This window comes from Podarcis melisellensis, assembly GCF_964234715.1.
Source record: "Podarcis melisellensis genome assembly, chromosome: 15".
NCBI lineage: Eukaryota > Metazoa > Chordata > Lepidosauria > Squamata > Lacertidae > Podarcis > Podarcis melisellensis.
Window position 1 is genome coordinate 21,649,919 of NC_138532.1, and position 60,948 is coordinate 21,710,866.

Below are 60,948 nucleotides of genomic sequence, written 5' to 3' on the forward strand. Positions count from 1 at the left end.
GCATGAGGCTAATCTACATGGCAAGTCACCAGAAGGACCCTTTGGAGAAGGGATAGCAATTGTCATTCCCTCCTAACGTGGCTGGAATACAATTCCCATCATCCCTGGCCATTCATCATGCTGACTGGGACTGATATCAGGGATTCTATGCCAACTACCTCTGCTTTGAAGCACCACCTAGGTCATTGGAGTGGACTCTGTGACCCTTCTTTTATGTCATGCTTGCGAGCTTCCTAGAGTTAGATAGGCCCCATCTGTACTGGAAATTTAGAGCAGCATAATACCACTTTAAACAGCCTTTATACACACACACACACACACACACACACACACACACACACACATCGTGGGAAGTTTAGTTTGTTAAAGATGCTGAAAGTTGTTAAGTTGTTATTCCCCTTCCAGACCTACAATTCCCAGAGTGATTTAATAATCAATCCCTTTTCTCAGGTCACTATTGGAATTGTCACTCTTGAAGGGGAACAGGTGTCTCCTAACAATTCTCAGCACCCTTAACAAAAGTGGTCAAGTCAAAGGTTTGCCTGTGATAACTACTCTATTGCAGGCTGCTTTTAGGACCATAAACCTCCTAGGCAAGCAGTTAACCTTTTTCTAATGCTTTCTTTTCTTTTTTTTACAACAAGAGTCAGAGTAACAGCACCAGTCCTGTGAATTGTCCAGCCACCAAACCCGATGATTATTAAACAAAGCCTTGCTTGAATTTTGCACTATCCATTCATCGGAACAATTGTTCATATCTTTGGATGATTATTATGAAACCAAATCTAGTCAAGTGATGCTGGAAAGGATTGTCTAGATTTTTTCTTTCTTTGCTTACTGATTTGTGTGGGATTCTCCCCCCCCCCTTTTCCTAATAAAAATGGGAAATCATCAAAGAAAATGAACATTGCTCAGTGATATTCAGGGCTCAACGGTTTGCCTGCAATGACGTCCAAAGGGCAAGCGCAGGAAGAGTTTCAGGAAATTTGCTTCCTTCTCTTGGAAGCACAGCACTGAAGAAGGTTAATCATCAGCTTGATCATTCATCTATGGGTGGACTAAATGAAAGAACATTGGTGTCTGGGATTCTCTCTCACTTCCTCTCATTCCAGTTAAGCCTGTTTACCGAGCCTGCTGGTGGGCCAACAGATGTTATGAACAGAGAATTGGCCATAGGGGTTGGCGGAATGGGATGGCCTGTATCTGGTTCTGAGAGTGCATCTGCAGAGCACATGAGATTGTGGCTGCTGTGTTCCAGTTGTTGGCCATTGCAGGTGGGCAAGGCACTGTTGTGTTCATTTCCACCTTGCAGGCTTCCCACAAGCTTCTGGTCAACCACTGTGAGTACAGGATGTTGGACTTGATGGGCATTTGGTCTGGTACACCAGACTCATCTCATGTCCTTATGGATTGGGCCTGTACTGGACATTGTGCTGGGGCACATTTTTTTAGAGAAGGCGTCAGAAAACTTTGGTCCTCCAGATGTTGCCTAGCTTCAACTCTCATCATCCCTGTCCATTGGGCGAGCTTGCTGGGGCTGATGGCAGGTGTAGCTCAGCAACATTTGGGGGGCACAAAGGTTCCCCACTCTTGCTTTGGAGCATGCGTAGTCAACATAGTGCCCTCCAGATATTTTGGATTACAATTCCTATCAGCATGGCCAACAGTCAGGGGTGGTGAGACTCATAGTCCACAACATCTAGAAGGCTACCTCTGGAGTATAGGACTGTAGTCTTATTGTACATATATTTTAAATTTAAATTTTTCATATTTCATCAAACAAAATGTTTCATTCCTTTGCTAAGAACCAGTAGTGGTATGGTGATAGAGTGTCTGACTAGGACCTGGGAGTCCAGAGTTCAAAACTCTACTCAGCCCTGAAGCTTACTGGGTGACCTTGGGTCTGCCACTGTCTCTCTGCTTAAATGGGGAGAGGGAGTAATATCTACCTTATCCTTGAGCTCCTTGGAGGAAAGGTGGGATAGAAACACGATCAGTTGCATATTTTGAAAAGTGATTTGTTCATTCATTTTCTATAGCCAGCTCTCAAGATGTTGTTCAGCCAGCTCTCAAGATGTTTTCACCAAACTCTGAACAAGGGTTCCTGATATGAGGGCCTATGTTGGTGTTTGGGTGCCATTTTGAAGCAAGATGGTGGACCAAAACATGACTTGGATGTGACTCCATTCATTTTTTAGTATAGGTTTGACCATCTATGGAGATATTGTTGCCATACTTGGCATGAGGGTTCCAGAGGTGAGGGTGGCAGTCTTCATCAATGTTTGGATACCAGGCATGACTTTAGCATGTCTTTGACTCTCTCTTTTTTTGCTAGAGCTTTGGCTGCCTCTCAAGATATCTCCCCAAAACTCAGCATGAGGGTTTCCAAGGAGAAGATGGAGGTCATAGAATCATAGAGTTGGAAGGGACCCATGGGTCATCTAGGATGCCGGGAACCATTTTGAATCAAGGTGGCAGACTAAATTGTGACTTTGCCATGACTCCACCCAATTTCAGGAGTGATGGATCCAAACTCACAATGTACACCTTCCATTTAGAATTCACAATATTGTTTGATTTCTAGAAATTCCAGGACAGCACCAGGCATTCCCAATCGGGAATCAATTAACTGGAAACTGCTTTGTGTGTTTTTCACAGGAAAGCAACATATTGAAGAAATAATCTATAGAGCTGGAGGATCAGCTGTACTGGCCCATTGCACAAGACCTTAGGGTCATGGTGGATAGCTCCGTCCAGATGTCGACCCAGCATGCAGCAGCTGTGAAAAAGGCCAAATTCCATGCTAGGGATCATTTGGAAAGGAATTGAAAATGAAACTGCTGATAACATAATGTCATTATACAAATCTATGGTGCGATTGCATTTGAAATATTGTGTACAGTTCTGGTCATTTCACCCCAAAATAGAGATTTTAAAGTACTAGAACAATGAAGCTGAATGTTGGGTGATTTAGGACAGATGACAGAAAAACAAAGGAGCTTCTTTTTTCTAAAGCAATTTTATTGGTTTTTAAACAAATACAATAACCATTAAACACTTTCCCATCAGTATGTAGTGGTGTATGGAAGTGAGAGCTGAAGAATTGATGCTTTTCTTCACCGAAGAATTGATGCTTTTGAATTATGGTGCTGGAGGAGACTCTTGAGAGTCCCATGGACTGCAAGAAGATCAAACCTCTCCATTCTTAAGGAAATCAGCCCTGAGTGCTCACTGGAAGGACAGATCGTGAAGCTGAGGCTCCAATACTTTGGCCACCTCATGAGAAGAGAAGACTCCCTGGAAAAGACCCTGATGTTGGGAAAGATGGAGGGCACAAGGAGAAGGGGACGACAGAGGACGAGATGGTTGGATAGTGTTCTCAAAGCTACCAGCATGAGTTTGACCAAACCGCGGGAGGCAGTGGAAGACAGGAGTGCCTGGTGTGCTCTGGTCCATGGGGTCACAAAGAGTTGAACACAATTAAATGACTAAACAACAACAACATCTAATGCTGTTTGTTTTATCCATTGTCTCTGGACACACACTTACACATTCAACCTTCAACCTTCAAACATATTACTTATTGGAATCCCACCCCTGAGAATATTGAGTGGTCACTATAGGAAGGCCTTGATTTTGGTCATTAACATAGTTAAAAAAAGAGGTCCATGTGCTTTGGAAGGTGTTTCTGTTCGTTATGCCTTTAATTGCCCTCCTGTGTCTGGTGAGATGCTCAGGCATTGCTGTACCCCAGATATTATTCTCCTATATATTCAAAGGTGTTTCAGTCTGGTTCTTCCATTGCTGAGCTATCGCTAACCAAGTGGAGGTCAGTAACAAGCCTACTAGTTCGCTGTGGTGCAGGGTGGAGCCTAAGTCCATGTCCAACGATTGTGAGTTAAAGGCAGGATTTGGAAAATGGAGTTGGCCTGTAATTGTATATATAATACAAAATACTCTATTCCAAAAGTTTTTAAGTGCTTCCTAACACAGGGCATAGTTAAATGATGGAATTTGCTCCCACAAGACATAGTAATGGCCATTAGCTTGGGTGGCTTTAAAAAAGGAGTAGACAAATTCATGGAGATTAAGGCTACTAGACATGATCACTATGTTCTGCCTCTGCTGTTGGTTATAAACCTTTAGGCGCCAGGCAAATATGTTCCTCTTTAACCAGGCCTTTAGTTGATTTGATTGACATCCTATGCCCTTTTAAAATGTGGAAGTTTTTTGGAGGGGGTATTGGTTTTTAAAAAATGTCTTTTGTGGTTTTCTATTTTGATTTTATTCTGTGAACCGCCCTGAGACCTCCGGGTATAGGGCGGTATAATAATAATTAATCATCATCATCATTGGGGAGAGTGTTATTGCATCTGGTTAGACACTGTGAGAATATGATGCTCAACTAGATGGGCCTTTGGTCTGATCCACATGGACCTTCTGAAGTTCTTATGACCCACTTTCTTATGTCCATCTTCCAACACACTTATGCACCCCACACAACTATGTCTATTGTCACAGTTTGCCATGGTCAGGCTGACAGCCAGTTCCACTCATGCACAGCGATGCCTTCAAGCACCCGTAATATCGGCCGACCGAGTGCTTCAGCAGGGGCAGCTGATGGACATAGTTTAATTAGCAGGAGAGTAAATTACACTGGGCTCCAAGAGCCCCCGACTTCTTTCTCGACAGCCTGGGAAAATGGAGAGACTTGCATTTTCAATTTAAGGTTTAGTTAGATAATGCCTATTGGTGCCAATAGATTACAGAGTGGATATTAAATCCTACAGGATTTGCAAGAGGAGATGGCAGGCAGAATCCGTAAGCAGTCTGGAGAGGCCAAAGGCAGGCTAAGGAGCTAACCATCCCCTGGTATTTGTGTTTTACAGTTGAGACGGAGAGAAAGAATGGGTGATGCCCGTACATCATCGCTGCAGAGGTGACTCTGTATCAGAGGTGTTAAATCTGTTCACCTTGCGATACTTTCTGATTCTTGCAAAAATGTGGGATGGGGAGGAAAGAGTATTTAACTAACAGGAAATCCTAATCAACACTTTATCTTTCTTCAAGTACCACTTGTCCATCCTGCTACAAGATCAAGAAGATAGGAACATAAGGAGAGCCTGCTGGAGCAAATCAATGACCCATCTAGTCTATAGTTTAATTTGGTGCTCCATTAAGTACTTTTTCGTGGTCTGTCCTGAATTTTCCAAGACAGCTTCAGGACTGCAATACCTCAAGGACTGCCTCTTCCCATGTGAACCTCCCTGAGATCAACTTCTGAGGCCCTCCTTCATGTGCCTCCTCCTCAAGAGGTCCAGAGGGTGGGAACACCAGAACGGGCCTTCTCTGCAGTGGCTCCCCATCTATGGAATGCTCTTTCCAGCAAAGTTCACCTGGCGCCTTCATTATACACCTTTAGGCGCCAGGCAAAAATGTTCCTTTTTAACCAGGCCTTTGGTTGATCTGATGGACATCCTATACCCTTTTAAAATGTGGCTCTTTTTTGGGGGGGGGGTTGTTACTGGGTTATTGCTCTTGTTTCGATTTTATATACTGTGATCTTTTCTGTCAACTGCCCTGAGACCTCTGGGTATAGGTCGATATATAAATCCAATAAATAAAATAAAAAATGCACTTTAACATTCCTGCAGATAAAATGTTCTGCAGAACATGCTGAAGGTGTTGTTGTATTTTCTTTTCTTTTTCTCAATGAAAGAGGAGACTCCTTTGCACATGACCTGCATGATGGGGAGACATGTGAGTGACATGGGCAGTCGTCTATTGATCATTCAGGGTTCCTGGATCCAGGAATGCCCACTGTATAAAGTATACATGATAGGCTTCTCCATCTCACACATCCATGCAATGTGACCTGGGAGAGCTGCACTACAGCAAAGCCAGGGGACTCTTGTGAGTCTTACATTATGGCAGATTTGCTAATATATTATGCTTCAGAAGCCAATGCAATGGACCAGCTATTGTACAGCAATCAGGAAGGAGAAATGTCCCTATTTTTATCTATAACATGTTGGGTGGAATCTGTGTGTGGTTTCCTCACCACATTACTAAGTAACTAGAGTCAAAACCCACACAGCTGAAATTACTGGTGTGGTGGGAGAGTTGTATTTCCCCAGGGACTGATTTGCTCTCTGAACAGCGTTAAGCCTATGATGCTAGGAGGCAGGAGGACACTGAGGGCAGCTGCACCAACCTAGAAAAGAAGGGAAATCCCTGCTAGTGCAAGGGATATGTAAATGAGGAAGGGTTGTGTAGGGTGCTTGCTTGCTCTGGGATGGGGAGGGGAATAGCAGCTTTGAATTTTGCTTCCTAGTAGGATCCCATTGGGTGGGAGGGACATCCTGGGTGCTTAGCAAGTAGGAATGAGCAAATCTCTCCATTCTTAGTTGGCTCAGTTTCTTATTTTTCCATTCTTCAGTTCTCCACATTTCTCAGTTTGTGATTTTTTTAAAAACAACAACACACAAACACCCTTGAAAATTCATCAATGATTCCATGCAAATTTCTCATCATAAACACAGTTTTGTAAGCTAGTTTTGCCAGATCTAATGCATTTTTATTTGCCGTTTTCCCACCACTATATACATTTTTCTACACACCTCCCCTAATCACCTATTTGCAGACATTATTTGTTGGGAAACAAAATTCAGATAAGTGTGAATTTTGAAGGATAGCCTTGTTTTGGGTCACATATTGATTTGGAAAGGGAGAATTCAGTGGATTCACACCAACATCTGAAATAAACTGAATTTCTCTTACCCCTCTTACTGGCAATGAAAAACAGATTTTTTTTTGTTTTTTTAAAAGGGTACAAAAATAAAATATGGGTTCTTTTCGAATAAGGAGAGTTCAACAAGTCATTCTATTCTATTCTATTCTATTCTAATTATTTTTATTAAAGTTTTTGTCTTAAAAAACAAACAGATAAACAGGGAGAGGCGCATCTACTTTAATGTGGATCTGATGCTACACCAAATTATGATACAGCAAACATTCCTGAACCACAAGCCATTTTTTAAAAAAAGCGGGGGAGAAATGCTTGCTGTATCAGTTTTCTGTTTGCTAGCGCTTCATCCCTTTCATGGACACCCGGTCCATTCCCCTCCCCCTCCAAACAAGAACGTTTCTGATATCTCTCGGTCTGTTTTTTTGGAATTAATGGGGAAAGACAGCCATCTCCCCCTCTCTCCAGCAGAAACGATGTTTGCTTGCCTCCCTGGGGTGTCAGCGCTTGCAAATTAATATTTGCGAATCATTTTGAGACACTCTGCTAGCATCTGTTTGGCGAGGGGCAGAAGAATATCAATTATTGTCCAAAAACGTATGTTGAATAATGGGCTGGCCTGTTTGTCTATGCCTAAGGACCATCTGGGGGGCAGCAGAGATGACGGATGAGGAGCTGCAAGATTACTAGGTTTAATTTATAAGCGGGGGAGGGGGGAATCCCATATAAATTAATTACCGCCAGTATCTGGGCATGTATTATATTTTTCAACCTCTTTTCTGAAAGGTTAGAATAAATATTAACCTCCTGCACCCTGTGCTAGAACTGTTCCTTCTGTTTATAGATATTAAGGTTAATGGAGAGCTCTTTAGAATGAATCCTGCTAGCAGATGGAGATGGAACGTAAATGAGTTTGTTCTCAGAAATGCTTCATATTCCTCGATCTTTTGCATTCAGGGGTGACGATGCCTGAAATTTTGGGGATGGATCTTACGTTTGAGCTGAATGTTGAATCCCTCACCAATTAAGAGCTCTAAGTTCAATGGAACGTGATTGATTTTATTTTCAGGATGCTAGGAAAATTCATAACCGGGAGCTGGAATAAAATACTTAGGCCACATTCGAACCATACATTTAAAGTGCTATGATAGCATGTTTTTTGGCTTCTCCTCAAAAAATTCTGTGACAGAAGCATAGCAAAGGTGAGGGGAGAGAGAGTCAGCAGGTAATGGCTTTTCCCAGCTGCCTTGTTCCAGCTCTAGGAGCCTTCATAAGGGAGCTACAGTGGTACCTCAGGTTAATAACTTAATTCGTTCTGGAGGTCCGTTCTTAACCTGAAACTGTTCTTAACCTGAGGTACCACTTTAGCTAATGGGGCCTCCCACTGCCGCCACACGATTTCTGTTCTTATCCTGAAGCAAACTTCTTAACCCGAGGTACTATTTCTGGGTTAGCAGAGTCTGTAACCTGAAGCGTATGTAACCTGAAGTGTCTGTAACCCAAGGTACCACTGTATTTCCAAAGGGTGTATAGCTTATTTTTTTAGTTGTTGCTTTTTTAACAGAGTTTTATAGATTGTTTCCAAGATGATTTGTTAATCATTCTATATGATTTATGCTTCATTTGTGATGTTCTATTACGTTCTATCGTGTTATTGTTCTTTATTGTTTGTCAGCCACTTTGGGATCCATTTGAATGAAAAGCAGAAGGGAAATATAATCAATCAATCCAATCCATCCCGTGAGCCAGAGGTAAATGCCTGGAGTTGTAATGCATCGAATTCCTGTACTCCCGAAACCTGAATTCTACCTTGCCATAAGAAAGGAGCTGATTCTGGATCGGTGTATCCTCTTCCACCTCCACCTTCCCCTAAGCCAGGGCAACTAAATTCTCACCACACTTGCCTGACTATCCAAGCAGATGTGTTGGCAGGTGGGGCCGTCGAACCCCCCCCCTTCCCCATAGCAAAGACAGACGAACAGCAGCACAGACCGAATGGCACAGATGAATTGCAGTGGAACAATGACCCCTGCTGGGCACATCTGTGTGTACACCCTAGTTCCTGCTGCTTTTATGGATTAGGCTGGGTAACGAAGGCTGGTGTTGGAGGTCGGCATTGCTGGGCACCTGCTCAGGCCCACATCTCTGCAGGGCTCTGCTGCTGCTGCACCTTGCTGTGCTGCCATTGCCTATTCACCTGCCCTCCCTGAGCTCTCAAGCAATAACAAGTTATGAGGAGAGGTGGCAGCATCCTTCGCATGCATCCTCTGCTCACTTGGACGGAGGGAAGGGGTAAGTGGGGACTTCATTGAGGGGCCCCTCAGGGCACCACACCCAAGACCCACTGAAACTTGACACCAGCAATGGTTGCATGAACTGACTCCCCTGGGATATCAAATACAGTGGTACCTTGGAAGTCAGACTGAATCCGTTCGACTTCCAAAATGTTCGGAAACCAAGGTGCATCTTCTGATTGGCTGCAGGAAGCTCCTCCAGCCAATCAGAAGACACGGAAGCCCCATCGGATGTTTGGGTTCCAAAGAACGTTCTCAAACTCGAACACTTACTTCCGGGTTTGAGGCATTCGGGAGCCAAGGTACGACTGTATTCAGCGACTGACTTGACACAGTTAGGAACTGAGCTTGGATCATGTGAGTTCCTTCCTCCTTCCATTCCCTCCTTTGGAAAATACTTTCCTTTCCCAACTAATTTCAATGGAATTTTGGAATTAGGAAATGTTGCCTTATTCTCAATGACCCAATTACGGCCCCCTACCCCACCCCCACCCTCCCATTCATAAACCCTTGAGCCTTGCCCTCTGCTCTTGACTCAAAATTTACTTGGTAGTGGTGGGGCAACAGGTAGAGTGATCAGGAGACATCTCTGTGGGATGCCCAGTCCTCCCAGGTATATGTAATACTGAAATGACAGGGTGCCAGGGACTAGAGACTGAGAATAGTTTTCCAGGTCAACCAAGTACTCAGTAGGGATTTTACTTACCCTGGGAAATAAATGTCCCAGGGCTCCTTGTGCCTGTGCTGAACTTGCTGATGGAGTCCCAGGTGTACGAGGCATTGGGATATGCAATTCCCAGGGTGGCTGTTATCCCTACAGAACTCTCTGGTGACCTAGAAAATGTTGATTCCCAGGGCATCTTCCTGACCTGCATGCACTCGTGTGTTTAATTTCATATTCTGAGTTTCAGAAACGATTTCTAGACTAATTGTGCTTGGTTTTTCTTGCAGCTGAGAATTTCCAGGCAGAAACATTCCCATTCCAACCCCAGTCAATCCAAACTTTGGCAAAACTGTTACAAATATATGCTCAGCAATCTTTTGAGCCTTCAGAGAATATATTGGGGTTTTCTGGCATTAGAAGTCTCACGGGACAATTTTTTAAAAAAGCAAACCCTTTTGAAGGAAATACGTTTCCCAGTTCATCCCACCCCTCCAGGCTCAGAATGCTGAATTCTGAACATGGCAACAGACACACACAACTGTCTTGCCAGGAGCTGAAGTGAGCTAAGAGCCCAATAGGGACAAGATTGTTCTAAGGCAGCCATCACAAGGGAAGATCTATGGCCAGTGGCAGACTTTGGGCTTTCAAATTTCAGTGGTGCCCTGAACATAAGAAGAACCTGGCCGCTGGATCAGGCCAATGGCCCATTGAGTCCAGCATCCTGTTCTTACAGTGGCCAACTTGATGCCTGTGGAAAACCGGAAAGCGGAACCAGAGCCCAAGAGCACCTTCGCCTCTTGTGGCTTCCAGCAACTGGCATTCAGAAGCATAGCTGCCTCTGACTGTGCAAGCAGACTATATCCATCATGGCCATCAGCCATGGACAGCCTTCTCCTCAGGAGTAGGGCTTGTGTGCCAGACCAGGCTAAACTCTGCATTTCCTTTGTTACTTCCTCCCTGGAAACTGAAATACGTCAGCAGCTGCTGCCTGAAGCACCCTTTGCTTGCATCTCTGAGAGCTGGAAGCAAAGCATTGGCAGCCATTTTAGGAACAGGAGAAGATTTCCTTTGATTGCCTTTTAATCACAGTAATAACAGTAATGGATGCAGCAAGCGGAATGGATGGGGAAGAGCCAATAAGCCGACATGCGTAGGATAAATGAGGATAATTTATAGCCATCTTCTCTCAAGCCCCTCTCCATGAAACAGCTCTGACCCGTCAGTTCATTATAGGCAAAGTTTCAAAACAATATATTTAAAAAAAACAAGGAACACATAAAGAAGCAGAAAGGAATCAAACCCTATCTTCCTCTTATGAGATGATATTCAAGGAAGTTATAATATTGATCACTCACTTCACAAACTCTCTCCCCCCTTTCTAGTGTTTCCTTGCCTTTGAGAACAAAATGCAATATTTGAAACCTTTTATTTTTGGGATGAGCCCTGAACTTTACAAAACAAACAAATCATTTCCAAGGGCTACAAGTGGTTCTTATTTTTAATGGTTGGAGCCATTAAGTACATAAGGAGATCAGGGCAAACATCTATGAAGCATTCAGGTCTCATGGTGATTAAGCATATGCTTTTCCTGGGATGCCCGTAAGCAGGAAATGAGCCCAATAGCCCTCTCCTGCTCGTGATCCAGTGACTAGTAACCAGAATTGATCCTGGAGGTGATGCAGCCATTGTGACCAGTCGCCATTTACAGTTCTAAGTCTTCCGAGAATTTGTTAAATTATCTATCTGCTCCTGTGTCCTTCAGGCAGCTTGATCTGAAGAAAACAACAAAGCAAAACACCACTTTCTACACAGCATGGGAATAGATGTGGCCTCCTGCTCGTAATGTAATATATTATATTTAGGGAAGAGCTCGATGGTAGACTATCTGCTTTGCCTGCAGAAGGTTCCAGGTCCAATTGCTGGCATCTCCATGTAGGAGAAGAGACTGCAGTCTGAAACCCTTCAGAGCTGCTGGTAGTCAATGGCAGGAACATTGAGCTAGATAGAGTACTGGTCTGACTCACTATGACAGCTTCCTGTGTTCCTGTGTGTAATGCACCTGCAGATGAAGATGCTGTCAAAAGGGTCAACTCCAGGAACTGGTGGAAGCTGGCAACTTTTGTTCCAAAATAATGACAATTGGTGGCATGTAACTAGCATGAACTCAGAGTAGATGGATTGAAATCAACAGGGGTGTGGGTGTGAGTGTGAGTGTGTGTGTATAGAGTTGGAAGTAATCCTGAGGATCATCTAGTTCAAACCCCTGCAATGCAGGAATAGGCGGCTGTCCCAAACAGGGATCAAACCTGCGACCTTGGTGTTCTCAGCACCATGCTCTAACCAATTGAGCTATCCTAATTTCTCATGCTCATTCGTTTCAGTTGGTCTAATCTGAGTAGGCCTAGTGTCAAATTATACCCATTATTATTTTCTTGACTGGGTCTAACATTTAGATGCAGAGAAGATTAGCAACAAGATTGCACTGGAGAAGGAAGCTACAGAATGGGACTCTACAGCCCATGAATTTTCTGCTTGTACTTCTTGTGACGTTAACATATGAGAGTGCTAGAGGAGAAATAGTTAAACAGGTTACCCAATCAGGACCCAGGGGGGTGGAGTCAGTGGGACTATAAAACCAGCTCTTGGAGAGGAGTTCGTTAGGAGTTGGGTGGTTGGTTGGAGTGGGAGTGAATTGGGATAGAGTTGTGGGTAGGTTGAGTTAGTGTAGTGAAATAAGCTGAGTCAGGAACAGTTAGGGGCTAGGAAGACAAGTAAATATCTGAGAGGTGGTTTAGTGAGTGAGAGCAGGTAGCGGAAGTTATAGGACTGGATAGGCAGCCCATGATTGTAATTGACCGATACCGTTTATGAAACCACACTCTTGTTAAACTGTAATAAATAAACAGAAGTTTATGTTCCAATTTAACCCTGACCGGACTCAGTATTGTACCAGGTAGGGCCTGGGTGGTGGCAGCGAGAAATAAAATGGTGGCACAGGGATCAATAGATGGTGAAACGTCCGGGGACCCTGTGTGATCGACACACTTCTGCTCTCCCCCTTTGTTCACCAACAGGGTACGGCCTCACTGCCCCCTCCCCTCTGCCACTTTGGCCAAGAAAGAAAAGATATATTAAAACATTATAACACAACGTCACCTGTAAGAGAATTCCTGCCGAGTCCTCACTGCATACGAAGGAAAACTAAATTGTATACACATGGGATGCCACGTGCAACATCCAAGCACAGGTTTATGCGGAAGCAGAAGTGAATTTTTGTACAAATGAAACATCTGGCAAAGGAAAATAAATCATTCCAAATGGAGAAAAACAATATTTTATTATTTTTTTAAAGTTCTACTGTTCTATTTTCAGGGACATTTACAAAGCAAAGTCGTCTACATAAACCTCCTTTTTGAAGTCAATTAACATTAACTTGTCACTATTAGTGTTTTAAACCAGCACCTCCGCCTCAAAAAGCCTCTAAATTGCCATATCATCCAGAACAGGGAATGTTGTAAAACAAAAGGCAAAACAGTGTGACAACACACACACACACACACACACACACACACACACACCTCAAATTCAAAGGATAGAAATCTGTAAAAATAAAAAAATAAAAAATTACAAGCCCTTCCAAGCTAGCTCCCTTGAGACTCTTGCCTCCCTCTGATAATTTGCATCTCAGTTTGCAACCAGGGATGGATCCCTAAAGAGGTTCTGTTGGTTGTGGATCAGGCCTGCCTTACAGCCAGCCCTCTTCAGCCAGGACTTTATTATTACTAATTCATAATTTGTTAATTTTATTGTTATGAATTCCTTAAGTCATTTATGTACCTTTTTGGGGGGCCCTGGATGTGTGGGGTTGCCTGTCTGGTTAGCAAGACATTCTTCATACAAGGCATTGTTGACTTCATCACTACTACATCCAGTCTGAGGTTCAGCCCCAGAATCATTTTCTGGAGGGGAACAAGCGCAAATTAAGAGCTCTTTATGGAAGAGGACCATTTTGGCAGCAGTGGGTTGTTGGGTTAGTTGTTGCTTTGGATTTTTCCAATACGCAGATGACTAGGAGGGAGTTTAAAAGGAGGATCTGCAAAGCACACTCTCTTTTGATGATCAGCTGGTTTTGATTTCCTTTCACACCACATTCATAGAATCAAATAATTGGAAGGGATCCTGGGGAACGTCAACCCCTTGCAATGCAGGAATATGCAGCTGTCCCTTATGGGAATCAAACCTGCAACCTTGGCATTATCAGCACCATACTCTAACCAATTGAGCTATCCATTCAGGTCATGTCTGCCACTTATGCTTTGCTTATTTGCTCTAGCTTCACCTGGCGTGTTGCATTTTTTCTCTCAGTGCCACCTTTTTTAAAAAAAAAAAAAAAAGCATTTGGGAATAAGCAAAATAAGCTTTGCCAGCTGAAGCAACACTGGTCTTGCAAAAGCTCCCTCTTTCCTGCAAGCTAATCCACCATGCTTAATCGAGATCATCAACACCATGAGGAACAAATTGCAAATGCATGAGGACTTTCAGGCAGCGATTACAAGGGGAACAAGACTTCAGGTAGTCTATTTTGCCATCTTAAACTGTGCTGATGCAAATGCGTTTTGCTTGCATCATGCCTCATCCCGCAGGTTAGCAATAGATCCATATCCCCAATTATGTGGCTTTATTTCAGTGGTGATAGCTAAGGAGGGGCAGCCTCAATTGACTTCTTTGGGACACGGAAATGTGGATAGGAATGCAGATGATAAAATTTTGCATTGTCCCTATGGAATGGGAGGGGAGATATAAGGCATGTCCCTCTTGCTCACTGGAAACCTGGACGTGATGCTCTCATCAGCCTGCTTTTAACTGGCCTCTCTCCAGCCATCTTCATGGATAACTTACAGGCATTCTTTCCAACATAAAAAATGATTATGTTAAATTGAGTGGGGTGGGGAGGTTTCATAGTGCACTAATAGAACAAGACAAATCAGTCACTATCATGAGATCTAGCAACCTGCTCTGAGCTCTCTCTTTCTCTGCCTTGTTTGTTTATTTTTTTAAAACACTACTGCATAATTTTTATTACCTTAAAGAACTTTCACCCTGAAATGAAAGCAACAACAAAGCAAGAACAGTCCAAAACAGTGACAAACAAAATTCAGGGTGGTTGTCAGGGAAGAACAGGTTGGGCTACAGAGAAAATTGCTTCAGCAGGTTACGAAATCTTTTTCTACAGATGGTATCAATAGGACCTTGGATGAGAGGTGTTTCCCCCTCTAAGGAACTGTTTAGAAATGAGCAAGATGGTCCTTAGGGGCTTTGTTGAACTATATACTTTAAATTCCCTTTCAGTGAAATACATCTCTATCTATACATTCCCCCACATTTCTCAGACTTCTTAAAACCTGCCTCATTTTCTGCATTTTGGAACATTTCTTCTTCAAAAAATAAGAACTCGCCAGAATATAAGGGGTCCTAGTGTCAAGATCTTTCACACCATAAACTTTTAAAAGTCTAAAGCACTGGTTTAAGAGCAGAGTGTAGCTTAAGTGGGGAGGGTCTTGCTTCTTTATGCAGAGGGCTTAGCTACAAGCTAATTTCCAGCATGCAAAAGGTGTGACCTCTGTTAGTCAGATGCTCTGTGTGTTTGTTTGTTTGTTTGTTTGTGTGAGTGAGCGTGTATATTTCCAGGTATCAGATGGGGGGAAAGCAAGCTGGTATAAAGAACAGGAGTGAACAATAAGTCCACTCACCTTTTTTGGTGGGCGGTGTTGTGTCCAGCCATCCGGGCCCCTGCAGTGATCCAGCGTGGGGACGGGGAGTTGATGCCGCCCTGGTGCTGTCCCAGCCACATCACTGGCACTGGGCAGGGCCATGCCCAGTGTGGCCCAGCTGGCCAATCAGCACCAGTGGGGGCATGGCCACAGGAAACTTAACCACGGAGTGGTTGGGGGCCTCTCCTCTCTCGACCTTTTGCCGGATCTCCCAAGCCACCCACCCTCTTTTCATGCTTTGCTCTGACATGACCTTGCTATGGACAAATGTCAACCGCCATATTGTTGGGGCCGGGTAGGATTTTTTTCCACTCGGCAAACTGGCACCAGCCATTGGGTTTTTGCCTGCCTTGTAGTAATTGTCACAACTTTGTGAGGTTAGGCATTGAGTAAGCCTTTGTTTGGATGGAGGGGAGGTTGTAGCCACCTGCCCCTCCTCGATAAGGGTTAAAGGGATCCGGGGGTGTGGATCCTGTCCAATGCCTGGACATGGGCTACGGCCATGCCATGACCCCAATGGGGACCTTTCAGGGTGTCCCTACTTGATGTAAGTCATAGGGCTCCCCTTATTGGTCGTTTACCCTTAGATGGACTTCCTGCAGACAGGTGAGAGTTGAGATATAGCCTGGCTTCACCCAGTGCCTAAGCCAAACTGCTCACATCTGTAACCAATAAAGTTGTGGCCTATTTGAACCCATAAAGGAAGAGCCCAAGTGCTTAAAAATGTGTCCAGTTTCCACTGAAGATTGAGGCTCTTAGGACTTTGTAGGAGATGGCCAGTGACCTTCAAGCTTGGGTACCAATTCTAGGGACTGGGTGAAATGGTTCCCATGATTAGGACAGTACAAGCCACAGCAACACCCTTGCCCTGGTTGTCACCTCACACTGATTCAGTTTGCAACAGTAGGTGCACATGCACACTCACACATACACAGAGAAAGAGAGAGAGAGAGAAAGAGAGAGAGAGAGAGAGAGTCCCGTTGTAGCATTGTAAGAATAAATCTCAGAACTTCCAGTAATAACTCTTCTTCTAGATAATAAAACAAAACAAGTGAACCAGAGCATATCAGCCAATATCATCAGAGGGTTGAGGGGAAGGGAATAGCTGAGACATCTAATCAATCTTCCATTAGCAGGATAGATTTCGCCCACTTTCTTCTATAATTTGAGAAGCTGGATGGCTGGAGGGAGGGAGTATGTATCAATGGGCCACCAAGCATCCTTTTGCCTATCAATTCACAGCCCATGCCCGGTTAAGTAGCAACAAGGAATTGTTAGAAGTTTGTGGGTTTTTTCTTTTATTGCTGTTGTTATTAGCAAACAGGTTGTTGGGGTTGCGTCTACACAGCAAGAGCCTCCATTAAAAGTCAACAGGGCGTATCCGATGGGAGTGGGTGCAGTTATAACAAACAGAAAGCTGGATGAAAGCAATAGTGGTTATGTTGAGAATTCCAGCGGCGTGGCACAGACCTTCTGGTGGGAAGAAAAGTGATGCCCAGCTCAGATTTCATCTTCCCTACTAGACACCTAGCATGAGCTAAGCAGATAGGTAGGGGAAAAGGGATGCATTATAGAACTAGGTTTGCATTTGGGGTTATTTTCTCAGGGGCTGAAAAGCTGTTACCAAGAATAACATGACGGTGCCCTAATACAGCTAGGGAGACGGTCTTCATTCCCTCCTAGAATGGGGCATGCACTACTGCATCTTCTTCCTAGAGCACCATTCTCCACCTCCCATCAATTACAAAAAAATAAGAAAGAAAAAAGATTAAAACAGCATGGTTAATACAGCAGCAGCAGTAGAGACATCCATGAAAATTTTCATATGTTCTTCCTCTCCTAGCACAACAGACTCCTCTTGTAATCGTCTAGGATCAAGGTGCTTCATTAGAAGTGACTCCATTGCCCTTGTTGACATAGAAGGGGCGGTAGTGGGACTGCAAATGGAGAAAAAGAAAAAGCACAGGGTGATTTTAGATTAAGAAGCAGATGGATAGACTTGTTGCCTTCTGCATATCTGATACCCATTGCCCTCCTCCTTGCCAAATGGAACTGCAAGGAGAGACAGCTCATCAAACTCTAGAAGGTCCTGTGTATGCAAATTATTATCATAGACTCATAGATTTGTAGAGTTGAAAGGTACCCCAAGAGTCATCTAGTTCAAACCCTCCAGTGCAGAAATCACAGTTAAAGTTTCCCTGACTGAGGGCCACCCAACCTTTCTTTAAAACCCTCCAGTGAAGGAGAGTCCACCACCTTCTGAAGGAGTCCATTTCATGGTCAAAGCAGAAACTTTTATAACATTCAGTCAGGATCTCTTTCCTTGTCATTTGAATCCAATGGTTCAGGTTCTACCCTCTGGAGCAGCAGAAAACAAGCTTGCTCCATTGTCCATCTGTCCCTTCAGATATTTGAGGAAGACTATCAGAGCACCTCTCAATCTTCTCTTCTCCAAGCTAAACAGACCCAGCTCCTTCAACCATTCCTCACAAGGCTTGGTTCCGATATGCATTGTTGTAACTGTGACAGTTGTTGACAAAGATCTGTCACAGTCAGTCTTGAGCCAGATTGCGTAATGTGAAATAACTGGATCAAAATGGTAACAAGGAACAGCTCGTGAAATTTGATTCAGTCCAGGTTTAAAAGTGAATACTTTCCAAAACAATATGGGAAGCGAAACATACATCCTTTGAAAATTGTGTTTCTCTAAAAATTGCAGTGCAGTTCTCCAGCCAAGTAATGTGTACAAAAATGCATGTAAATGTATACATTTCTTGAAAATGACATGGAAAAATGCAGTATATGGGGAGAAAATGCTTTGCAAAAGTGCATAGATTAAGAGACATTGCATACAAATGTGTGTCTATTGGGAGATTATGTGTATGAGTCATGAGAATTTTTTGCGAATAAAGATATACATATTCACAAACTGTTGTGGCAATGTGGAGAACTAAACTTAGAACTGGAAGAATGAGAAATCAAGAGAAACTGAAAACGACAGATAAACCCATTCCTGCTCATAACAGCAGTCTTTCATTTTTGGAATTTTTTGATCCAGTGAATTTCCTATCTTAAAGAGAGGTGGTTAGATGCAAACCCCACTGTATTAGCAGCATTCCTAATAACCTAGCTGGTTAAAAAAAGATTTATGCTGATTGTGAAGTGTTTGCAATGGGTGGTGGACAGGAACCACCTGCCCTTTCACTCGGCATCACTCTCCCTCCAAGTTCCTGCTGTTCAGCACTGCCTGGAGTATTAAAGCCATTTGCTTTATGGTGCCAATTTTGTACCTAATTAAAGAGGGGAATCAGCTACCCTTTAAATAACCCTCAATGGGCTGGTGGGACAGGCCTCCTCAAGCCGTGCCGCTGGCTGCTAGGACTCATGTTTACAGGCCTTTTTCTAAGGACTGGCTTACTCAAATACATATTTAAAGCAGCTTTAAAAGCAGGATTATTGGCCCAGTAGACCATAAAAGCTCCTGCTGAGTCTCGGCAGTCCAGTGGAAGTACATCTATTCTGGGACATTTAATGCTCTTTATTTATCAGCCTGATTGTTTGCTTTTGGGTATAACTGCAATTCAAGGACCAAATGGCTCTAGCTGCTGAATATACATAGAAGGCCAACTTAGCATCGTTAGTGTAGGAAGATGGTAGAGCTGGGCAGTTGCTAGGGCTGTAACCTGTTTCAGCATCTCCAGATAGGACTGGGAACATCCCCAGGTGAGCTTCTGCCATTCAGTGTAGGTAAGACTGTGCTAGCTGTACAAAGGTCCTGATTCAGCATACAACAGCTTTGTATATTCTTAAAACTTGGAAGCCCATCAGTTGAAGATGCCAGCTACTCTAGCAACAGGGGCAGCTCCAAGATCAAGCAGGATCCATCTCAGGTGAGAAACACATCCTTTGAAAGCCAATATGATTCCCAACTTCACCAGGCAGAGCTGAAAGTGCTCCCCATCTGAAGCCCAGGAGAGCCACTTTCAGTCAGAAAAGAGTGAGCTAAAGGAACCAAAGGTCTGATTCAGTATAACACACTTCCAGGGTCTTTCAACTTTCAGCCACTGGGAATTGAGTCCACAACCTTCTGCATACTAGGCAGAATCTCTGCCACTGAGCTGCGGTCCTTCCTGGACTCCAGGCCCAATTGAGAACAAGCTGTAGTTCCCTCTGGAGGTGCAGGAGACTCTAGAGCATATTCCCAGTTTGGGTGGCCAACTGAGATGAAAATGGCCCAGATAATCTAGCAAATTACACTAAGGATTGCATTCAACCCTGGCCAATCCCCAGGAAGCCAGTGGCAGGCATTGCCCAAAGTATATGTGATTACTCCACATTCTTTTTTCATATACTCTCTTGCACACACACAGGACATACCCATGCAGATTTGTGTAGGAGGAGATTAATGCCCCCCCCCTCAAGTCATAAAATGATTGCTCTGCTAAGCAAGGATGGGCTGGTTGCCATCCCCAACAGGGTGCTTCTGCCCCACTACACAGTTCTGTGTCTAATTTATTCCCCAACACACTCCACCCAAAATCAGTGGGGTCTTGTGGTGGGTCAGAAAAAGTTACTTGGGTGATTGGATCAGGCATCTGAACCAGGGGGAAACACCTCCATCCCCTGGGAGCCATCACAAGAAGCTGCCTTATACTAAGTAAGATCAATGATCCATCTAGCTCGGTGTTTCCCAAACTTGGGTCTCCAGCTGTTTTTGGACTACAACCCCCATCAACCCGAGCTGGCAAGACCAGTGGTCAGGGATGATGGGAACTGTAGTTTGAAGACCCAAGTTTGGGAAACAGCAAGCTAGCTCAATACTGTCTTCAGTAGCTGGCAGTGGCTCTCCGTGGCTTCAGGCAAGGTCTTGTCTGGCCCTGCTTGGAGATGCCAGGGGCTAAACCTGGGACTTTCTGCATGAAAATGAGATCCTCCACCACTGAGCAATGTCCCTTCCATCCCTTCTATCCATATGAACAATTAGGCATGAAAGAGGGCCAAAGGTCATACAGGCTTCGGATGTCAGTGTTCTCAAGTAGCTTAAGAATATATTTTTTTTTCTTCATAATTTTGAAAGGCTTAGGCCAAACTGTCATGTTCCAAGAATGGTGAAATTTGCAAGCCTCCTGCCTTCTCTCTGGATGCCATGCAGTTAATTATTTTTTATTAAAAACAACAGCCGACAATCAAGATTCTCTTCATCAACAGAGCTTAGCCACTATCTCTTTCTTTGATCCTCCTTAATCACTTTCTCTAAATCCTGAGTTGTCTATGGAATCGTGCTGTCCTTTTCTCCTTTGTAGATGTGAAGCACGTGAGGAAGAGCAGGGGGGAGGTAGGATATTGTACCAGAGCTGGTGTTTTATCACTTTATAGCCCTATTTGATAACTAGTATTCTGGTGGAACCGCTTTGGGAAATCCATGACTTGAGGGCTTTGTAGCACACAGCTGAGGACTCAGATGAAGGTCAGGCTACCTTCTTGGTGGGTAAGCACCAGTAGCTTATTCAGAGCCCTCCTGACCAGAGGACACAGACTTGTCACTCCCTTGTGGAAGCCAACATCTACAAAATAGAATGAGGGCCATTTAACCAGCCAGCCAGCTCCTCCAAAGAGGTGGAGCGTCCCATATTTCATGCTGTCAACCAATGTAAGGCTACAGTTAGCTCCAGAATTTTGGGATGCCCTCCCACCAGAGACCCGCATGACTCCATCCCTGTCATCCTCTCAGACGTAGGTGAATAATTGCTTGCTCCTTTCAAAAGCTAGGACAACTAGCACATTTGTCTCTGTTCTTGACCATTTATCTGTGTATTGTTTTGGGAACAGTTGCATTTTTTAGAGCTATAGCAACAACACTTTCTGGTGGTTGATGATGATGGTTGTCATACTGTGTTTTTCTTAGGAGATTTTATGATGGGAAAAGGTGGCATGGAAATTCTGTAAATAATAGTAAATGGACGGGGGGAGTTCTTCCCCTGTCCTCGATTTACAGGGCAACGTATGCATGTATTTTGTCTCCATTGTTGAAGGCAGTGTGACTTTGAATACCAGTTGGTGGGAATCACAAGTGAGAAGAGTGTGGTTGTGCTCATGGGCTTCCCATTAGAGCATTTGGTTGGCCACTGTATGAACGGGATGCCCAACTGCAGATAAGCCTTTGGCTTCATCCAGCAGGACTCTTCTTATGGAAACATAGCATTGTAGAGTTGGAAGGGACCACAGAGGTCATGTAGTCCAACCCGCTGCAATTCAGGAATTATGATTAAAGACTCCCTAACAGATGTTCTTATGCTCTTAATCCCAGTCAGTTAAACAGAGCTTACTTTCAGGTAAGTAGGGTTAGGGTTGCAGCCCAGAAGGACTTTTGGGTGGAAGGTGTGAAAAGCGCAGGTCTAATGACTTACCAGCATGCTCTGCTTGGAGGACTTCCATGTCTGAGGTTGCACCTTAGTGGCTTGGTGCCTCACAATGGAAGGGTAAGCTGGAGGAGACACAAGGCATCTGTGGTTATTATTCCCAGAAGAACCTCCCTTGCATGCCGCTGGGTGCATTCCAGAGTTAGAGGGACACCTTGTTTAAACATAAGACTGAAAAGCACAGCAATTCCAATGCAGCCAGGTCAGACTGGGGCATTTGGAATGAATATCTCCCCAGAGAAAAGACAGAAAGAGAGGATGAAGGTAGAGGGGGAAGAACTCATAGAAGCCCTGAAAGTACCATTCTTGGTATAGAGGCTCCCGTCGGACTGCTTGCTGAAATCTCCCGGTGAACTCTGGCCAATTGGGGGGAACTGATAAGGCATCTTGGTCCCATTGCCCACTGGAAAATAGAAGAAGCAACATTACATTGAGGTGGAGTAGAAAATGCTTCTCTCCACAAATCTCTGCACATTTTGGCCAGATCTTGTGAGCCTCTGCGCCAGGACTGCAGATCGCGGAATCAGCAATAGTCCCTACCATAGGCACAAAGACAGGATGAATCTGCTCCAATGCAAGAGTAACTAAGTAGGAGGCACACACTTCCTTGAGTTAAGAAGTGGTGGGAGAGCAGAGAGCCCACAATTTGGGTGTCGCTTCTTCAATAAAAGCAGGATTGAGAGCAAGAAGAACTCCACTGGAATCAAGTAACAATGGATAAGAAACAAATTTCTGTGGCTTTCACTGGCATGAACCTTGATGCCAAGTTCTCCTCAAATTTTCCAGTGATGCAGAATAAATGGGTCCTGGACCTCATCCTGCAAAGATTTCTGCTACTAAAAGTGCAATATTTAATTGATTAATCAGTTAGGTTAATTGCTTTTCAAAAACTGTTTTAACAACTAAAGAGGTGTCTCTGATAAATTGTCCAGCAGATGATGACGGTGATAACAGTTCTTTTAAAAACTGAAGACACGCACTGTTTTAAAAGAAGCACCTCCCATCTTCTCTCTTTCAAAGGAAAGAAAACTTCAGAGATGACATACTGACATATCCGTGATTCATTTAAAAAGTGGGTATGGATGCTTCTGCCTCAGAACTATTCTTTTTATCCATATGCAAATATATCCACTTGTTGTCAATTATTTATCAATTAATTGAGTAAAACACATGTGTGTACTTGGCTAAGATTTCTTTAATTGAGTGTTAGCTTTAATTTCTGGCATTACCATAATTAGCTTGCACATTCCTGTAAAAAATCCTTCTCAATTTGAATTTTTTTCCCTGTGCAGAGCTGTGCATAAGGCTTTGCTGGAACAGGGCCTCTCCATCTTGCACTCTCTGCGTATCCTGCTCTGGGACTCACTGACTTGTATTTATGGATGCGTTCACACAATAAGGTCTGGGTTTACAATGCCCTGGAAGGATCCTTTGTGGTAATTTGTCTTTGCCACCTCCTGGTGTTGTTTCGTGTAATGTTTGCTAAATGGGGATGCAGGGATTCGGTGTAGCTGCTTGCACAGAGCCATAACAAACTGCAGTGTGCACTCACCAAGAGACGCTCCCACCAGTATTTACAGGTTCATCTGAATGGGCCTGAAGCAAGGAGCAAGTTTGCTGTAGTGAATGGCACAGGGGCATTGCATTGCTTGCCTGACCGTCCTCCCACTGAGTCACTGTTGCATACTGGGAGCACAAGATTGGCTTGACTGGCTTGTTTCCAGCCCACCAACCTCACTGCCACCTCGCCCTTCTCTATTTCCATTCCAGTATGCAGTGGCAACTCAACCGCAGGGAGGTCAGGTCAGCTGCTTCCCACTGGTGGCCACTCACTTACTCCAACATATAACTGACATGATAAATAACAATGATTTTATTATTTAAATCCTGTTCATCTGTCTGCGTTGCCCCAGCCACTCTGGGTGGCGTCCAGCACATATAAAAACATAATAAAATGTCAAATATTAAAAGTTTCCTGATACAGGGCTGCCTTCAGATGTCTTCTAAAAGTTCTGTAGCTCTTCATCTCCTTGACATCTGATGGGAGGGTGTTCCACAGGGAGGGGGCCTCTACCGAGAAGGCCCTCTGATAACTGATAGAGTCAATATGTGTACAAACTGTACATGGGCAGGCTTCATCTACAAGACTGTGGGACCTTTAAATAGATCCCCAGTTGTGCAGCCAGAACCTATGTGTGTACAGCTTATATGCGCTTAAATATGGCCCTGGAGCTGTGTATGGAGTAAATGAGCAGAATTCTGCTCCATTCTCCATGCATGTTCACTTCAATTTCTGAAGCATGCTACACTGACATGGGGAAACAAGAGAAATGGGGAGAGGTGGCATGTCGTCTTCATAAACTGCCTTGTTCCCAATAAATAATGAATATACAGTAGATATACCAGAACACGTAACGGACAGAGTGTGGTTGTGTAAAAGAAATAAGAGTTGGTCCCCAAATTAAGTCGCAACTTTGGGATGGGAGGAGAGATAGGGGCACCAATGGGAGACCAACACAGAGAAGTGAATGGATCCTTTCATCTTATATCCATGCAATAAACTTTTCCATAGCTCATATTCCAAGGGTTAACGATGCAGCTTTATACTGTGTCAGATCATTGCTTCCTCTTAGAACATAAGTAGAATCTTGCTGGATTAGTCCAAAAGGCCGAACTAGTCCAGCATCCTTTTATCACAGTGGCCAACTTGATGCCCATGAGAAGCCTTCAAGAAAGACCTTCGTACAGCAGCACTCTCCCCATTTGTGAGTATTAGGAACTGGTATTCAGAGGCATATTGCATCTGATAGTGGATGTAGAACATAGTTGGTGTAGCTAGTAGCCACTGATAGTCTACTCTTCCATGAATTTATCTAAACTGCCATTACAGCCATCATTACTACACCATGTGGGAGTGAACCTCATAGTTTAACTATGTGCTGTGTGAAGAAATACTTAGTACTTCCTTTTTTGTTTGTCATGAATCTTCCAATAGACATCTTTGTAGGATGATGGAGATAGTACAGTCAGTAGAGCATGAGATTCTTAACCTCAGGGTCACGGTTTGAACCCAACGTTGGGCAGGAGATTCCTGCATTGCAGGGGGTTGGACTAGATGACACTCATGGTCCCTTCCAACTCTACAATTCTATGATTCTATGACCCCAAGTTCTGGTATTATAAGAGAATGTATCCATTCTTTTCTGGTGGATAGCTGGAGAAAGATCAGGACCACGACTATTTTCTCCAGCCTCCCCCAACTATGGGACCTTCAGATAACTGAACTACAACTCCCATCATACCTGACCATTGGCAATGCTGCCTGCAGCTGATGGGAGTTGGAGTCTAAAAGAGCTTTGGGTCACTAGCCTGGGAAAGGCTGGTCTACTGTAATGATCCAAAGTCCAGCTCTGACCTAGCACAGGTACAAATGGTGAAAACCTAAAGGCACTGACTGAAGAGACATTGAGCCTTAGCTCAGCAACCAGAGATCCTCCCCACAAGCCCAAGACCTCTAAATCTAGACCTGTAGAGAATATCAGCACCAAGCCTGATTCATTCTAGGGATGTGCATTTTCATCCCTAAAGTCCTTGCATTCTGATGGGTCTGCTTGCAGAGTGTCTAGCTCAAGGTCATGGGCAGGTGAGGGTGTGCTGTGCTCCAGGCCCTTTAAGGATTTGCATTCTTCAGCAGGAGGGTGGAGCCTGAGATGAGCTGTCATGCCTAGGGAGCATCAAAGGGCTCAGTTGAGTCAGTGCTCTTGTTGGAACAACTCCTCTGCTCGTTGGGTTCTGCCTGAGGTCCTCAAAGGTCTACTACCCCTGACTGTCCTAATTTTCAGGATTCTAACTAAAGAATCCATCCTGACTTTCTACTCCACACTGCCTGCCAGACCTTCTCAGCCCTCTCAAGGGCTCTAAATCACCAGCATTGGGCAGCAGTGGTTTTTGTGAGGTCCTGCTAGTTCATGCTTTTTCTTTTTAAATGAAAGCACTGAGGGGTTGGACCCGGGACCATCAGCTTGCAAAGCAGATGCTCTCCTGCTAAGCTGCTATGGCCCCAGAGGTGAATGAAAAGATAGCAACTCTGTAAAAGGGAATTGACAGGGTAAGGTGGAGTGGTGCACCACCAGCGGCAGCATTGAAGGTGTGAAGAGTAGTACCTTTCAGGGAGTAAGCAGAGTTCCCTGCTGTAATGGACTCCTCTGCAGTCTGCAAGGCAGAAAATTCCCAGGCTCGGGTGTTGTAGTTTCCTCCTAGATGAGAGAATTCAGTTAAGGAATTAGTTGGTGTGAAAACAAATTAGGTGACTGAGGATTTGCTAGGGTGGACTTATCTGTCTATTTCAGTTTCAGTCTTCAGTTCAGTTTGGCACAATCTCTGCATCACTGCACTTATTTCTTTTTTTGGGGGGGGGGGGAGTCCTCAATTTTCACCATCATTTTAGTTCACACACAATCTCCCCTAGTGTGCACCTACATTTTTTTGTATGCTATTTTCACTAATATAGGCGCTTTATGCAAACCTCCCTCTAACATTTTCAAACTTTTGCTTATTGGTTTGGTTATTGGTTGGAGAAGAGGGAATGCAGCAGGTTCACAACATTTCCCCCCCACCAGTAGGATCTGTCCTGTGTTGCCATCTTAAAAACAATCCAATCAGCAGATTTAGAATCAGAAATAATGTACCCAGTCTTAGCAGGGGAAAGAGTTCAGCCTGTGAATGAAACTGTCCATCCTTCTCCTTAGTGCACCAAAGGAGTTTTTGAGCCAAATGACCCAAAGCTCTCCCTGAGTAGCCATTAGTTACATTCATTTACTCACTCATGCTCCATCTCTCAGACTGATTGTCTTGGGGATGTCGGGACTCTCGCTTTGGAAGAGAGAGATGGAGCAGGTTAAGCTGCTCTTTGCTTGAGAGCCATCAGAAGTTCAAAATACCCTCAAAAGAAATGGTTTTCTTTATTTATCATCTCTATATGCCATCTAGGCCTCCAAACGGGTTAGGAAGAGGACATTTAAGTCTCGCTTGGTTCTCTACTACTGTGAAATGTTCAAAGTAAAATACACAGGGGTGAATCAAAAGAATGAATTTATACTACCTGCTCAGAATTATTCACTAATTCCAGTGGCTTGTTCTCCACTGTTACATAGAGCAGGATTGAATGTAATGGGATTAAGTTACAGGAGGATAGGTTTTGGTTGAACAATACTAGAATCCTCCTGCTGTTAAGAGCAATTTAACAATAGAGGCAATGACCCGGCTCTCCCTCACTGGAGGTTTTTTGAGCGGAGGGTGGTCAGCTACCTGTTGCTGAGGATAGTCCTGATCTCTGGATTTCCTGCACCGCACAGTGAAATTAAACTAGATGGCCTCCAAAGGACTCCAAAAACTCTAGCTTTCCATGAAAAATCATTAGTTGCCAGTCAACAAATCAGATGAAATAGCACTAAGGGCAAATGAAGCCAGGGGGACACAGGAGAAGAAAGAAAATGGCCTTGAGGAAAAATACATGGCAAGGGGGACAAAAGGGTGCTGAACGTTGAGACAACACAGATCCTTCCATGAGTATAAAACAGCCTTCTCCAAGCTTGTATTTCCTGGGTGTTGGAGGACTCCAACTTCCATCATTCCCCTGACCATTGATTATGCTGGTTGGGGCTGATGAGGGTTGTGGTCCATCAAGATCTGGAGATTTGGGACGGTTGATATATAAAGCTGTATCAGTTCACAACACTCACACCAACAAAACTGGTAACCAGGCAGGTAGTTTTGGCTAGCCTCTGCTTCATACCTTTTGGATTCAGGAACATGGAGAACCTCTTCATGCTGTCTGGCTGGTTCCACTCAGAGTAGTTGTTCATCATGAAACGGTGATCGCCTGAAAGTTCATAGCAGAAATGGGGGGGGGATAAAAACCATAAGACAAGAAGGGGAAAGCAAAGAAACAAGGAGTAGCTCCTTGGGTCTAGACTGAGAAGCTGAACCCCAGAAGACTTATCAGGTACACAAAGATCTTTTTGCGATTGTGATACACATTTAGATGTTTGCTACTTGATGACAGCAGGATCAAGGGCTGAGTTGCATGTACCCGACACATGGAGCAAAGGTTGTGGTTGGTTATTGGCTCTTGAGAGAGCTGGGGACCCTTAAGTCAGGAGCCAGGACCCTCAACCTCCTTGAGTTATTTTGCCTGGCTAAAATGTGCCTTTGAATTGTCATAATTCCTCTTTCTTGCCTGGACGGAAGATCAAGAGGTGTAAGTTTGTGTGTGTCAGGGTAGAAGGATATGTCAGTTTTGGTTCTTTCACTTTCTTATTTTTTCAGCCTTAAATTCAGTCCTCCACATTCCTGCAGAAATTTGTGGTTACTCTGCAGCAAAATCCTCGTGAAAATTCACCAGCCTCTTAGTATGACTTTAGTATGACTTTATAAAAAGTGCATTTATATATGCCAATCTGACTCATGTGCCCAAGCATTTTCCCCTACTCAAATGCATCTTTGTTGGTTATTTTCACTAATAAGTTTGTTTTTGATGCAGCTGCTTAATCTAGTGCATTGTGAAGTTGGAGAATTGAACTGCAAAATCCCCACATTTCAAAGCTTCATTTTGACAAACAGGTTGATTTAGAAACTGAAAATTAGGCAGGCTCAGGTTAAAATACCAACAAACTCAAATATCACCTGCCATACAAGGGTAAGGGTCTACAGTCCTTGAGAAGGTTGCCTACCAAGGAATGTGGCATTCAGACTCAAAAAAGAAAAGCCATTCTGTTGGCTTAGCCAAAACTATGCAGAAATGGCTAAAGAGGATGTGCAAAGCTGAGTCTGAAGGGAAACTCAGGTCTTTCTTTTAGGCTGTCATTGGGGCATCTGTCACTGGGAAGCATCAATGGTTCAAACTCAGAAGTGCATCTGATTGTGCCCTGTGTGATCTAATGAGTGTCCCCACTGATCTGGAGGAAACCGTATTTCACGGAAGCTGGCATTTTGTGACCTAACCTGTACTTTACAACCACCTACTAACATCTATTATCAATCCCAGCAGAGTTCCCTTCCTTCTGCCTTCTCTCTGCTATTCTAACCCTTGATGGAGGAGGCATCCACTTATCTGCACTCTTTGCAACTCCCCACAGACTTGGCCAGCTGTGAAAATTGCATTGTAGCATCTCTGAATGAGACACCACTTACAGAACCAGGTGCTAAAGTTCCCCTTTCTTTTGTAGAACAGAAGTAGGGGGAGCAAACAGAGTTTTGTCTTGGGTGTGTGTAGGTGGATGGCAGTGGATGATGCAACCCTTCTCTCCTAAACTGGACACATGACTTCTTAAAAAGAAACCCTCCTACTTTAGTACCTTTCAGATTTGGTTTTACTATGTGAAGGGTCAATTAGGGATGAGTGATTCTGTCAATTTTGAATTCTCTTTTCCAACCCTAAGTTAAATTCTCCAGAGTTTGCCATTAGAAAAAAGGCCCTCATGAACATTCACCAGCATTTTAGTGTGAAGTTATCTCAATATACATATTTTTGTATGCCTTTCCCCTTTAATATAAGCAATTTTGCAAAGCAATTTTCCTTAATATGATGGTGGGAGTGTTGGATGACATTTCCACAAATATATGCATTCCTATGCACATTTTACTTCAGTATACAGTGGTACCTCGTGTTGCGTAACCTCCAGGTTACAGAATCTTCGGGTTATGGCAACGGCAAACCTGGAAGTGTATACTTCCAGGTTTTGCCACTCGCACATGCGCAGAAGTGCTCTGCATGACGTGCACATGCATAGAAGTGTTCTATCGCACTGCGCACGTGTGCAGAAGTGGCGCCTCTAGCTACAGGTTTTTCGGGGTGCACACGACACCCCGAAACAAATTAAATCTGTAACCAGAGGTACTACTGTATGTATTTTTGTACATATTACTTGAGTGGAGAATTATGTTGCAAAATTCAGAGAAGTGTGAATTCCAAAGGATGGGTGTGTTTTGGTTCATGCATTGCTTCAGAAAGTGTGATCACCTTTAAATGCAAACTGAATCCCTTTTCTCCCTCATCCTGAGGCACAGTTAAAAGGGGATTGTTTTTGTGGTGGTGGTGGTTTTAGGGATGTGGCCCGAGTCTCTGAATACTTTGCCATCAGGGAAAGAAAAAATAATCCTGGTAATTTATTTGGAAAGTATAAATTCTCTTGATGCAGAAGGCTCTACATCCATCCAAAAAGAACAGCAATTTCCATAACCTTCACTAAGAAGCTACATGGGGAGATATGTTTGGTCTAATAAAGTCTAAGCTTAATGTGATGTGGGAGATCCCTGAATACAGCTTCCAAATTCTTTTCCTTTTTTATAAAAGCCACTCATCATGCCTTGATCCAAACTGGGTTCATTTTCCTGACATAAATTTCTCACTTTCCAAAGCTACTATTAATTGCAGAGGGGGAATCATCAGTATGCTTTCCTCTTCTACAGTCAGTGGAAATGGAAATGTTTTGTGATGGGGGAACACACTGGGGCACCTCAATACTGCTTTGAATAAAACAACAGCAACCAAAAACAAACCATAGGGTTATAGACAGTCCTAGGCCTACTCAGAGTAGACCCACTGGAGTTAATAGAAATGATTTATTTTATTTATTTCTTTATTAGATTTATATATTGCCATTCATCATAATATCTCAGGGTGGTTCACAGAATAAAATAAATGATTAGCATAAGTTCATCCATTTCAATGGGTCAACTAAAAGTGCAACTACTATGTGTTGCAAAGATCCATGCACATGAATAGCACTATAGATATACTTATCCACAGTGGCAATGGAAAATTCATAAATGGAACTTATGTCTCATATATTAGTTTGTCCCTGGTACTAATAATATACTTATGGGGTGGGTTAAAAAAAAAATTCCAGTGCTTTGACCACATTATCTCATCAACTGCTGCAGTAGCCTTATAAGGCAGGCCAGTAATCTTGTCACCATTTTACAGACAGGAAAGGTGAGGCTGTGTGAATATTGGCTCCTGTGGATTTGGGATGAGGTTATTGTGGGTGGTACAACAAGCTCCCTGGGGTCATAGGCTCCTCTTTCCTCTTGACAGAGCATAAAAAAAACCCATTAGGGTTGTCCACCAGGGGGTTGAACCTGTGGCCCTACAGACCCTGTTGGACTTCAGCCTTTGTCAGGGATCATGGAGTTGTAGTTCCACAACATCTGTAGGGCCACAGGTTCCTAGTTCCTACTTAAAAGTCCTAAACATTTGGGGGCTGGCTTAACTCAAGGGCCACCTTCACTCAGATGAGCTGCACTCTGAAATTCCCTACCTACACAACCACAAAAGGTCCCTTCAGTGCAGGCCTTTATTCTTCTACTGATTCCAGAGGCTTAATACTTCCTTAAGGTTCAAGATCCCCTTTGGCCTTTTGCTGATTTGTGTGGGATCTGTCCTGAAAACTAATGCATGGCCATGCAGCAGTTGCTTGTTGGACTACAGCTCCCAAGTCTCTGATCATTGACCTTGATGGAAGCTGGAGACCCTCAGTATCCAGAAAGCCACAGGTTTGTTGTTCCTGATGCACATGTTGCCCAAATATGCCTCCTTCCCTTTCTAGCACCCTTCTTGATCTTCAGTTTTAAATTGGGGGTATTTTAAAATGCTGGCTCAGGAAGCTAGATTAGATTGTACCCATGACTGCACTCAGCCCAGTTCTATGTTTGATCTGCTTCCTCGTATCTTATTATTGCACCAGAGTGTTCCAGCATGTCTCTGGCACGTTAGATGTGTTTGAAGCCTAGAGAGATTTGTAAGACCCTTTGCCAAGGAACAAACAGAGGCACGTTTGATACAGATCTTAATGAAATGATAAAGATCTGGGGTTTCCATAGCAACCTTCATCAAGAGCCACATCAAAGACCTTTCGCTGCGATAGAAGCCTTTCTCTGATTCCTCATCTTCCCAACGCAAACGGAAAGGTGGTGAGAGTCATTACTCACACATAAATGCCAGCCCCTCTGCCCTGGGCAAAGTAGATTGTGTCTGGAGGCCCAGTGATGATCTATCTAGGCATCTATCTGGTTCTCAGGACTGGGAGCTGCCAAGAGTTAATTCATATTTTTTGGTTTCTCAACTCCTCGTGATGTGGAGAAATATTCTCTCCATTTTACAGATAAGTATCTGAGACATGAAACAGATTAAGGCCTTATATTCCCTACATTATTGGGTTGGTTTTTTGTTTTTTTTAAAGTGGGTAATACATCTCACAACTGTCAGCAGTTTTCATGGGGCCAGAAATTACATGAATTATAAGCAATGATTAAGAACTACTGTGTTGCACAGCACAGTTTCACAGCACCAGCAGGGAAAGAATGTAACTGCAGCCAAAACAAAATGCCATGGATGTTTTAACACTGACATCTGAATGGACGATTTCCCTTTTGTGCTGTAAAGGATAATTTTGGATGAAATGAATTGGCAGTCAGTTCGGTTTTGACAAAGGGAAGCAAGTCATTTACAGAGCAAAACAACTTTGTGCTTCATGAGCCCCTTATCAGCCCTTGTGTTGGATAGGAGAATTATACTTTGAGGATATATCCCCACCCTCTATGGTCTGAGGATCTCACAGACCTGGCTACTTGCAAACATATTTCATACAGGTGTCAATTTCATGTGGTTACCTATTTGGAAATCTTGGGTGCTTATATTAATTTAGATGTTTAATTGAAGATCTATGTACTGATGGTCACTGCATTGTCCATTAATTTATTTAATTAATTTATATCCCACCTTCTGCTCTAAGAACCTCAAGGGGGTGTACACTGTTCTCCCACTTCTTGCTTAATTTCTGCCACATGTGAGAAGTGCCATTTTAGTAGGTTAAACTTAATTTGGGGGGGGGTGGAATCAGTGAGGGGTCTTAACAATATGTTTTGGGGCAATGTTTTGAGGAATTCAAATCTCCTATTGTTTTTGTGACTGGACAACATTTAGCTTGGCAAGTCTACCTTTGATGAAGAAGCACATAAATTAGTTTTTGAAAACCAAATAATTTTAATTTTACCTTTTTAAAAATTTTGTCAGGTAATGCTAAATAAAAATAATTAATAAAGCTACAAGTACTTGGCAATCATTTTTAATGATTTCTATGCAATTCTCCACACTTTTTACTTAGCAAGCAAAATTAAATAATATTAATTTAAGCAAAATATATTCCAAATTCCCAAGTCATGTCACAACCTTTTAGCACACCTCAGTTTTGGAATTGAAAGTTGAAAAATTCAACATGTCCTACATAGCCATGTGAGGTAGGTCAAGCTCAGAAACAATGACTCGTCCAAGGTCACACAGTAAGCTTCATGGTTGAGTGGGGATTTGAACTCAGTTCTCTCAGGTTTTAGTCCAACACTCTAACCACTTAGGGGTGTGGTGTTGGGGGGGGGTGTGTGCCAGGGAAACTGAGTGTTTGGTTGGGGAAAAGATTTGTATCAGTTTACACTTTAATGCTGATCTGCATGATCCTGAACCAACACGAAAACCTAAGCACAGCTGTCCTTCAAAATTGCACTTCTCTGAATTATGCGATATACTTCGTCAACCCAGAGCTGCATGTGTTAGTGGAGAGTGTGCACAACAGTATATATATTAATGGAAGTAATGCACCGAAATGTGTTATGTTAGAGGGATAACTTGCAGAAATGTATACACTAGGCAAAATGAATGTGCAGGACTGTGTGTCTTGGGATGTGTGTGCACAAAATATATAAAAAATGTTCATGTAGATTTTTTTTAAAAAAAAATGCAAACTGATGTAGAAGTGGGGCAAATCGAACATAAGACAGGTGAAAACAAGAAAACGAGAGAAACTGAAATTGGTAGATTCTTTCATTCCTACATGTGGCCAACCAGATGTTTTTGGACTTCAATTCCCATCATCCCTGATTATTGGCTGTGCTGACTGGGACTGATGGGAGTCGGGGTCCATCAACACCTGGAAGGCCCCAGGTACCCCACTCTTGGCCTAGGCCCTAGACAAACTCATGAAGGTGAAATTTATTGGTGGCTATTAGCCATAATAGCCAAGTGAAATCACTACATCCCATTTATTGGATGTGATTATTCTGCTGTATTTGTTGCATTTTTATTGCTCCACCGTTACTGATTAGCTAAATTGATGCATGATTTATTAAGTATTGCACTTTGAAGTCTCAGCTGTTCACTTAAGGCATCCTGTGTCTTAAGATGGAGGGGTAAAGGTAAGCACTGCTGTTTTTACAGGGAGGCTGTAAATATTTTTACACCGGCCAGGCATTTGTATAGTGAGGCAAACTATTTTCTGGTGAAGCTTTTACTGATGTTATTTGCTGTTGAATTGCTGCTGCTGCAACTTTGTGGTTTACATGATGTTTTATTTTGCATAATTGCTTCTCTATTGGTTGTTTGCCACCCTGAGCTCCAGATTGGAGGAAGGGTGAGATATAAGAATGAAAGAATGACTGGATAGATAGATAAATAAATAAATTCCATTTGTCACTAGGTGAGATAACTTAAAAAATAAAATAAAATCCCAGGCCTCTTAGAACTGTGGTTTAAGCTCTGCTTTTATGCAGCCTCACCTACATTTCATCTGCAGAACTTTTATCATTAGTTTTGGTTTGGATAATATTATTGCTGGGTTTTTTAAAAAAATGTATTTTGAGCTGGTTGAGGAATCTTTGTATTGAAGGGTGAAATAATAAAGACTTTTTGAAAAATAAAAAAGTGTACAGGAAGGATGCCTTTGCTCTGGACAAATAAAGAGGAAAAGTTCTACAATTGTTTCTGCAAGTTTGAGTTCCAAGTATACTTCAAGTGATAAAAGACCAAAGATAGTGCATAACTTCTCAGTGCAATCTTGTGCATGTCTACTCAGAAGTAAGCCCAGTGAATACAAAGAGATGTTCTCAGTAAAGATGGGTATAGGAGATGGCACTGTAATCTCAGAAAGACTCTCCTCCCTGGAAGAGAGGGGAGTGGTTGTGGGTGGGAGCCCGAGCACTGCCCCTAGCAGGGGGCGTTAGCCCCCTGCCTTCAACCTGTCCTGGCTGGCGCCCATGCCCCTCGGCAGGCACCCAACCAGGTGCCTCCGAGGGGGCGTGCTCAGCAGCCTTTTGCTGCAGCGCCAGCCTCTCCCCAGCCTCATTCTTCGCCGTCGTCTCATCGCGAGTCATTAGGCATTGGAATAATGTGTTCTGGTGTGTCGAAGGGCTAGGTGTGGCCATCGCCTATGCCTTCAATTTTTGGGTATTCTGTTAAAGGAATCTGGCGGTCGTGTATTCTGTCTGATGCCTGCTTGGCGGGAGGCCATGGCACGACCCTCGGTGACATCAGGGGTGAGCCTATAGTTGGATTAGCATCGACAGGCTCCACCTACTGGTGAATAAACCCACTTGTTTTAGAAATCCAATGCCTAAGCCAATAACTTTTCACTGCTGTAATCAATAAAGTTGTGGCCTTTCCTCCCCATTAACCTTATATCACGTGTCCTTGTGTATTCATTTCACATTGCGGGGGTCGGGTCCTCGAACCACAAACAGACAGGATATGGGCCTTCCTCAAGGGGGAGCAGCACCTTGAACCGCTTCTAAACTGAATTAAAAGGCCAAGTGGAATAAGTTCCCCTTACCGTTCTCCATGTGGTTCCTCTCGATGAAGTTCCTGCTGAGGTCTGCCTTGCAGATCTTCTCAACATGTCTCATGCACACGTTCAGGAGGTCATCTCTCAGTATCCCCATAGATGGGCTCATGTTCTCTCCCTCCAGTAGGATGCTGTATGTTGGCAGGGATGGTGGAATGGTGTAGCTCCTCATCATTGCTCCAAATTCCTGCCAGGAATAATAGCAATAAACAGAAGTGGCGTACAGAAGAGGAGTGGGGTTTGGTCTGGACAAAGCCACTGGGCTGAAGCTAAGCAGGCCTAGGTCTGGTCATTGGTCTAAATATTGATGGACCACTCAGAAATCCTAGATATGCCACCTTGAGTTCAATAGAAGAAAGACAGAATATAACCAGTGATGTAGTGATCCAGGGTTGCAGGGGGTCAAAGACTGATTACTATTTCCGCAGCAGGGTCCCTGTCTCCAGCGTCCTAGAGCTACTCAATCTCCATGAAAGAGGAGCTTTCTAGCCACTGTCTACTCCAAAGCTAGGGATTTAGGAACACTGAAAATACAAGGTCAATCCATTTCAAGAAAACGATGCACAGTGTCTGTTATGTACAATGGAACTTCATGGAAAGTTCAACTGCCGAATAAGATACTGGAGTGCTCCTAAACATTTGCCCACGTACATGTACAGAAAACAGTAGATCTAGCTGAATGGCAACTCGTGGAGACCTGCATTGATTATGGAATGCATCCCTAATTATTATTGTATAATTATAAGCTTATTGAATCATTATGGAAGGCATGTGCCTCTGAGGGGGTATGGCTGTAGTCACCAGGAGCAGACCCTGCATTTCTGAATTTGCCACTACACTACTGAACATAACTCTATTAAAAATAAAAAGACAGTGAACATATCAAAGGTAGCCAATATGATGCATTCCAAATGTCACTGGATTGCAAGTTAGATCTTCGTTTGCCATGCTAGCTGGGGCTGATGGGAGTTGAAGGAATAATAATAATAATAATAATAATAATCCCCCACCGTACAGCACTGGAGCAGTGCCGGCAGCAAACCGCTATACAGTGCATGTGCAGCGTTGCTACGTACAGCGCATGAGTGTGACACTGCACATGCACTGTACTTAGTGGATTGCCACTGCGCCGCTTCAGAGCCGTACAGACAGTTTGCGGCTGTAGCGGCACCGGAGGGATCCCAGCACCGTCCATACAGCGCTGGAGCTGCGCCGGCGGCAAACTGCTATACAGCACATGTGCAGTGTCGCTACATATGGCGCCATACGTAGCAACACCACACATGCGCCTTACGTAGTGATATCTGTCCCAGGTGTCACTATGCCTTCCTTTGCCCCTGTTTCCTCCTCCTAAGTTTCAATGTTGCCCTTGTGAAACTCTGCAGTGGGGAGGAGGATGGAGACAAAATTAGCTCATTGGCTCTAGCTCCACCTAGTGTTGGCCTCCCTGCCTTCTGCCCTACCAGCCCCAATAAGCACCAGCCACCACAGTCAGCATGGGAGAAAAAACAGCCTTGCATACCTGCAGGAAGAGCACTGAGTCACTGATCTGGCCTATCTGCTCCCTGGTCTCCTTGTCTTCTTGCAAGAGTTTGGCCCTTTCTTCCAGCTCCTCCACAATCTCCTTGATGTTCTCCACAGCAACCTTCTCCCTGTGATCCAAACCGGCCTTCACTTCGTCCCGCTGCTTCTCCAGGTCACGGATCAGCTCTTTGAAATGCTGATCCACCGTGGCTTTCTCATTGGTGGTGAAGTTCTAGACGAAGAAACAGGGGGATGGAAATGCATTGACTCATCTACCACAAAGCTTTTCCTCTGCACGGCTGGAGCTGACATTCATCACAAAACGAAATGCCCATCACCAGTAGAGAGCAAAACCAAACCCCTTCTCCCTGATGCCCTAGTTTTCTGTGTGCAAGGATGCTCTGAACATTGCAGACCCACACCGGGAGTGTGATGTGGGATGTTCAGCAAAAGCTGCACCAGTTCAATTTCCTGAGTGCGTGTTTTAGAAACGTTTGGCAGGGTGGGGACCGGTCATTTCAGTGTTATGTCACTGACATTTCTAGACACCTTCATGCAAAGTGTATCCTCGCAGCTGTGACTTATATTGTGTGCAGAATCCAATATAGAAACCATCCTATCAGGGGTAGGGAACCTCAAGCCAGGGCAGGAGCAAATGTGGCCCCCAAGGTCTCTCCAACTGGCCCTCTTTGGCTTTGTTTCATACCCTGAGTGTTTTTTCCCTGTCCAGGATGTATCCTTCACCTCTGATGATGCCTTTTGCTTGTCCAGATGGAGGACAAAGAGGGGTATGTGAGCATGATTAGAAACTTGACAAAAAGTCAAATTTATATTCATTGCTTCATCCACTTTCCCTCGGGCTCCACCCACCATTGGCATGTGGCCCTCAGAAGCCTACTCAGAAGGAAATGTGGCCTTTGGACTAGAAGAAGCTTCCCCACCCTGGTCTAGATTGTTAAGAGTAGCTGAACAAGGAGAAGTCTGAAAGGGTGCTTTTGTGCACAGTACAACCTGCAGGGCGGAGGTATAACAAAGCAAAGATGACATCATCATCAGTTGATAGCTTCCCAGGTTTCCTCTGATCTAACCACGTTAGCGGTTTCTACTGAGAACGTTTCCACCCACACAGAGATTCTCAGCTAAATCCTGCACTCAAAACATTCTGGTCATTTCCCTGTGAATCAGGAGTCCTGTGAAACCCTGGGGAGACTTTTAAGCCAGACTTTTGCCAACCTGGTGTCCTCCAGATCATCTAGGCCACTAGTGGGTGTAGCAACATCTTGAAGTTCCAAGTTGGGGAAGACTGGACTAGAACTGATGCAGAACTAGGTTCAGAGCTCCACTCAGCAATGAAGCTCACTGAGTGTCCAGACAAACTTTCCCTGCCTGTCCTGCCTCGTAAGATTGTTGAAAGGATAAAATGGGTAGAGGATACAGAACAAATAAACAGGCATGCCACCCTGAGCTCCTTTGCGGTGGGTCAGGGATTTTTTTTTTTTTTAATGTAATAAGTAGTAAAAGAATGAAGATTACATTAACATGGGGCACAGTGAATCTATATAATGGAAGTTCCCATGCACAGGCGTTCTCCTGCGATTTGGAAACAGAAAAAGCCGGCTTTGCATATATTGCTTGACATGATTTTTTATTTTTGCAACACCCTCGGATATTCAGGGATGAGCTCTGGCAGTCGAGATAAGCAGACAACTTTGGCGGAGCCAAAGCGCAGAATTTAAATGCGCTGGGTAGTCCCCGGAGTGTGAGACGAGCTTGTGTGTTCCAGGCCTTCTGCCAAGTTAGATGTATGGGCCTATTCTCCCCCCTCCCACCCCACTTCTAGCCCATGCGGTTGGTCTGGCCCTGAAGAGATACTTGAAAAGAAAAGTGAGCAAGAGGTGAGAACATGAGCGGAGGAAGCAAAATGACGTCTTAGGAGAACCATATGGGAAGGAAATGGAAGTGAGGAGAAAAAAAGAGCAAGGCAGAAGAAGGTGGATCTAATGCTGGTCCTACTCAGAGTAGACTCACTGAAATTTATTTAGTCAGGGTAAAGGGACTCCTGACCATTAGGTCCAGTTGTGACCGACTCTGGGGTTTTGGTGCTCATCTCTCTTTACTGGCTGAGGGAGCCGGCGTACAGCTTCCAGGTCATGTGGCCAGCATGACTAAGCCACTTCTGGTGAACCAGAGCAGCACACGGAAATGTCGTTTACCTTCCCACTGGAGCGGTACCTATTTATCTACTTGCACTTTGATGTCTTTCGAACTGCTAGGTTGGCAGGAGCAGGGACCGAGCAACAGGAGCTCACCCCGTCGCGGGGATTCAAACCGCCGACCTTCTGATCGGCAAGTCCTAGGCTTGCCACCCGCATCTTTTAGTTGGCTATAAAACATTGATATGCCACTATTCATAAAAATGTGTGAGAATAGTTTACAATGGTATATATTTAATAATAATAATAATAATAATAATAATAATAATAATAATAATAATAATATCAGAAATCATCTAGCTATTGTGGAAAGCATCTGTTTTCATTGCCTGCATAAGCCTGGTGGACTTGAAATGTTTTCAGCAAGCATTTGAAAGCTGAAGCAGAACCTCGCTGCTCAATCTCTATTGGGAGAGCATCCCACAAGATCGGGCCAATGACACTTAAGTTCCCTCTTTACAGGGTACTTTGGGAATTGGAGTTTTCTGAGGGAGTCTCCTAGCAACTCGCAGCACCCTTAACAAAACTACAGCTCCCTGAATTCTTTGAGGGAAGCCATGACTGTTTAAAGCGGCATCAAAGTGCTTTAAATGTATGGTGTGGACATGGCTTTTGTTGGAGTGCAAAAAGCTGGAGGAAGGAAATGAGCAGAGCAATGAGGGGGCAGTAGTTTTGGGAAGAAGAGGGAAGCGGGAGGATTTTGTGTGGCTCTCACCTTGATACGGTCCCTCTCTTTCTGCCACTTGTCCACTTCATCTTCCAGCTCAATGATCTTCAGCTGCAGCTGCTCTTTCTGCAGAGAGAGCTCAGTCTGTGGAGAAGAAAGAAAGCCACCAATGAAATCATATTCTGCTAGGAGGCAGCTTCAAAGGCCACAGATGCTGCTCACTTTTGCCCTTGGCCCCTGGATTGCAACTCCCATGAGTTACAGGTTCCTGGCAATTAGGAGTAGCTATCAGAGATAATCAAGCTCATCTAGATAATCTCACTAGTTGGGTCAGACAATCCCAATCCCCAAGCCGAACACACACAGACACAAAACTAGACTTAAAGCTTTGGGCAGATTTCTATCTACCCTCATGAATTGGTTTTTTTTAAAGGGGGTTAGGATTATGCTCCCCCCCATCACATTAATGTGGATTGCTGTGGGGGGTGGAGGGTGTCAAGAAGCCAAATTTCAAAATCCAGATGTGTTTGAAGCCCAGGGCCCAGCCCAGGGTGTGTCGCTTCAACAATAACAGTTTTCCATGTAATTACAGGATGACGTGGCCCAAGTTGCAACAGAGAGGAGGACGCCCTCGGCAGAAATTTTGTTTAGACATGACCACAGATTCATTCACTCTGCGTCTAGCCCTTTGACGATGCCATAATCAAGGCAGGGTGAGGAAGACAGTGAGAGGAGAAAGAAGGACTGAAATCCACCAGCTCGCTCAGGCACTGTTGAATCACAGCCCACTTTGTCCCTTCCAAGCCTTGAGAGCAGAGGCAGAAAAGGTTAAGAGTTGGGCAGAGATGTGTTTGCATGGCTGGCTGTCCCTTGACTGGTGCATGATTCTAGGAACAATTTGCCTGTCCAAAGATCAGGTTTGTCCAGGTAGATGAAAATGTGGCAGAGGACATCTGGAAGGAATACGTTTCTCTGCACCTTCCCCTATTTCTCCATCATAAAGTGTGGCCCAGTGATTCAGCTGTGATTCCTGCATTGCAGGAAGCTGTACTACATGGTCCTTGGGATCCAACTCTACAATTCTATGACGGACACCTGGATTTCAATGCATGAGACCCACAAATAGGCGTGCTTGCCCTAGTGCAAATCTTGGAGTTGCTGTGCACTTGGCGTGCAGTCTTTCTGTGTGGCGTGTACTAGGCACGGGGTCAGTTTCACATCAGTAGTTCATCCCACAACACACCTGGAGCCCTGCACTCACATAGCTGCTCTTTGTAAGAATCTAAGAACTGCTTTGTGGAGTAAAGGTCTGCCTAGCCCAGTCTCTGGTTTCCAACAGTGACCAGCCACAAGATCACAAGCAGGTAAGGCACATTTGTCCCCAACATCTACTATATCCAGAGATACACTGCACTTGAATGTGGAGGCGCCATTTAGTCATCGTGCCAAATCAAATTACTATCATGCTAATTCATGTCTCCACATTATGAAATTTAGCCACCCAGAGAAAGATAACTTGGTCCTGAGAGATGAACAAATTTTTCTAGCCTTCCTTTGTTTATCCTGTGTGTGCTAACACAGCACCGCTAGAAAGGAACACTACAAGGCACCTAAGTGACAGTTATGTTGGTCCCAATTTTACATCAATGAGACAGGAATACTATGATGATGATGATGATGATGATGATGATGATGATTTATTTATACCCCAGCCACTCTGGGTGGCTCCCAACAAAATATTTAAAACACAATAAAACATCAAACACTAAAAACTTCCCTAAGAATTCCTTTCTTTCCTGGATAGCAGGTAGGGAACAAGTGACCCACATGACAGTCATTGGAGCTTCCCAATCTGGCCAGGGGTATCCCTTCCTTGCTCCAATCCCCCTCTTACCTCACCCACCCAAAAGAAACATAGCAATCACCTGTTGACCCCAACAGAAAACCTTTTGTCCAAACCTAATTGCAGTACAATGCACCTTTTTGGGAGGAGGCCACAGTTGGGAAGGGAAGGGTTAACTTGACAAGGTACTGGAAAAGGAGCACTGTCTCTAAACATATCTGAAAGTGTTAGACACATCTTTATTCATTATTATATTCATCTAATACTCCAAATTTCATACACACACACCTCTAGTTATGGGTGTTGCTGGAATTGAACAACCTTTAATTTCCAAATCAATTAATCCAAAACATGCATGGTCTTCTCTTCATCTTACGGCTTAGCAGTCTTTGGAAATTCCCACAGGGGCTTTGGACACATTTGCACAATCCAACTAATGCAGCTTAGTTAACCTGGACATCATTCAAACATTGTGTTTTTCAGATGAACCAGAAAACAGATGGGTGACAAAAGACGAATTATTTTCTCTCTGCCAAACTGAGAAAGTGAATCGAGGAAAAAACCTCTTACAATCCTATGTCAACACATGGCTTTCATTAATAAAACCTGGTGCACTCTGCAATAAATCTACAATGCAGATAAATAACACCATTTCATATGCTGAATATCTAATGGAAAGGGAAGAACTCAGCCAAATTTATCAGATCTCTTGGGTGGACCCTTTTTTTAAAAAAAGATAAATATTGTAATTTGTTTCACACCCAGGCCCTAAGGGTATAAGGCAAGAAAATCTTCCATCTCACTTTTGCCTTATGGTGCAATCCTGAAAAGTAAGTTATGCTGAGAGGCAATCACTTGCCCAAGGTCAGCCCATGAGAAGCAGGAAATAAAAGAAATTTGAAAGCAGGACGAAGTCCTACACTCCCTCCATTACGCCACACTACCTGTGTCATGAGATTGGGATAGTGTGGATCTGAGAACATGCCCCTCAAATCATGTGTGGTCTCACACTGCTGTTGGACTTTGCAAGCACATAGTAACCAGGAACTGTTCCGCTAAGGGCAGGCCTCAATTGCCTACCTGAACTGGTTTAACAGCCAGCTCAGCCACCCTCCAACAAACCCAATGAACTATGGCACCGTAGACATGCCAGTGATCTCTTAACAAAGCACTTTCTGCAGCTTGAGAAAACCAATGCCCATTATGCCTTTGGGTGGAAAGCCATGAGGGTCAAGCCATTTTGTATGGAATCCAGTACATGTGTTTATAATATATGTAATGGGGTGGCACATCCAATTTTGCCACCTGAGGCAAAACAAGAAGGTGCTGCCCTGCTACCGCAGCGGTCTCCTTTGCCTGGGCTGAATGATGACTGGTTCCAGTGGGTTCAGGCTAGATCTCACAAAGTGCATGAGATCTCATGAGATTTTGGTGAGATCTCATAAGATCTCAAGTGCTGCTGCCGGCACTGCTTCTCTGCCACCTTGTAGGCTTCTGCCACCTGAGGTAAGCTATCTCAGCCTGCCTCATGGGTGGGCCAGCTCTGGGATATGCCATAAACATCTTTCATGCCCCATCTAGGGATGAGCAAACATGAGGCTCTTTTCTTCTTGGAAAAAAACTGAGTCCCTTCAAGCCTTCAAGTACTGCACTCAAATGCTTAAAACTCTATCTAGGAGAGTTTCAGGCTTTCAAAAGAATGCCCAGAGGGACCCAGTTTCTTGTTCCACCCGTTACTCTGTCCCCAAGGAGGTAGTGAAAGAACTTCGGGGCAGGTAGATGGAGTATAATGCAGTGAATAGGGCCGGCTCTACCATTAGGCAGAATGCAGCAGATGGGTAGAAATTGTGGCAGGAAAAGCTAGAATGCCGCCCAGTCTGCCCTGCACTCCTTTGATGCTCTCATGTCCAGTGGAGGCAAGCAAAGTGGAATACAGTTTAGCTACCTGTCTAGTTAACATTTGCACATAGAATTGCGGTGGGGTGGTGGGCACCTTCCTATATTTTGCCTGGGGCAGCAATATAGTGTCTGATGGGTGGAATCATCATCATCATCATCATCATCATCATCATTTATTCACTCTTCAGCCTAAGGTAAATTACAACAATTAAAACACAGTATCAGAAACAGTTTAAAACAACTGGCAATCACAGAAATAAGGTCGGTCCTAAAAAAATACACCTCTGTAAAGGGTCTTCTGTAAAGGGTAAAGAGGTGTGTCTTCAGTATTTTCCAGAAGCTGTATACTGAAAGTGCCAGGGGAGGAAGTTCCACAGCACAGAGGCTGCCACAGAGAAGGCCCTCTCCTGGACCACACCAAGTTTCTGAGACTGATGGTACACCCAAGAGAGTCTATAGGGAAGGAACAGATCTTTCAGGCGTTTGGGAGTATGTACCACCTGTGCTCCAAAGTGATCAGAATGTCATAGGACTTTAGGAAGTTGCCCGCGGCAGAACATAGTGCAATCTCTTAAAAGGTGGAGACATGTGAAGCTAACTTAATAAAGCTTTGAAGTTGGGTATTTTAGGATGTTAAGTAATATAACATGCTCCTGCATGTTACTTAGAAAAAAAGAAGACTTCAATTATTCTAAATATGATGGTATATCTTTTTTTTTAAAAAAAGAAAAATTAGTGGAGTAAATCCTAGCTAACATCCCAGGAAAAGGAGAGTGAAGCTTATTTTGTGAAGGATAAGCTACATGCCTGTTTTTGCTATCCCTGTCACTTCATGATTTTACAGTTTCTGGGGCTTTTTGTTTTAAGTGAATTATGCAGTCAGCAAAATATTCCTTTTTGAGTGTTATTTCATTTTAATATGTACGTATTGTTGCATGCCACCCCAACCTCCAAGCAGTCAGAGACTCCAGGGATGGATGCTTTCCCACAGTTTTGTTTCCTTGGAATGAAGTTCACTGGGGTCTTTCTAGAATCCTAGAATTGTAGAATTAGAAGGGACCCCAAGGGTCATGTAGTCCAACCCACAGCTATCCCAGGGTGGGCTCAAACCACCAACCTTCTGATTAACAGCCAGACACCCATTGCACCACAGAGAATCTTCAAGGAAGCCCTCCCTCGCCTGCTACTCAGTTGTGGACCCAAAGGTGAGTCCATGAAAGAGAGGGACAAGATAGCATCCGGTGGAAGTCTGAGGCTCAAGCAAGCATGATGAAAGCCGATGCCTGATAATGCCAAGGCTGTAGGTTTGATCCCTGTATGGGACAACTGCATATTCCTGCATTGCAGGGGGTTGGACTAGATGATCCTGAGGGTCCCTTCCAACTCTATGATTCTATGAATTCAGGCACTTATGACCATCTGTACACAGAGCTCTCGCCCAACTGCTAATCCAGTTTGCACCAGGGTTGAGGCAAAGTGAGAGCTGGACAGAGAAGACTAATGCTCCTGGCTATCAAAGAGGACCAGACCTCTCTCCTAAAGAATCCTGGGAGCTGTAGTTTACCCCCCACACACACACAGAGAGAGAGCTATAATTCCCAACACTCTTAAGAAACTAACTTCCTGAGATTCTTGGTGGGAGCCATGTGCTCTAAATATAACGTGGGTATGACCTCATGGCAGACTATGTGACACACACAATTCTCTCCCCTCCAATAACTCACCATCCCCATTCCATCCTCCCATCTTCTGCCATCTGAGGCAGCCATCTCATGGTGCCTAATGGTAGGGCCGGCTTTATTGGAGTTCCCTGGCTGGTTACCTGTTCAGAGTTTTAATAGAGCGGTATAATACTGAGTGATTGGCAGCCCTGTCGATGTATGGGCTAGGCAGAGCTTGAAAGACAATTTCAAAGAGAGAGAAAGGGAATGGATAATTGACCTTTTATGGTGCTTGTCGTCAAGATGGATTCAAGAGATTTTTTAAAAAAACCTTTAGTTACTAACTCATTGTATAAGCCATAATCCCTTTGATCTGCTCGCGTTCCTGATCTGGGAGATGGGAGCTGTGTCAACATCAATCTCTGCAGCACAATGAGGCACAGCTGGAGTGATGGCAAATTAAAATTTCACCGGTAATTTAGGGTAGCCCAGACCTTGGAACCACTGCCATCCACAAAGATTGCGCTTTTGCCCCAAAGATTTATGGGAGAGATCGTGAGGATGCTCTCGCCTGGCGCATTCCAAACAGCCGTAATGGCAAGGGGGCGGGCGGAGGAAGAAATGTGAGCAGCCAGGCAGGTAATGGAGTACACCAAAGAGAGTCTGATTTATTAAAGGGGTGGGAGAAGTGTGCTTTCTCATATATTAAAGGTGCTCATGAAAGGGCCGGAGGAAGCAATTTTTTCATAATACAAAAATTGAGAAGAAAGGAGTAAATCAAGAAGAGGCTTAGACTCAAAGGACGTGTTCTGATGTCTCCACAAAGGCTGAAGTGTTCAGAGCGGGCCTCTCACTCCTGTCCTAGAGATGATGGATAGGTTAGCAGGGCTGGGGAAAGCTCCCTGTTTGAAGCCCTGGAAAACCAATGCTGGTCAGTGTGTAGACAGGACTGTGCTAGATGGACCAGTGATCTGACCTGCTAAAAAGGAGCATAGAGTAAGTCAGGGGTTGGCAAGGTTTATCTTGCCTGGGCCGGATTGGTCCCGTGAAGATCCCTCCTTGGGCTGAATTGCACATGTGCGTGAGCACACCTGCCCCATGATTTTCGGCGTCTGCACGTGGGTAGATGTGATTTCCGGCATCTGCATGTGCACAGATGCAATTTTCCAGTGCCTGCATCTGCACAGATGCGATTTCCAGTGCCGCAGAAGCAAGTCCCCATGCGAGTGGGCAACTTGGTTCGGTGGCGGCTCATGGGCTGGTCAAACGACCTCGATGGGCTGCTTCCAGCCCATGGGCCTTAGGTTGCTGACCCCTGGAGTAAGTGGTGGGCGAAGCATAGCTTGAGACTCTGGAGAGCAGCTGCTAGCCAGAGTAGGCAATACTGGGCTAGACCAGGATTGGGAACCCGGAAGCCACATTCACTCCTAAGCAAGCATCCATGGGTCGCACATCCATGGTGGGCAGGACCAGATGCAAAAGTGGGCAAAGGAAGGGGTGTGACTTAGCTTTGTACAGGGCACTATGTTCCAGGCACATAAAACTCAGGGGTTTCTCCACAGGAACTCAACTCCTCTCATTCCATCCAACACATTCCATCCATGGACACATCCAGATGAGCAAAATCACTTGGGGAGGGTGTAGGACAAGGTTGGTGAGAGATGGAAGGGTCTCAAGGGTCAAATAAATGGACTTGGGGGCACTTTCAGCCCCTAGGCTAAGGTTTCCCCACCAATGGTGTAGCGTGGGTTGCCAGTGCCCAGGGCTGCATGGAGGGGTGGGGAGGCAGGGAAACAGACAGAGTATGCATGCACATTCAACAGCCTAACAGTGTCCCCGTCACCCAGGAGATCACAGCCACAGAGACAAGAAGATAAGAGTTGTTCCATTGTCTGGAGAGGTCACTTCCTGTTTCGCATGGAGAAGCCGCTTTCAACAAAGCCCAGTGACGGAAGCACATAGTTGTACTGAGGCAGCACCGGTGTTCAAATTTTGCTCCCCTAACAATTTTGCACCTCGAGCCTTCCTCTGTACTGGAATGGCATGAATGGTTTAAACCAGCCCTGATCAGTGGGACACCACAGCTAGGTGGCAAGGCAGAAAAACTAAGGGACAAATAGGGGGAAGGAGAGTGTGTGCCCACAGAGGCTTCAACTTTTTCGCCAGTCATTCCTTCTTCCTAAAGAACTTTGGAGGAGATTAAGCTTCTTGGACTAATTCCTGGTTCCATCACCAAACTACATTTCCCAGGATTCTCTGGGGGAGAGCCGAAGCAGTTAAACTAGTATATGCCCATTATATGTTGAAAGCTGATATGGCTAGATAGAAGTGGAGGAATTAAACCAAAGGAAACAAGGGAGATGGAATAGAGGCCATACCCATCATTATTTACTAAACTTTTTTATCATTAGAGAGAGGCATGATTTTGCCAATTTTGACTAGAAAAATTATCAGACCAAAGGGAGCTGATGAAATGATGGATGGGCAGTTGAGAGGCAGCACCATCCCATTGTGCTCAGTGGCAGAAGGGACAGGCGGCAGCTCAGCTGCAGAGCATTTATTGACACACAGAAGGTTCCAGGTTCAATCCCTGGAATCTCCAGGTAGAGCTTGGAATGTCTTCTATTGAAAACCTGGGAAAGCAGCTTCCAGTCCGTGTGGAGACAATACTGAACTAAATGAAGCAATCCTCTGACTTGCTTCCTCTCTTCCTATTATATTTCTGCAACTTAGGAGCACAGGTAGTACATCCCCACTTAAAGTAGGGGGAGTACATTTTTTAAAAACACCCACCTCAATTTGGGGTTTCTGCAATGCACAGGGGTCCCTCCAGGTAACCTCAATCCCACATGTCTCCTTGTAGGATATTGCTGTTAAGAACATGGGAAGAGCCTGCTGGATCAGGCCAGTGGCCCATCAAGGCCAGCACCCTGTTCCCACAGTGACCAGCCAGATGCCTGTGGGAAAACTGCAGGCAGGATCTGAGCACAAGAACCCACTCTCCCTTTCTGAGGTTTCCAGAAACTGGCATTCAGAAGCATGACTGCATCTGACCAGGGAGGCAGAGCATAGAGATCATGGCTAATAGCCATTGAAAGCCTTCTCCTCTATGAATTTGTCTAATCCTTTTAAAGGCATTTCAGCAAGTGGCCATCACTGCCTCCTTTCTCTATGCAGAAAATGGAGGGAGACAGGACAACTTTTGAGCTGCACACATCCACCCCCCCCCCCAAAAAAAATCCCTGCTGAATTAATTTAGATAATCAAAACCAATCCATCTTGATCAGATGGATGCCCCAGCTGAGGCATGAGATAGTCAGGATGGTCATTTGGTAACCATTGCACACAAACACACAACCACTGCTTTGTCCCACCCCACCTAAAATCTGTGGCATTGGGAATCAATTTCCATCTCCTTAACCAAAGAAGATTCTATGCTCTGAATAGCTGCATGGCAGGGAGGGTGGGAGCAATGCAGACAGACAGGTGTGCTTCCTTTTGTCAGAATGCCACACAATCGGAGATGCTATGCTTTCAGAACTTATCTTGGTAGTGCAGCTCTTAAGGATGTTAGAGTCCCCTTCAGGTCAGCTCTTGGCAACCCCACTTCACATGCAATACACGGAGCACAATGCGATCCCTTTTGAAGATCACCCTCTTCAGAACTGCCTAGTGTTTGTTTCTGTGCTGAACATGTTCTTGGGCTGAGCAAAAGCAGCATTTGAAAAGGATTTGTCCAGCTAGTTTGAGCCAGAAGAGGCAATCCTGACCAGTGAGTGTAGGTTACTCCTTATTGTGTTTACATTATTTGATATTTATGCAAAACCTACAGTACCATGGAAATGATGTGGCTCTTGGGATCGTACCACTTCAATTTGGGAGGGGGCAAATTACATGTGCAAAAGGCAGGTAGAAACCTTGGGAATGTGAGGGCCAACCACATCGCCAGCACATGTGCTTCAATGATCCCGTTACCATTCAATGAGTGCATTCCACCTTTTTGTGACATTTGCATAGATACTTCCCTTGCTGGCTCTTAGAAGACGAGGGTGGGATGGAATACCCTGGGTAAGGCACCTTCAGTAGGTTTTCTTAACCTGGAAGGTGCAAGGCGTGTAAGCAGAAGCATCTCCTGTGTTGGTTGTGAGCTTCATGAGTGCGATATCAGAAGCTGCCAGGTTAGAACCAGGAACCCCATGGCTTTAGGTATGGTTCAGGATCAACATTGGGACTTGTAATGGTTGGTGGTGGACCTGGAACTCAGAAGGGTCCATATCCACCCCTGACACCCACCTACCAGGACTCCTATTCAGCATTGCTGCTGCCCCTGCCCTTGCATTGAGAGACCTCAGTTGGCACTACTGCACACTACTGCTTCCCGAACAAAACACTCCCCTCATTCAGATGCACTGCTAATTGGCTACAGCAGGCATAGGCAAACTCCGGTCCTCCAGATGTTTGGGACTACAATTCCCTTCATCCCTAGCTAATAGGACCAGTGGTCATGGATGATAGGAATTGTAGTCCCAAACATCTGGAGGGCCAGAGTTTGCCTATGCTGGGCTACAGCACTCAGAAATGGGAGCTAAACCAGCATTTGGCTTCAATGCATGGTAGACAGCCATTACCTTAGATTACCCAAAATTCAGGGTTCAACCTTGATGTTGAGCATTGCAATGTAAGGTGATGAGCAGCATTTGTGCATTGGAGCCTGGCTTGCTTTACAAAGCACCACTGCAGCTTGTCTGCCTGCCTGCCTGCCTGCCTGCCTGCCTGAGAGAGAAATCCAGATCCAGAAGGGGAAGATGAGGGATTGGTAGTGGCATCTCCTGACACAACAGCAATAACATTGGAGGGGAGACTGATAGGGCAGCAGTACAGTGCAGGGGGCCATGTTTGCATGGCTCCATCAAAGTCCTAAGGAAATCTGGCTCTCATCCTGGCCTGGCTGACTCTTGCAAGAAACCCCCTGAGCTGCAGGTTGATGTAACTGCTTAAGCCAGCCTTTCCCAATCAGATGTTGACTAGATGTTTTGAGCTACAGCTGCCATTAGCACCAGCCAGTAAGGCCAAAAGCCAGAGTTGGAGTTATAGCTCAACAATATATGAAGGACACCACATTGGGGAAGTCTGGCTTAAGCAGAAAAAGGTTCCCAAGTCCTGAATGGTCTCTGCTCATCTGGACTTTGAATATTGACTCTTCAACAGAAAGAGCTATAAAGGGCTTCCTATTCAGACCATTGCTTGATCAGTGGTTGTCCTCCCTGGCTCTTGGCTTGTTCTCTGGTTCTGAATTCCTGGCTCTGATTCCTACCTTGCCCTCCTGGCTCCCACCTGACAGCTGTATGTGACTTCCCTCTGAAATGCAAAGTGAGAATGGAAATGCTGTTCAGGCAGTGGGTTCTTTCTCAGTCTTGAGACTTTGGCAAATGGCCAACCTCCCCACCCTCAGGAACTGGTTGTAGACATTAGTAGGATAACAGAATAAGAATAAAGCTAGCTACCCGCATGTGAGTTGGGATGTGACATGCATGGGAAGGTGAAAAGTAAGCCAGAGTTTGAGTATGCTAAACACATATATCTGATCTGTGTGCACCATGAGGCAATGATGATCTCAAATCAATATGGTGATGAAAGAGGAAACTCAAGCAACCTCTTGTCATTCCTCAGTGAAAGTTCTGGGTGTTCACCCAAATCTCCTCCCACTACTCATTTGCAAGAACCCTGACCAAACCCAACCACAGTGGTGAGAATGAGCGTCAAAGGATGGCTGAATGTGACTCTTGTATAATGAATTATGATGTGCTTCTATTGTGCAATGTGGCAAGTCAACCCCGGGGGGGGGGTGGCCCTACCATTAGGCAGAGGGAGGCAACTGCCTCAGGCACCAGATCCTGTGGATTAACAGTGAGCTGTTAGGGAACAAAGCTTTGTGTGTCCTGTACCCCCAAGGTGAGGCTGCTCTCCTGATAACAGTTTTGAAGTGTCAATTCCCAAACGGCCCTTGACCTCTGTTTGGGATCCATGCAGCTGACCCCATCACAGTCATTCTGAAAGTCACTTCTTTTATTGTATCACAGACTCCCCAACACCTAGCTATGTCCAGTAACTTACTGATTAAGTCTGTCTGATTAACTCCAGTGGTTGACTCTTTAGTTTCTGGTTTCTTAATTTTCTTAACTTTCAATCTTGCTCTCCAACAATGATCTCATGTAATGTTACAACACTGATAAGATCAATGTGCCAATAAAGACTTACAATACTAGGACACTGGGGTGGACTAAAACAACATTTTTTATTCCCCCCCCCCAAAAAAATAATCTTGAAAATCACAAGCTTAAAACTCAGAATAAGTCAAGTTCTTGGCTTATTTTATGGCAAATGAAGAACTTACGTGTTTAACATTTTGCAGCGGAATAAAAGAGACCACTCCTATCACTAGTGCAGAAGTCCCCTTTATGATAGACACAAGCATTAGACTTTCACACCAGCTCAGTTGTAACAGTAGATGAAATTTGCCAAGCACATACAAAGTCCCTTATACCTCCATGAAAAACTGAGCAATGGGTCTTTCCAACTCAGCATTCCATCTGGTTAACCAGATGCCACAGGAATGTTCACAAACTAGTCATGTTTTTAAAACTACTGATTTTATACTTATTTTGAGAATGTTATCATTTCAAGTGTAAGTCAACAAACCATGGTTTTTTTCTGCTTTTCCAGAAATCAGACCATGGTTTGTCTGGTGGGCTGAGCTCTTGTGTTCAAACAAGCCACACTGTGACTAAACAAACCATGTTTTAGCCTTATCTGTGAACCCAGGCCACTGGGTCTCACCTTCTTTGGTTGTGGTACCAAGAGCAGCGGCAGACATTTTGCAAAACTGAAGCCAGTCAGATCTTCTAGCAGTCAGCTTGGGAGAAAGGAGGGGCAGGTACACCACCATTCCAGCGTGTGAGAGAGATTCTTCTCTTTCCACTGTTATCTGGTCTTACAAACCCCACCTCTAATTCAGCCTAATTCAGAACTGCCAGGACTCAGCCCCATCCATAAATCACAGCCTCTGCATTGGGAGCCAACTCAGGGACATATACAGAAGGCCTATAGCTCAGTGGCAGAGGTCTGAAGTTCAATCCCTGGCATTTCCAGGTAGGGCTGGGAGATTACCCTATCTGAACCCCTGGAGAGCTTCTGCCATTCAGTGTAGACAATACTGAGCCAGATGGGCCAATGTGTGGTGTGGCAGAGCCACAGAGCTGCGCTCCTGACACCAGCATCACCACAACTTACCTGGATGGTGGTTGGGCAGGGTGGGGCTCTAGGGCTTTGTGGAAGCACCAGCAAAACCACTCTGAGTACAATGGTACCTCAAGTTAAGTAATTAATTAGTCCTGGAGGTCCGTTCTTAACCTGAAACTGTTCTTAACCTGAAGCAACACTTTAGCTAATGGGGCCTCCTGCTGCCGCTGCACTGCCAGAGCACAATTTCTGTTCTCATCCTGAAGCAAAGTTCTTAACCCGAGGTACTATTTCTGGGTTAGCATAGTCTGTAACCTGAAGCGTATGTAACCCGAGGTACCACTGTACTGTCCTGCAGAAGCACCAGTCCTGAATTCGCCACCTCCCTTCCTTGCCCCAGCTCAGGTAAGCAGCAGAAATTCAGTGTGTCAGAAGGGGGGCTGTCTCTCTTTACACTGGTCCCTACGGGCAGCTTCTTATCTTCCTATGAGAAGCCAGATTTGCGTGTCGTGTTTTTGCACCTCTCCTAATAGCAACAGTCCTTTCATCAATAAGGGATAACAAAGAACTGGATTCAATGCATATACTTCGGAAGGCTTGTTTGTTCTCTGAGAGGAAACTTGTTACAAAACACAAACCTCTCTCAGAGCTACGGGAAGTCTCCAAGCCCCCTTCTCCAGTGAGCACGGAGGTATCAAAGGCTGGCTAAGTACTTTGAACAGATTTTCATCTGCACACCACTTTGTTTAAATTAGAAACACCCAGTTCCAGTCACTGACAGTGCTTCTAAAGAGCTTCATTAAACCCACAAAAGGAAACAAGGAGGAAGAAAATAAATTTTAAAAGGCAGGGGGAAATCAAAGCCTTCTCACTCAGATGAGATTTGACACAAGATGAGGGCTGGACCCACAGTTCTTTGTTATTTCCAGACCTGTGGTTGTCAGATATTTCTTATGCTTTATCAGGTTTTTGTGGGTGGAGGGAGAAAAATAACCTTCAGAAAAAGAGTACTGGAAATAAAAATATTTATAAATATAAAAAAATGTATCTAGCTCCCTGGAAGCACTTCCAGATTCTGTTTGTAAAACTCTCTTTTGCTAACAGAGAATGTTTGCTCCAATGCTTTGTGTGTGAAAGAGAATTTTATTCAGTAATCTTTCTTTTTCCCCACCCTGTTTTGTACTTAGGGTATTTTTGTAAACTTTTCCTTCACTCTTTCTTCAACTCTGTGAGCCTGAAGGCTTGGCAGCTTTGACAGAAAGTTTTGTAAAAAAAAAAAACGGAGAAAAAACCTCGGCAAGAAAATGAAAGAAAGAGAAAGAAAAGGGAACAGAATCCAAGGAGCTTTAAGAATAATACAGTTGGTAACATGACACCTCACACAGTCTTAGCATCTGCTCTGACATTCAAATAGAAAGACAGAGCTGGAAAAAAATCATATAATCCTGCTGGAATCTCACATATTGGGCTTAACTTTGGAAAGCAGTAAATTCTGAGAGGCTTTTGCCTCTGATTGCTAAAGGCTAGAGCATGCTCTGCTGAAAATAGAGAAAGGAAGGGGTGTTGCCACATTTCTGACTCTCGCGGGTTTATCGCAGATCTTAGATATAAAGACAAGTCATCAAGGAGACATTTGCTGTTTTGCTTTTACAAGTTCCATAATGGAGGGGAGGCTACCATTTCCACACAGTTTCCTCAAATGGAGGTACAACGGGTGGGCAGAAGTTGCAATTTTAAAAAAAATACCCAGGTATCCTTTGGACTTTACATCATCAGCACTTGCAATCTGCATAAATGCATAGCGATTAGCAAGCAAATGAGACTCATAAACGGCTCTTCAGCTTTGCATATATCCCACATAAGCCATTGCGGTGACTTACTGCAGGCGTGGCTAACCTGTGGTCCTTCAGATGTTGTTGGACTCCAGTTCCCATCAGCCCCAGTGACCATGACCAATGGACAGGGTTGATAGAAGTCGTAATCCAGCCATTTCTGGATAGTGCAAGCTTAGCCACCTCCCACTTAGAACCACTGTGAACCAAGTTAAATCCCCACTCACACATGATACTAACGGAACAGTCTTGGGACAGTCACTATCTCTCAGCCTGTTCTACCTCACAGGGATGTTGTGAGTATAAATTGGAGGGAGAGGCATACACACCATCCTGAGCTGCTGATAAAGGGGGGATGGAATAAAAAAAGCAGTAAAAAAGAGGCTGCCCTCGATGTGGTGTTGTGGTTAAGAGCAGTGGACTTGTAATCTGGTGAATTGGGTTCGATTCCCTCCTCTCCACATGTAGCTGCTGGGTGACCTTGGGCTAGTCACACTTCTCTGAAGTCTCTCAGCCTCACTCACCTCACAGAGTGTTTGTTGTGGGGGAGGAAGGGAAAGCTGCTTTGAGACTCCTTAGGGTGGTGATAAAGCGGGATATCAAATCCAAACTCTTCTTTTAATTTTATTTTATAAAAAGCCAGTTTGTAACTCTCAGAACATTACACCTGGCTGGATTTAAATTGGGTCAACCATTTTTTCTGTGTTTGGGCTCTTGGCTTTGACTCAAAAAGACATTAACACTCCCTTGGCATTGGCAGGGTGACAGAGTCCCCATTTCCAAAGGGTTTCATACCAAGCCTCTCTCACCCCAGCCTCATATGCAGACCAGAGTGAGAGAGCAATGCTCAAAACCAAGTTCCAGTTTTTATCTACATGAGCAGCAAGAATCAGGTCAGGAGATTTCCAGTTAATTTCAGCTCCCCTCAAGTCCTGACATGCCTTGTGAATCACAGCCTACAGGCAAGGCTTTGGAATGAAGCTAGGGAGGCCAGCAGATGGGGAAAAGAAACAACAAGTTTCTAATCCCTTACTAAATGACGAACACTCATTGAAATGTCATCTTCTGAAATTCTTGCTCATGACCTCCATTTTATATTATTTTTGAAAGTTACTATCCCAGGGGTATAATAAAAAAAGGTTTGTTACTTTTCCCAGTGTACAGGCAAACAAAATTGTAGCTAAGGACATAGGAAGCTGTCTTACACCAGGTCAAATTATTTGTCCACTTAGCCCAGTCTTATTGACACTCATATAACTGTCGAATTGGAAGGGGTCCTGAGGGTCATCTAGTCCAGCCCCTCTGCTATGCAGGAATCTCAGCTAAAGCATCCATGACAGGTGACCATCCAACCTCTGCCTAAAAACCTCCCATGAAAGAGAATCCACCACATTCCAAGGCAGTCTGTTCCACTGCCGAGCAGCTCTTATTGTCAGAAAGTTCTTCTTGATGGAATCTCCTTTCTTGAAACTTGAAGCCATTGAGTTGGGTCTTATGCTCCAGAGCAGGAGAAAACAAGCTTACTCCACCCTCCATGTGACAGCCCTTCAGATATTTGAAGATGGCTATCACATCTCTCAGTCTCCTCTTTTCTAGGCTAAGCATACCAAATTCCCTCAACTGTTCCTCATATGGCTTGGTTTCCAGACCCTTTATCCTCTTTGTTACCCTCCTCTGCACACCTTCCAGATCACTCCAGGTGTGATCTGAAGAAGGCAGAATAGTGTGGTACTATTACTTCCCTTGACTGGGACACTATACTTCTGTTTACGCAGTGTAGGACAGCTTTTTTGCTGCTGCATCACACTGTTGGCTCATGTTAAGCTTGTGGTCTACTAAGACCTCTAGATCCTTTCCCCATATAATACTGGTAAGCTAGGTGTCTACCATATTATATTTGTGCAAGTGGTTATTCCTGCCTAAGTGTGGAACCTGACATTTATCCCAGTTGAAATTCATTTTGTTTGCTTTGTCAATCTGTTCAGTTCATCTTGAATCCTATTCTGTCTTCTGCAGCATTAGCTACCTCTCCCAGTTTGGTGTTATCTGCAGATTTGATGAACAGTCCCTCAACTCCTTCATCCAAGCCATTTTAATAGATGTTGAACAACAACAGGCCCAGGGCATAACTCTGACTGGCAGCAGCTCTCCAGGGTCTCGTGCAGAGGTTTTCCACATCACTTGCCACCTGAACCTTTGGCGATGGGCAGGATTGAGCCCAGGAGCTTCTGCGTCCAAAGCAGTGAGCTATGTGCCTTCCCTGATACATCAGCACATGTTTAAGAGTTACCCAGATCCCTAGTTAGTCCCACATGTTCGTCATCTCTTTAACCCTCTCAGTAGTTTGTCCCATAAGACGTGATGCTCTGCTCTTGGGGATGGAGAGAAATTTAGTTCAGTTCACCTTGAAGGCTGAATCTATCAAATCCTCCCTTTTCAAAACTAAACGAGAACCGAAACACAGCCATCCATCGAAATTCACACTTCTCAAATTTTGCAGTGCATCATTCTAATAATGTGCACAAAAATGCATACATCGGGGAAAAGCATGCAGCAAAATGCATGCATTAGTGACAATAGCATATACAAATGCATTATGTTGGGGGAAATTGCATACAAAAGTGAGTGTTAAGAGAAGTGAGCACTGAAAATGCTGATGAATTTTCATGAGGGCTTAAAAAAAAAATCACAAACTTTTGCAGAAATGTGAACAACTGAACTTAAAAGTGGAAAACAAATGAGGAACCAAGAGAAAGTGATATTGACAGATTAGTCCATCCCTATGTGCATATCTGTTTTGCTGTATCCAATCTCTGGGCTCCCAGGTATCCTTCCAGGCTTTCTTATGGGGCCATTACCTATCAGGGTTGACAACACTGAACTTTATAGACTACTTGCTTGACCTCCATTAGGATTATCATTCCCTCTAATAACAAACTCAGGGAACAAGTGCCAATCTGGGAGCCAGTGGGCTCCTTCGGGAGGATGCACAAGATTTAAATTGAATCATCAGCAACAACTGGATTGTATTCAAAATGGGGTCACTGGGAAACAAGATGGAGGTGTCAGCCTGCTTCTGGGAGAAACTCCAAGGATAATTCAGCAACACTCGCTGGCCGTGAAATGTTGGGTGTCAGTAGGAAAAGGAAAAATGGAAGACACAGTGGTGTGGATAGATTGGAGAAGCCTAGAGGAGTGCATTGCTGGCTGAAATGCTGGATAGGATTTAGAGGTGAGAATACATTGATTTTTGTTGCTGCTGCGAATCCTAAAATTATACACTTCCTGTTGAGGATGCCTCTGACCAATATTTTGACTGGCCTGGCTGTTTTTATAATGCCATCTATTTATTTCCAATGGCCTATTCTTTAGCAGTTACATGTAGGAAATTATTACCTCATGAACTGTTGCTTAGTTGAGAAAACACATCAGATAGAGTTTTCAATGGGTGCCACAGCCATTAGCTTCCCCTAATTCTCCACCTCTTATTAGGTAATAAATAAATAAATTGAAAATTCTTTCATTAAAAAAAAAAGTCTTCTCAGCTGTTTCTGAGAGAAATTTTTTTGTTATGATTATTCATATGTCTTTAAAACTATTTTGTGAGGCTCCCTGTATAAAACATGACTATACCTTTTTAAGCCACTGGGCACCTTCAGTGTCGAGGGTGTTGTACCCAAAAGAGAAAGAAAAGGAAAAGAAAATCCTTTGAGAAAATAAACACCTCTCAAAGAAAAGTAGGGAGACAGAGAAAAAGAGAAGACAGGTTGATGTTAAGTATTTGGGGGGCAGAATCTTGAGGGGTGGACACTGGAAACGTCTAGCCAGGGTCTTCATCCTCTTATATCATTCAGGGAATAAAAAGTCCAAAATATTTGGGTTTATCTATATTACCCCCTTCCTTCCAGGTGTTTTCTGAGGTAAAAATCCCCCTTCTACAGAAACGGAAAGGTGTTAAAATCCTCCTATGTGGTGTAAGTCCCCCTCAGGTGAGTACATCCTTATTCACCCTGCAGCGCTCTGTCATGACAAGTTGTACCTGCTAAAACTATTCTTTCCAGAAATATGAGGGCTAAGCCATAGAAGTTTCCAGCAGTCTCTCTTTTTCTTACTCTCCCTCTCCTGCACGAAACCCATCAAGCTTTAACCCATCAATCACCCATGCCTTGTAAACTGTTCACTGTAATTGTCACTCAGCTACTTTACAGCGCCAGAAACACCCTTACAACAATGACCCTCAATTCAGTTCACGAGCACAGTATATCCTGTCTTCCATTCTCTCTCTCTACCGTCCATGCCTGACACACACCCCAGGTCCCACAGACATATGTCCTGACAGCTGCCATGAGCACACATCCAGATTATACCAACAACCCAGCTTCTGACTTCCAAATGTCAGAACGGTCCCCAGAGCCTAACTTTTTTATATAGCCTAACTTCTTTGAGGATGGCACTTGGGGCCTCCCCTTAAAGGTATGAAGACCCAGGTTGTCCTTCATCTTGACAATCAATAATTAGTCTGCACATGCATGCTCCTTGTTTGCAAATTCCAGCATCAAGCAGCAACTGGAATACGTGAATCTGCCAACACCAGAGAGTTTCATAACATTTTGCCTCAAAATACTTCTAAGGCAAAAGGTTTTAGCTCAGTATTTGAGCATCTGCTTTGCAAGCAGAAGGTTCCAGGTTCAATCCCTGGCATCTGCAAGTAGGTCTGGATAAAACCCCTGGCTGAAAGAGCTTCTGTCAATCAATGCAGACAATATTGAGCCAGATGGACCAAATGATCTGACTCAGTGTCAGGCAGCTCTTCCTATATCCTATATCAGTGCACACATAGCAGGGTGCAAATCATCACATGTTGGGATATCAAGTGATAGGCATGCATGTGTGAACCAGCCGGACAGGCCCACTGTATCACATTTATGTCATTAGACATAAGAAGGTTTGCTGGGTTGGAAATGGGGTACTTGAGACTGAATCAAGATGTCTCCCTTCCTGATATGGAAAGAGTAAAGGTCCAGTATAATATGTAGGAAAGGAACAATACCTCTTTGCCGGATTTCTCAATCTCTACCGTCACCGTGGTGTGGTTCTTGTGCTCCTGGAACATGCAGAGGTAACAGATGCAGACCTGGTCCGTCTGACAGAAAAGCTCCATCGTCTTGCCGTGCACAGGGCATTTCCTGGCTTCAAAGTCCTTGATGGGGTCAAGGAGCTGGTGATCCCGGAAGGCAGCCCCTTCAAAGTGAGGCTTCAGATGGAGCTCACAAAAGCTGGCTTGGCACACAAGGCAGGACTTCACAGCCTTCTGCTTGTTGTCAATGCAGGAGTCACAGAGGACCTCTTCGAGGACCCGGGGCCTTGAACTGGACCCTCTGCTCACCCGGTTGAAGTTGGATCTCTTGGTGTCTCCTGATTCCCCAAGGGAGACAGTGGGTTTCCTCAGATCTGCAATCTGCCCACTGGAATACAGTGGCTTCTTCACATCCCCTTCGCTGGCGAAGGTTTTCTTTGTTTCCATGTTGTATATAGACTTCCTCAGGTCCCCTCTTTCTGGGAAGGACATCTGGGACCTCCGAGGCTCCCCTAGTGGCATGGAGGGGAACGCTGGCTTCTTGCCCTCCCCAGACTCCATGTTGAAATAGGTTGACCTCTTCTCATCGGATTCAACAAACTGGATGATTGGCCTCTTCCAGTCGCCCCCAGAATATATCGATTTTTTGAGCTGTTCTATCTCCAGGGCAGGGCTGGTGTTATTCTTGTTGGCATCTTTCTCCCCTTTGCTTGGGCTAGTCGGTTTCTTCCCTTCTTCTGCCTCTCTTGGTGGAGAGGCTGGGGTCTTCACATCTTCTGACTTACTTGTGGTCCCATTTGCTCTTGCTGCCTCCATCCCGTAGTTTTCCTCCTGGCCTCAACACTTTCTTTTCTCTCTCTGCTGCAACTGTCAGGAAATGGCAGAAGTCTTGGACTACCTTACCCTTTCACAAAAGCCGGCAACCTCACTGGCTGCTGTCCCGGCAAGGAATGGAAGAACAATACGTCAAAAGCTTTACCTAAATGCCACACCTGAAAGATGGGGAGGAGAAGTGAGATACCTGAATTACACTGGGCAGAGCCAGAGAGAGAGAGAGAGAGAGAGAGAGAGAGAGAGAGAGAGAGAGAGATATGTTACAAAAGGCATCAAGAGAGCCAGCTGCATAGTTAATTATACAAGCCAGCCCACACCCAAGAACATTCTTGTCTAACCAGGTTTGGGAATGAAGGGTTGTTTATGTGTCACTTTTTTCTTTCAAAAATAATTTTCATTAAGAAGCAGCAACCAGTTCTGCTACCTACTTCGAAAATAGTTGCTTCTGTTGACAGCAGGAGTGGAGTGACCTTCTCTGCTGCATGAGCAGGATTATATGTAGAGTGTAAGGTACAAGAAAGGGGGGGGGTAAGTGGACTGCTTGTGTGTACATGCAACTAGGCTTGCCATTGGAATTGATGCAAAGAGTCATAATCAGA

At 44.4% G+C, this 60,948-nt stretch overlaps 1 protein-coding gene across 3 annotated transcripts; it reads right to left on the reverse strand.

The window, feature by feature from the left end:
• Positions 1-13,021: 13,021 nt before the first annotated feature.
• TRIM29 (tripartite motif containing 29) lies at positions 13,022-60,557 on the reverse strand. 3 transcript variants are annotated; one of them, XM_081889879.1, is made up of 9 exons: positions 59,489-60,557; positions 40,013-40,108; positions 37,083-37,316; positions 35,549-35,747; positions 27,688-27,774; positions 26,057-26,149; positions 22,195-22,296; positions 21,882-21,958; positions 13,022-17,411 (listed from the first exon to the last, which is right to left on the reverse strand). In XM_081889879.1, exons 1-9 carry the CDS (start codon positions 60,329-60,331, stop codon positions 17,349-17,351), a joined length of 1,794 nt encoding a protein of 597 aa, XP_081746005.1. In that variant the 5' UTR covers positions 60,332-60,557; the 3' UTR covers positions 13,022-17,348. The 3 variants fall into 3 exon arrangements, with proteins under 3 accessions (XP_081746005.1, XP_081746006.1, XP_081746007.1); XM_081889880.1 differs by lacking the exon at positions 22,195-22,296; XM_081889881.1 differs by lacking the exons at positions 21,882-21,958; positions 22,195-22,296.
• Between the last annotated feature and the right edge of the window lie 391 nt (positions 60,558-60,948).

Coding starts and splice junctions, on each gene's coding strand:
- TRIM29 (XM_081889879.1), bottom strand. CDS start 60,331: ATGGAGGCAGCAAGAGCAAATGGGACCACAAGTAAGTCAGAAGATGTG. Junction 37,317..40,012: donor AAGAGAGGGACCGTATCAAG/GTGAGAGCCACA, acceptor TTCTTCGTCTAG/AACTTCACCACCAATGAGAA. Junction 21,959..22,194: donor GAGCCTCTATACCAAGAATG/GTACTTTCAGGG, acceptor TGTCTCCTCCAG/CTTACCCTTCCATTGTGAGG.